The sequence below is a fragment of the Erigeron canadensis genome, chromosome 1, assembly GCF_010389155.1.
Source record: "Erigeron canadensis isolate Cc75 chromosome 1, C_canadensis_v1, whole genome shotgun sequence".
In the NCBI taxonomy this organism is placed as follows: domain Eukaryota; kingdom Viridiplantae; phylum Streptophyta; class Magnoliopsida; order Asterales; family Asteraceae; genus Erigeron; species Erigeron canadensis.
In genome coordinates, this window is record NC_057761.1 from 26725406 (window position 1) to 26796595 (window position 71190).

General features: G+C 33.3%; 9 protein-coding genes and 1 pseudogene across 12 annotated transcripts in view; 5 read left to right on the forward strand and 5 right to left on the reverse strand.

The window, feature by feature from the left end:
* Window positions 1-2064: 2064 nt before the first annotated feature.
* Window positions 2065-5656, reverse strand: LOC122604365 (protein LPA2). Of its 3 annotated transcripts, XR_006324530.1 has the most exons (5): window positions 5230-5656; window positions 3511-3728; window positions 2536-3382; window positions 2311-2393; window positions 2065-2213 (listed from the first exon to the last, which is right to left on the reverse strand). XR_006324530.1 is itself a non-coding variant. In XM_043777261.1 (2 exons), exons 1-2 carry the CDS (start codon window positions 5618-5620, stop codon window positions 3583-3585), a joined length of 537 nt encoding a protein of 178 aa, XP_043633196.1. In that variant the 5' UTR covers window positions 5621-5656; the 3' UTR covers window positions 3384-3582. The 3 variants fall into 3 exon arrangements, 1 of the variants encoding a protein (XP_043633196.1); XR_006324531.1 differs by lacking the exons at window positions 2311-2393; window positions 2536-3382; XM_043777261.1 differs by lacking the exons at window positions 2065-2213; window positions 2311-2393; window positions 2536-3382 and having other exon boundaries at window positions 3384-3728.
* A 9436-nt stretch (window positions 5657-15092) lies between these two features.
* On the forward strand, window positions 15093-21875 carry LOC122584748. Its single transcript, XM_043756801.1, has 14 exons — window positions 15093-15447; window positions 16893-17026; window positions 17268-17420; window positions 17489-17600; window positions 17670-17985; window positions 18117-18330; window positions 18819-18908; window positions 19013-19268; window positions 19372-19484; window positions 20151-20249; window positions 20336-20383; window positions 20586-20696; window positions 20783-20873; window positions 21412-21875. Exons 1-14 carry the CDS (start codon window positions 15156-15158, stop codon window positions 21537-21539), a joined length of 2157 nt encoding a protein of 718 aa, XP_043612736.1. The 5' UTR covers window positions 15093-15155; the 3' UTR covers window positions 21540-21875.
* A 715-nt stretch (window positions 21876-22590) lies between these two features.
* LOC122602597 (eukaryotic translation initiation factor) lies at window positions 22591-26054 on the forward strand. Its single transcript, XM_043775199.1, has 5 exons — window positions 22591-22848; window positions 23713-23887; window positions 23979-24104; window positions 25282-25347; window positions 25780-26054. The coding sequence occupies exons 1-5, from the start codon at window positions 22667-22669 to the stop codon at window positions 25822-25824; spliced, it is 594 nt and encodes a 197-aa protein (XP_043631134.1). The 5' UTR covers window positions 22591-22666; the 3' UTR covers window positions 25825-26054.
* A 553-nt stretch (window positions 26055-26607) lies between these two features.
* LOC122591088 lies at window positions 26608-28028 on the reverse strand. The gene is made up of 3 exons (XM_043763657.1): window positions 27945-28028; window positions 26997-27485; window positions 26608-26910 (listed from the first exon to the last, which is right to left on the reverse strand). The coding sequence occupies exons 1-2, from the start codon at window positions 27957-27959 to the stop codon at window positions 27003-27005; spliced, it is 498 nt and encodes a 165-aa protein (XP_043619592.1). The 5' UTR covers window positions 27960-28028; the 3' UTR covers window positions 26608-26910; window positions 26997-27002.
* On the reverse strand, window positions 27966-30188 carry LOC122588314 (annotated as a pseudogene).
* A 2345-nt stretch (window positions 30189-32533) lies between these two features.
* On the reverse strand, window positions 32534-41364 carry LOC122585903 (mitochondrial intermediate peptidase, mitochondrial). Of its 2 annotated transcripts, XM_043758020.1 has the most exons (17): window positions 41136-41364; window positions 40889-40970; window positions 40440-40492; window positions 40300-40354; window positions 39559-39697; window positions 39423-39477; window positions 39039-39243; window positions 38571-38666; window positions 37869-37988; window positions 37383-37508; window positions 37124-37279; window positions 36278-36394; window positions 34920-35045; window positions 34772-34839; window positions 34019-34154; window positions 33730-33895; window positions 32534-33081 (listed from the first exon to the last, which is right to left on the reverse strand). In XM_043758020.1, exons 1-17 carry the CDS (start codon window positions 41306-41308, stop codon window positions 32837-32839), a joined length of 2118 nt encoding a protein of 705 aa, XP_043613955.1. In that variant the 5' UTR covers window positions 41309-41364; the 3' UTR covers window positions 32534-32836. The 2 variants fall into 2 exon arrangements, with proteins under 2 accessions (XP_043613955.1, XP_043613956.1); XM_043758021.1 differs by lacking the exons at window positions 40889-40970; window positions 41136-41364 and having other exon boundaries at window positions 40295-40354; window positions 40440-40465.
* Window positions 41365-47945: 6581 nt separating this feature from the next.
* LOC122588320 (probable serine/threonine protein kinase IRE) lies at window positions 47946-56514 on the forward strand. Its single transcript, XM_043760433.1, has 17 exons — window positions 47946-48399; window positions 49076-49143; window positions 49259-49432; window positions 49535-50872; window positions 51128-51300; window positions 51896-52145; window positions 52593-52685; window positions 52761-52901; window positions 53008-53100; window positions 53831-54023; window positions 54118-54203; window positions 54432-54520; window positions 54781-54832; window positions 54921-54977; window positions 55101-55268; window positions 55488-55568; window positions 56168-56514. The coding sequence occupies exons 1-17, from the start codon at window positions 47946-47948 to the stop codon at window positions 56255-56257; spliced, it is 3600 nt and encodes a 1199-aa protein (XP_043616368.1). The 3' UTR covers window positions 56258-56514.
* Window positions 56515-59100: 2586 nt separating this feature from the next.
* LOC122588330 (21 kDa protein-like) lies at window positions 59101-59675 on the forward strand. The gene is made up of 2 exons (XM_043760442.1): window positions 59101-59127; window positions 59316-59675. The coding sequence occupies exons 1-2, from the start codon at window positions 59101-59103 to the stop codon at window positions 59673-59675; spliced, it is 387 nt and encodes a 128-aa protein (XP_043616377.1).
* Window positions 59676-64532: 4857 nt separating this feature from the next.
* On the reverse strand, window positions 64533-65066 carry LOC122588341 (pectinesterase inhibitor 10-like). The gene has a single exon (XM_043760452.1). The coding sequence runs from the start codon at window positions 65064-65066 to the stop codon at window positions 64533-64535; it is 534 nt and encodes a 177-aa protein (XP_043616387.1).
* A 6062-nt stretch (window positions 65067-71128) lies between these two features.
* Window positions 71129-71190, forward strand: part of LOC122588350 (F-box protein At5g18160-like) — a 1152-nt gene continuing 1090 nt past the window's right edge. Inside the window, exon 1 of the mRNA XM_043760461.1 lies at window positions 71129-71190. This exon is cut by the window's right edge and continues 1090 nt beyond it. Coding sequence (XP_043616396.1) covers window positions 71129-71190 — 62 coding nt within the window.

Here is a 71190-nt window from a genome sequence, read left to right on the forward strand (position 1 = left end):
TACCCAGCAAGACTGAAGGTCTTTTTCTACCTTTGGTAGAAATTGAAAGCAGTTTCGTTACCTTTGGGATGAGGACAATATTAGGACCCGAAACCCGTAAAAAACGACATTGAGTGTTACTTTTCTAATACACACCAAGAAACACTAGTGTTGGAGATTGATCCAAATTATTTTCTAAAAAAATACAAAAGCCTTTACCAAATACACTAACTCTACATTATCACATGTCACATTGGCTATAGGTGAAAAATCATACGCATGAAAAATTATCATCTATAAACAAATTTATATAACCAGTAGAGGCCAGCAAGTATAGTCTTATTTTCTCCCTCTGTATTTAAAAGTAAATGTTGCTAAAAAAGGTACGAGTACTATTTATTTAATGAAAGAAATTTCCCTCAGTTTTAGATGGCATGGTTATATCAAGGTCTCAATTAATTGTGACATACTTAATGTGATAATCTGTCACATATCGCGGAATAAAAAGTAAAATTTGACCACTTTATAAGCTTTCAGTTGCGAGTTTCTAATATCTTCCATCACTTCTTTAGTTGCGATAAGAAAATATTAAGTCGACTCATTGCTCAATATCATATGTATCGTTCTTTCATTGTTACCATATACATGAGCGAATTGGTGATATGTTCATATTCGTTCATTTAGCTCATATCGGCTGCTTCATTAAATCATAACTCATTAGTGATGGATGAACTACCAATAACCACACGGATGGATCAAACTAAACTGTAAACATTCAATCAAGGCCCTCAATAGTGTAGGTCTTTGCCAATAGATGTGCCAACATAAATGGAATTTTATCTTAGTACACAAGAGACCAGTCTATCTTGTAGGTACCAATTCAACACTCCATGTGCTTAAGTAACTCAGAGCCCCCCATTCTTGGCCCACTCTTTTCATTAAACACATAATATGATAGGATCCCAAAAGTACTATAAATGTGTGACAAAGATAGATTGTTGTAAAGTTGTTGCAAATTGACTTTCTTTGTAGGAACAATGATGACAATGTAGTGATGAGGGAGATAGGGGTTGGTACCCATCAAATATGGAGGTTAAGGCAGGGGCGCACTTTTATGTGTCGAATGGGCACCCAACAAATTCATGTGTAAAGATGTCAAAAGTTGAAATACGGGCTATAGATCAATAGATAATTACTATCGCATTACAAATTATCGAATGTTGACATACATAAATGAACGAACGGTAGCTATGTTCATGTTGGTATTTTTAACCTGATGAACAAAGTTTATTGTTCAAGTTTGTTTATTTAACCGAACTATGGAAAACACCCTATAATTTTTGAACAGTTTATGAAATACTTACTTTGTTTACAATCATGGTAAAATATTAATATGGTTGGTGAAGGAAGTGTATCTATGTATCCAAACTTAATGGCATTAATTAGTTATAATCCACCTTCTGACTTGTTTGCTTTTTTGATTTTCATCCCACATGTATTCATAACTCCAGTGTAAATACCCTTCAATCAAAGCGACAAGCCTACAACTACTTAGCTTTATGGGATGGCCAAAAAGGGGAACCAAGATCAGAGTTTGGAGGAAGAAAATGGCAGATCTTTAATTAGAAGATTAATGTATTTTTAGAAAGTACTTAAAGGAATTTGTACTAGTAAGAATAACTTTCATAAATCATAACATGTTACTTCCATTTTAAGATGTCATTTTCTAATAACCCAGTTCTACATTTCGCATGACCGAAGCATGCAATGCTCCAAGCTAAGCACGAAAGTTAACAAGATACAGTCGCGACAACTAATATCTCTTCGAGATTATGTTTTTGTGCCTGTTCTATATTATCAAAAAACAAAACATGTACCGTGTATAACTCAATTTGACCCAGAGCATTATCAAGTATGTCCATTTTCCCACCTTTTGGTAGGCTTCTTGTTAGATACATGGGATTGTCTGTAGATATATTAACGGGTCAAATCACACTTCATGACCCAATCAGAAATTTGAATGGGTTATGATGGTTCATGTTTCTCTAAAGTCTAACCTTAAGCACTATGGGGAGCCGACCAAAGTTTTTAGGAGAAATTATAGATAGATAACCCAACATTCATAAGATTTACAATTCACAGCAGTTAGCTACCGATAACATAGAGCTTACTACTTGTATATGAAGCGCAACGATAAGTTACTAACAAAGCATCCCATTCTTCCTGAAGTAGACCTGGACACACAAAACATTTTAATTAAGCACAGAACGTAAGCAGTAAAGTTAACAGCTACTGATATGAATGAAAATCTTCAGAGAATGAAGCAACGACCTCAAGTGTATATGATATCGGATAGAGGTGGCACATATGACCCATTTAAGCATGAATGTGGCAATTCAAGTTAAGTTTTGTCTCTAAATAGGATTAAGAAAAGAATAGTTTAAAACACAAACGGGTCAAATGGGTAAAAGTCACTCAAATTAATATAGATAGAGAATCACTCAAGACAGACTAGTGATTTTCAAACAGTTAGGATTGATTAGAACACATCCATACCATGGTATATGTAGATACTAAATTAAATCAAATGGATGTGTTTCTCAGGAACTAATACTTTGCAGGAGCCTTTCAGTGACTGCTTTGGCGCAAAGTCTTATTTTGGTGGCTGCTCATGAAGATGAGACATATACTGGTTATTGTCAAAACTCAAAAGGTCCTACTCCATCCTGCAACTTTTAATTGTGGCGTACATACAAGTCTGACCATAGCATAAAAATATCATACATATAAATAGATAAGACAAGAGAATTGTCATCCAACTATCACAAGCTTTTGTATTCAGGGCACGGGGCTAACACCTGCAGACCCTAGTTTACTCTGAAGGATACCATCCTTCTATGTACATGTCGCAATTTTGACAAAATGGGTTAATTTTGGGTTAGATGTCATGTTTAGTGGGTCAAGCGGGTAAACTTAAATAAGGTATTCAAAAGTGTAAAATGCTGACTTGGCTGTGAGTTTCATTTTTAACCCACTGCCAAAGTCATATGATTGACACAGTTCGGGTCAAATTCGGATAAACAAGTTTAAAGCGGGCCTGCTTGTATACATTTCGCTAAAAAAATCAGTTTAATATCTTGATAGCATAAATCTTATCACATTCAGTAAATCTTATAATTTAGAAATTTAAAGAAAAATGAAGCAGAACTGTTAATGAGCTAAATCAACCCAGCCTGGTGGTCCATCTTCACTCACAGTAAAGAATTACACGTTCCGACCAGGACCAGTTTCGACCTGTTGCGGAGCTTGCCCAACCACCCATTTTTGCTATCTCTACTGCTGGGTTTCTACTTGGATACGTGGATGCACAAACGTTGTAGACATGTTTACAGTCCAAATCAGACTTCAGACCAAACAAGGATCAGATATAAGTGCAGGTATAATTGGTATTGTGATAGGTACATTTTCTCTAATCAGAAGCACTACCGAAAATGGACAAAAGTTCAAAGAGAAAAAATAAATAATAGATACCCGAAATCTATAGGGGCTGCAAAAGTCACCTATCGACAAGATAGAGTCTTAAGACAAGATTACATGTGATGATCAACTTGAGCTACCCGGTTTCTCGTTTTCCAGGTACTTCACCACACCATAGACAACGGTTCCAGCAACGAACAAGAATACAGTTGGGGTAAATGATGGATAAAGGTACTTGACAAACAAAGCATCCCATTCTTCTGGAAGAAAACCTGTTCACACAGAATATTCTAATCAAGCACAGAAATGGAAAATTAAAAAATAATTCACTATATGATTGTTCACACAAAATATTGTTATCTAAGAACATAACAGAAATGGTTAAAGTACTAACTGGAATATATACTTCAAAATATAAGCATGATGGTTAGACTGAAAATGGAAATGGATAATGAAGCACAATTCCGTGGTTTCCTCCGTTATATGAGGTTTGTCAGGTTCAAAATGAAAGTTGTTACAAATTTAATATAAAACCAGGATGATGACAGGTCAAAGAAGTTAGTACATTTTTAGTGTTGCCAAGTCAAACGGGTAAGATAAAAATTAATTACAAAGATGTAAAAACTTCAAACATAAAGTTTTACTGGTCAAAGAAAGCCGAACCATCACAGAATAAATCTGATTTAGCCCGTTATTTAACCAACCAAATTTCAACATCTAATATTATCAACATAATTACGGCAGAGGTATCAAGCACTGGTATTTGTTAGTAACAGACTAACAGGTAACCTAATTGTATCTAGTTTGCCATTATTTCAGTGAGTTCGATGCACATGAGTACATGACGCCCTGTGTTTCTAGTTTCTAGATGTGCCTTTACTCCCACCAATTATATGTCACATAGTTGGGTAAAGCAAGGTATTAGTAATCTATAACTAAACTTGACACAAGATGTTAGTGTAAGAGTCTTTCTTTTAATCCAAAAATATAGTTATAAAGAAATAGCAACTAAAAAAAATATCCTCATTTGATTTTCTCAGCAAAATAAAATAGCCGCTCTACAATTATAAAATCTTGATCTTGAACACGGCAAAGGAGCAGCAAAACTTTACACACAGCTTAAGTCGCGGTGCATTTTAAAAATGTGTGCTTGGATCCTAATTTGTAAGCCAATAAAGTTATTAGAAGACCTTACATCAGAAAACTATGACATATTTTTGATACAGATGTAAGATGAAAGCGTTAGCTTTTCCTCCCTAAAACTAAAACAACAATATTAGGTGCCAAAATAATCATTCCGAAGTTTCTTATGTGTTGGTGGAGTTTCTTGACCACAATTAGATTCTAAACACATGCCTAATCCAGTTAACATAACCTTTCGGCTTCTTTAAAAAGACCCCATGAATTGTTAAGCCTTCAAAGTGTGAAAGTACTACCTTGGTCCGAAACTATCCATGCTTAACCATTCTAAACATAATACTTTTCTTACAGTGGATAGTTTATTTTGAACATGATAAATAGTACAAATAGTTTACTTTGGACATAATAAATAGTACAAAGTGTGAAAGTATTCCAAAGTGATTACAATGTGATGCTGATATGGTGGTGACATTCTAGTGTGATTACAGTGTGGTGACTACAAATGCTCTAACAGCAACTAATGTGTTATATTCAAGGTTTACCAACAAGCAGAATCCTAAAATAATTATATCGTATCGAATTCAAATATAGTAATCAAGACTAATTAAAATCGAAAAGTAACAAGAAAAGTACCCGAAACAGCAAGAGCAAGACCCTCAACAATAATCAAAGAACCTAAACCCAACCAAGTAAGCAAAAAAGCTCGCTCATTACTCCCTTGCTCCTCTTCCTTTACCATCTTCTCATTCTTTTCTTTCTTCGATACGAATCTCGGGTCGGTTTCGACAGGTTCTCGACGAATAATTCTAGCTCTTTCTTTTGTTTTAGCCTTCGCCTTTGGAATTGAAGATGGGCCAAACCCTTGAGGGGATTTAGTTGGTTCTTCTTCTTCTGATGAAGAGGGGTTGTTTTGTGCTTTAATGGCAGTATTTATATGTTGAATATGATGATGTTTCTTGTGAGATTTGTGGCTGGAAGTGAAGAACAAGGTTGAAGATGATGTTGGGATAATTATTGACGCCATTTTCTGTTTTGTTCGTTAATAAGCCCATCTGGTTATTTCAGAGGCTGTTGTTGGTTTCGGTTTTGTTCCTTGGAGTTTTCTTAAATATGTTTTACACCCCTTGATTTATTTATTTTGACATACTACTACTAAACAAACCATTCATTAGCTTGTTAGCATATTGTCATTATCATAACAGTGTAATCAGCATTAAGATTCGGAAAAGCTGATATGTTAGTCTTGATTTTTCTTTGTCTCGAACCTCAAAAAATACCAGGTCGGGTCTATGGATGGATTCAGATTTACGGGCCATTAGTTCAGCAACTCTAGGAGAAAATTCCATGAAAAGGTATTTTTCAATTGAGATTGTCACACATAAAATCTCAGATGTGAAACTTCTCTTCCGGTTACACTATATGTCTTATCCTAATACAGGTTTTGTTCCGCACATAAATGGATAATGGTATATTAGCTTTTCACCAATTGTCTCCACAAAGATTTTCACCCACAACAATAACATATTTATGCATCTTACAAACAACCACATAATATATTGATTTTTTAACATCGATCAAATTTCAACAACCATCCAATTTTCTTCCTTTTCTTCATCTTTTCCCATCTTTCACTACAAACACCCAAAAATGGATGTCTTCCAACTCATCACCAATAACGATATCATTCTCACAAACATCCTTCATGTCACCACAATTTTTCTAGGGACAACTTTAATATGAGTAGCCTTATTCGTCCGACATCCATAACATTTAAAATTACTCCCTTGAACATATTGTTTTGCTTTGATTTCATCAATGGTCCAAAAAATCATGGACGCTAATTTCTATTTTATAAATGTTTCATGTTGTAAGTCCCAACTCAAGAGATGGTACTACTGAATACACCTCTATATCAATGGTGAGATACTTTGCAATAACTTTACTGAACTCAACTAGAACCAGTAGCAGTGAAGATTATACCAAGAATTAGGGGTGAGATTGGGTCGGTTTTGGCCTAAAACCGAAACCCAAACCGATCCATTAGGTTTTTAGAAAACCAAAATCGTTGGATTCGGTTTTTGTTCGATTTGGTTTCTCGGTTTTTTGGTTCGGTTTGGATCGGTTTCGGTTTTAGTTTCGTTTTTTTATATATTAAAATTTTTTTAACTTTGTTTATTATATTAAAATTTTATCTTTTTAAAAATATATATATAATATGAAAACTATACGAATGCTTTTTCTTAAATAACTATATATCTTTTAGGTGTTAAAACATACATTTATATTGATTTGTATACTAAAATTGGTATAATTTTATATAAAAAGGAATGGTTTTGTTGTCCGTTTTCATTTAAACATACATTTATATTGTTTTGTATACTATAAAAACAAAAAGTTCAAGTATATTTAACATATTTACTAACTATAACTAATAAATATGCATGTAATATGATATAAATATAAAATGAAATGAAATAAATTTGATTCGGTTTGGTTTTTGGTCGGTTTTTTGGCATATGAAACTGAAACCTGAACCGATTCGTTCAGTTTATAGAAAACGAAAACCAAATCGATCGGTTCATTCGGTTTTCGGTTTTTTCGGCGCGGTTTTCTCTATTTTTTCCGGTTTTCGGTTTTTCGGTTCGGTTTTTGCTCACCCCTACCAAGAACTGGTTAGATTACTTATTAAGGTGACAAAGCAAATAAGTAAAAGACAATGCAATATTAAATACAAGTATGTAAACTAGTGAGACAAAGTTGTAATTTTCAAATGTAATTTATTTATTAATGTTAAATAAATTATAAGGTTGTTGCGGAACCAAAATAATACAATAATGTACATATCCTAACAACTTATGAAATACAAATGATTTAATACTTGAAAATTCTCTTATACAATCGAAACACTTAAAGTTGTGAAATGTTCTTTTTTAATATTGAGAGAATATTGCACAAGTTTACCAAGAATATATAAAGGTCTGAATATGCAAAGTGAATTCTTGAATGTGCAAAGACCTCTATTTATAGGCAAAGGTTGACATTGGGATGTCAACCTTGCCGTATAAATATGGTTGAGAGCATTTAAAGAATAACATTTAATTCCTTAAACATGCTTGATAAAGTTAAGCATAAAGCTACTTTATCCAACCTATTTTTATACTCCTTGTACTTTAATTACAGACAAAAGGTATTGTCCGGCTAATAGATTGTAAAGTAAAAAACTCTTCCTCGTAATCAGTGCAAAGCTATATATATATTTATAACTTTCAAGTGTAGAAACCCTCCGTAATTGCGTACACGAACAATATCTTATACAAGGATCTGCCAGACACCTTTAAGCTTACGACCGCAACCAACCAAAACCCTAACGATCACCCTATGGTCGAATTCGACCTTTCTTGGATAAAGAAAGTCTAATTCGAAAATCCTTATTAGGGTTTCTTGAATTCGAACTACCAAATACAAAAGGCAAGAAACCTTTTGTTGAAACTAATTTAAGGTTTAACTAAAACCATAAATAATTAAACCTAAAACAATGTTGGATTTTGGTTTCTTTTGGGAAGTGAATTTCGACCAACTCAAAGGAGAAAGGAGATTTTCACCTTTGAGTGTGCGTAAAGGTTATTGTGATTGAATGAATTAATAAGGGATTTCTTTGGGTATTTATAGGGAAGTCTTCTAATCAACTTAGGAAACCAAAAACCCTAAAAATCCCTCCCCAAATCCGTCCCCCTCCCTAGGATTGGCCACAAACTTGCAAGAGTTAGCTATTTGTTCTCATTCAAGCATTTGTTCCTGTAACATCCCAAACATTTTATGTTTGACTATTTGACTTTCCGTTAGTTAACGTTAGGTCCGTTATGTTTATGTGTCCTATATGGGATTATGTGAGTAAATGCATGTGTGTTTATTATGATATGATTAATACGATGATTAATGAAAGTAATTGAAGCAAAGTTAAGTAGTTAAGTGCTTGTTAAAATGTTAAGACTCCCGGTAGGAAAGTTAATCAAAGAAAGTAACGTTTAGGAAGTTGAGGGACTTAAGATGAAGTTATGGAAGTGTTGGTCAGGGGTTAAAAGTTAATTAGGCTCTCCTAATCCTTTAAAGTTCTGTACACATACGACACAAGAACCCTAAGCCACCCCTTTTCCCTCCTTCAAGCAATCCATCATCGAATCCTTCCGTTTCTAGGTGTTTCTTTCCGGATCCCTTTGATCATCTACAGGTAATATAGGTGATTTCCCTTTGATTTGTGATTTCTATAAGTCAATTGTATGGATTTAATTCAGGTAATAGAGTTTGGGTTGGATTGAATTACGTTTATAATCGATTTTAGGTCATTACGGGTTTTAAATCGATTGTATAATATTGGTATATGATTCAAGGATTAATTGGTGTTTTCAATGAGTGGTTTTGGTCTTATTTTAAGTGTATTTGATGTTCATAAGACCTGAAGTTGTGTTAAAGTCGTTGGAGATATGTTTGGTTAGGTCTTGGAGTTGTTTTTCACGTCTGGTTGTCGTAACTCCCGTTACGGTTGTGTAACTCCCGTTAGGTGGTAACTTGTGATAACACCCCCACTGTAATTCCCGTTACAAATTTTCGTAACTCCCGTTAAGGACTGATTTTGTTAACATTTTGTAAACGATCATAACTTTTGAACCGTAACTCCGTTTTTGACAAATAAGTTATCCACAGAATCGTGAGAGAGTCTAATTTCTAATGGTAATGTTTCTAAAGATTTATTATGATGTCAAGTTTCCTGAAAGGTTAAATTAGTGAGTGAATGTTGAGTTCTATCGAGTTATGTAAGCTCTAAAGTATTAAACGAACTTCCGATGCATCAAGTCTTGCCATGGGTCATGTTTACGAATATTTAGGCTTGAGTCATGACCATAAGTAGCAGGTAATTGATAGCTCATTATGTCGTTCAATGATTATAGGTAGTCGGGAGCACTTAGCAAGCACTCTAAGATACTCTTAACTGGTTGGTAAGCTGTACCGAGGTAAGATAGCATCTTTTGTCACCTGATGGTACAACAAAACACGTTTTAATAAGTTAAACTTCCCAATCGAATATGTATGCACGTTTTATGATTATGGGTGATTATGGGAGGTTGCTAAGGGATATTATACTTATCAATTTACATGTATGACATACTTATGCAGGTTGCAAAGGTGTGAGGTAAGTATACATATTATGATGTGATGATATGATTATGATAGATGATTATGAAATGATGATATGCTTATGTTATATGATCATGAAATGATGATACGTTTATGTTAAGATTTCATATGTGGCTTGATCACCTAGTCACTAGTCCTTAGATTAGGATTGCCATATTTACGTGCACGTTAAGGGCCCTAAAGTAAAAGATGATATGTGATTAGTTTAGGTGAAAGCGTAACCTAAACTAATATAAAGTTAAGTAGTCTCGAGCAAAAGTAAAGTCTTGTGTTAAGCTTAACCCGTGCTAGTTCCTCGGAGCTAGGGCGTACGTGGTCACTTGAGTTGCTCCTTGTGGCATAATTATGTTTGTTTATTCCGGGTGGAGTAACTAACCACCAATGCGTAAAGGCATAAACGGTTTATTCAGTTGGAAACGACTTTGTCTTTCCTTAACGACACCGATGGACCACCTTATGGTTTACTCATCATGTCGGGTGTGAGGACTCCATGTATGGTCTATGACCGCCTACACACAACCCCACATCCCTATGTAAGTGGCGTAAGTCACTTAGCCTATGTCTTGGCAAAGAAATAATGAAAGAAATAATGAAAGAAAGATAAAGAAAAATAAAGTGTATGTTATGTTGTTATGTATGTATGTGATATTAACTTAAAACGAAGATTTTGTTAATATATTTAATTGGCAAATGTTTTCAAATTTATGTTATCTTACTTATTAGCTAACACTTTTTCTTTGAAAATGTTGTGCCTCAGGATAATCAAGTTTGAGCTAGGTGAAGATTAGCTTGGTGAGACTTTGGTAGAAAGAATAAAGAAGCTTAGCAAAGACATTGAATGCTTAGACTTCCTTATAGCCTTATGTTTTCGGCTATTTTGATTATGTTCAAGACTTCTAATAGTGGGCATTTATGTTGGTGTCATACTTTGATTTACTTTTAATGTTTTGATGATGCTTATTAGTAACACCGATATTAAAGGTACCATCCGTTACGCATGGGACAGATTTCAAAAGTGATCCTTTCCGCTTATTTTAAACGCCGTTTGGCAAAGTTTTTAAAAATTTAAGTTTTTAAACGACGGGTGTTACAGTTCCCCAGGTTCGAGCAGAACCTCCCCTTGGGGCTTTGGTCGGATGGACTGGGCTTTCCTTATTCATTAATCTCATATTAATTAATTTGGGCTATTAACTAATTAATTATCAAACTCGTTAACTCACTTAATTAATTAAACTACTTTTAATTAATAAGTTATTTATCAATCAATTAAAGTAAACTTTAATAGATTCTACTACCACTTAACCCGCGCAATGCGGCGGTGATCGTGGCGACGACGATGTGGTGGCAGGTGCGACGGTTGGTGACAGATGAGGTGTCGATTGGTGTAGATTATTGATATAAAGGGTTAATGGAGATATTTTAAAAGATAAAGGATTGATAGTGTAACGTAATCATTAATGTTAAAGGGTGTGTAACTGAAAATATCTAAGTGCTAAGCGAAAATATTATATATTTTAAGGGTAGTAGATTTAAATATTACATGGAAGGACATTTTAGATATTTCCCCATGTAACTTTCAACATGGGGTATTTTCTTTAATAAGTAGTATAGATAAATAATATTTGTCGGTTTATCCATTTATTAAATGCGTTAATGATCAAATATCATTCCATAGCTTTATGGTTAAACATTATAAATGTTCTATTGTGTATGACCCTACGGGCTCAAAAATCCAAAAACTTTATGGATAGCCTGGTTTACGAAAGTTCACACAATTTCAACAATTTATACAAAGCAGCAACACCCAAATTGAGTTTTGTCACTTTCATAAATTGAAGAATCAATTTGTAATTTACTCCATCCGTCCCACTAGAAGTGTCGTGTTTTTAATATTCATAGTCTAGCTTTTCCAACTTTAACCTTAAATAATTTTATTTGTGTTACATAATACTTGATGAAAGTTATATGTATTGATTGTGTTTTAAAAACATTTTCATTGGAATAATTTTTATCAAGTTTTAAATAATACAAATATATATATATATATATATATATATATATTGGGTAACACTCCGGTGAGAACACTCTTAAAATAAGAACGGTGAAAACACTTAAAAACATCATTTTGATGCATTAAAAGTCCATAAAACTAACATAGTGCATAACTAATTATAATTATTTAAGTGTTTAACAACATATTGATGCATCAAAATCGAAAAAATTACGTTTTTTGTTTTGTGCATCCAAGATGGATGCATATTCATCAAAATGATGCATCCAACAAAAAACATGATTTTTTCGATTTTGACGGATTAATGTGTTGTTAAACACTTAAATAATGATAATTAGTTATGCACTATGTCAGTTTTATGTACTTTTAATGCATCAAAATGTATTTTTTAAGTGTTCTCATCGTGTTCTTATTTTAAGACTGTTTTTATTTGATTGTCCCGCTATATAGGGTAACACTCCGGTAAGAACACTCTTAAAATAATGTCAAAGTTTAAAAAAAAAGATTTTGAAAATTCAAAATAGGACACTTCTAATAGGAAGGAGGGAATATTTGCTTAAGGTCATTCTCATTCTCAACTCACCCCAGCAATACGATTTATTAAAAAACTATTATCTCTCTCTTATATTTACACAACCAAACTAAAACCAGTTTTTACACTCCCATCAACAACTCAACTAAACTATTTAATACAATAATACAGTATATTGTCTTATAATTAACTTTTTTTATTTCACGTGTTTTTTTAATAAAAGAAACACTTTTTATATAATAAAAATTTAATTTATTACTATATATATATGAAAACTAAAGGTACGAGATTCCGTGCCTTAATTTTTTCTATTATTTTTGTCACGCTGACGTCAGCTTTTTCGTCCTTTTCAATTTTATTTATTTATTATTATTTTTTTTAAGCTTGTATTTAGAGTTTTTTATTTTTACCACTAAACTTTTGAGTTTTATTAACTTTAGTCTAACTTTTTGTATACAAATATAAGTTTGTATACTTTTAAAGTTTCTTATTTTTACCACTTAACTTTTGGGTTTCTTTTAACTTTACTATAACTTTTTGTATACAAAGTTAAGAATAATTTACTTTTAAAGTTTTTAATTTTTAGCAATTAACCTTAGGTTTTTAACTTTAATCATCAAACCTTTTTTTTTTTTTTTTTACTTTCTATTTCTTATTTTAAGGCCTATAACTTTTACCATCAAATTCTTGGTTTTGGGTACCTATTTTTTTAGTTTCTACCCCTTATAGTAATATTTTAGTTTCCAAACTTTTAGGTAATGTTGTATATATATATATATGTTTGCATGACACACCCGGGGTCAAAAAACTAGTTTTATCATAAAAAAAAATATATAATTAAATTCCTAAAATATTTCACATTCATCAAATATATTAAATAAAATCGATACCTCATTTTACAATCCTAGCATGAAAATAAAATCAATGTAGTACTAGAACATAATACATAATTATCCATCAGTTGCAATTTTTTGCCATATGTGCTCGATCAAGTCTTTTTTTAGAGCGTTGTGAGCTTCTCTATTGAGAAATTGCGTCCTATTGGTCATGTAACTTGAGTGGTCTGCAATTCGTTCAGTTGAGTATTGAAGAGGTTGATCTTCATCTTCAATATAGTTTCTCTGTTGTTGGTTCATATGCTTATGAAGTTGTGGAGAAGTTATTGATTTGACAAAGGCAACCCATGAAGGATAAATGCCATCCGTAAGTTATTAAGCCTTATTATATTCTCGACCATTTACGACGTAACTCACATGTGGTGCTTTACCTGATAATACATCATCAAAAACAGGAGATCTGTGAAGGACATTAATATAATTGCACGAACCTGGTGTTTCAAAGAACGCGTGCCATATCCATAGGTCATATGATGCAACGACTTCCATAATTATAGTTGGTTTACCACTTCCTCTAGTATATTGATCAGCCCAAGCGTTTGGGCAATTTTCCATCCCCAATGCATACAATCAATGCTTTTTATCATACTAGAAACCCACGTGCTTCCCCTGCATGGGCAATCTTGCTAAATCATCTTTGTTTGGTCCCCTGAGGTACTCTTCACTACAACATGAAATGACGCCTTCCACGAACCTTCTAAAAGCATCCCTTGTAACCGTTTCACTCATTCTTAAGTATTCATCTTGTATATCTGTTGATGTTCCATATGCCACCATATGCCAACACATGCATAAAATTTGTGTGCGTCATTTTCAACATCTTTCAAGTTCATACCACTTTTTTTTGGCAATCTGCCTGCCTCACGGTATGCTGAAACCCACTTTTTGGTATTTTTGTTAAGTCGTTTCCAATGACCTCTCATTTGATCTTCATTTATGTTACCAATTTTTTTGTGTGGATTTTCTGCATGTGTTGCATCATACAATACTTTTACTCGTGCTCAAAGTGATGCTTTTCGTTGACGTTTACCATGAACGTTATCTTCACTAGCCATACACCATGCACATAAGAGCTACATCTTCAGTAGCATCTCACTTGATGCCTCGTTGTGAGCTTTGAGGACTTTTCGTCACGACAACTTGATCTAGAATTGAAAATGAAGTGTATTATCCATGATGTTGGACACTCGGATAATTTCCTGAATTTTTATGATTGAAAATGTTATTTGAAGTCATTTTTAAAATTTCTAAAAAAGTTATGTAACTTATGCTTTTTAGATTGAAATGTAAAAATATTGTGTTATGAAAAAGAAGAAGAAAGGAACACACACACACACATATATATATATTGTTGATTGTTGCACATAAGGTTATTAGCTTGCCACGTCATCCAAACATATGTTGGGTGAGCCGATCAAGTCGGTTGCCTATGGATATATTTAATAGTTTTTACTTGATATGTGTGCCAACCGAACATAAAAAATAACATCAGTGGCGATGGTCTTATAGTTAATTGTTATACCTATTAAAAAAACCTGGAATCTAGTAAACATTTGTCACTTTGTTGTGTTTTAACTTTCAAATAATACATACACAACTGGATAATCTAGGTTATCCAAACTTTTATTTGTTCAACTTATATACCACATCATACAAAATATATGGGTCTGGGACTCGGTTAATTAAAACAACCCGTTAAAACTTGAATAAAAGTACCCAAATGACCACAACTCCTGAATCGGGTCGGGTTATATGGTTACTGGAATTTTTGACACATACTGGCCACGGGGCATCCCCAAAATGGAAATATCGACAACCACAGGTTTAATATCAAGTCTTAATTCAAAAACATAATATAACAGTAACAATGTCAAAAAAAAAAAAAATTATCATTACTTATTAATCGAAGTATATTTCGATTGAATTCATGGCGATTCTTGTTTTCCCCCGCAACATTCCAACAAAAACAACAACTGTGTTTCAAAATCATCATCATCGTCGTCGTTCTTGCTCACTTGCTTTCCGATGTTGTTCTTCTGTCAAATTGTCTTCAAAGTCAATAACTGCTGCTGGTAGCTCCAAAACGACAACAGATGCAACAGCAGTTGTTTGGTACAAAAATGATATTCGTGTTGATGATCATCCTGGCTTAATTGCGGCTTCTTCAAAACATTCCACGATCGTTCCGATTTATGTTTTCGATCACCGCATTCTTCGCAGTCAGTACTACTTTACTTTTTCTGTGTTTTTAGTAAATTTTTAGTGTAACATTTATATACTGTTGTCCGTTAGGCAATATAATCCGTAAAATATCATTATAGGCAGTAAACCTTGTTCTAAGTATGTTCCGGTATCTATCGTATAGTGGCAAGATGACAATATTGTAATAATTATCCTTACTTTTTGTAGCTAAGAGTTAGTTATGTGAAAATATATGTATCAACCCTATAATGGTAAAGCTAATATACTCGTTTACTTTTATAATTGTACAACCATCACAAAGGTAGGGGGCCTAGTGGTTTAGACTTTAGACGTCCCGATGTTCTCACAAGAGGTCTCAGGTTCGAATCTCGTTAATTGAACATCTTGGGGTGGCAAAGAAAAAAGTTTCAGTCATGGGATAGACTTATTAGGCCGCGTATAACTGAGTCACATATGTCTTCTTCGGGTGATTGTAACGTGGAAAACCGTATGCGTTTACTTGTTTACTTTTGCAAGTGTATTTGGGGAGAAACCAAAATAGGAAGTTGGACACTTATTTTGGAATGGATGTAATATGGTTACTTGTAACTGACTCGACCGGTAATTTTCAATATTTGTACCATTATGGGTAGCAAATTTTTAAATTTGTGCCAATAATAAGTACTATATGTATGCCATGCTGATGCCACATATTGGTGTTATAGAGTATGTTCATATGAAGTCATTGAGTACATTAGCTATACTGGTGTTATAGAGAGTACATTGCCTACATGAGGGCAAAAGTAGGGTGGTATCTAATGGGCTTTACCATTTTTGGATTTATAAGCTAATATAAATAATATGAACTTTAAATACGCCGGTTCAATCCTTCAGGGTGCCCAGATCATGTGGGGATTAGGATGGAGGTATTTTACCAGCATCATATGGCTCATACGGGGTGGGTCGATGGGTATCCAATTGTGGTACCGGGGCTAGGGTTCCCTCCATTACCCTATAAATAATATGAACTTGTGTATCTTTTGGAAAAAGGTTAGTGTGGAGGGAACCCCTTGATCACCTGGACCATCTGCTTACCTGCCAATCCCACCCGCAAGGGACAGATGCCTGCAAATCACTCAACCACAAATCACCCACACGCTAGGGATTGTACCCGGGCGTTTGTATTTGGTAAGATTTCACATGTGGGGCCTTTGGCATAGCGACGGGGGTACCAATTGATGATTGATCTATGATCAGTTAGTTAAACTTATATGTATCTTATTATGCTTTTCTCTGTACTCCTTTTCTTATACTTTTATCTGGACTCCTTTAGTCATTAGACTTCTGAAAAACGTTAAGTTTTGATAAATTGTTGTATGAGAAACATGAAACATATGAGAAGGTGATAGGTAATTAGGTGTGCCAAAGTATTCGTGTATTAAGAATCCATGCTGTTATGTTAATGGATAGGTTCTCTTTGCAGACTTCACTGAAGAAATGCTTGAGCTGCTTCTGTTTGCCGTGAAAGATTTGAGAAGTTCATTGAAGGGTATGGGATCTGATCTGATGATCAGGTCTGGAACGGCAGAATCTGTTATTCAGCATCTTGTAAAACAGGTTGTTAACTTAAGTAGTTGCTTCCTAAGTTTTTTTTTTAATTAACGACTAAATCAGAACAATCAACAGTTGGGGGAAATATAGTATGTGATGTTGACTTTTATAGCTGTACGAATTCTATCTAGTCTGGAAAGAAATTTAGGAGGATATATCTGTTTACAATCTTTTATACTTTTTAAGTTGAAGTTGGAAGTTTCAACTACTTAACTCATACTTAATTCATCACCTAGGGTTGGAACAGGTAGGGGCTGCAAATGTTTACACACAAGATGAGGTGGAATATGACTTACGGTTGCTGATTGAGAGCGTTAAACAAAACTTGAGAGATTTATCTCTTGAAGAAGAATGTAGCCCTGAGATGTCTCTATGTAAAACTCCCTTTTATGAGTTGAAGGTATATTTTTTGGTTTGGCGGTAATTGTTTGCATTTTGGATTATGCTGATGTAACATAATATTTCTAGAACATGACGGACCTTCCATTGTCATATGATGATTTTCAACGGTTAAAATTGCATGTGACTTCACCTTTTTCAGCCCCAAAATTACCCGGCCAAAAGACAGATTTAGATTGGGGTAAGTAGCTTAAAATGGTGGAATTTAATATGGTTTAACATGAATATTGATATTTATGTCATGATCCAGGTCTTATACCGACACTTGATGATTTAAAGGAATTCATGGATAAGAGTCCATACAAATCAAAGGATAGCTGGAGTTTGATCAAGAATAGTTCTGCTGAATATGTATTACAGAAGGCTAGAATTCTTATGTCAAATGGTGTGACTGCTACTCAAAGCAATATGACCTCCCCTGCTTCTCAGATTAAGAAGAGATCAAAAAAATCAGCATTTGTTACAAAGCAAGGAATTTTTGTTGGAGGTGGAACTAGTGATGTGCTTAATGCATTGGCTGCATATTTAAGATATTTAGAGGGTACTGCACGGGATGATTGGCAGGAGTATGTAATTAACTTAGAATTTGGATTTATTTATAATTTATATTATATAGTATTATATTAGGATGCATGGCTTTACTTACTGTGATTTGTGTAGCTCAATAAAGTTTTATTTTGGTTGCTTATGATTGCAGGGTGCATGAAAGATTACGTAATGCTGAAACCCGAGAAGGAGCTTCCTTTGGTATTCTTTTTGGACCTGCCCTTCAGCTTGGAATTGTTTCTCGAAGGAGAGTGTATTATGAGACCATAAAATATGAAAAAGAGCGAAATGGTGGATTCCTCTCACCCTTTGGTTATTCAGCTGCCACTGTAGCCGCAGCAGCGAATTATGTTTCCTCCAAAGAGGTGATATTCCATTTGGCAACATACCATTTGATTGTTGGTACTAATTGTCAACTTTTGACCACCCCTGCTTCGTGTATCGTTTTCTTTTTCTACGGAGTGGCAACATGGGTGGGTTGGTCAAGAGTTAACAACAGGCTCAAAATTAAAATAGGTAAAATTTAACATATTTTATGAAGAGAGGTTTGGGACGATCACCAGGCACTTTTTTATTAGTGTGTAAAGTATAATCATGAATCTGAACTTTTTATAGTGAAGAGTTTTAGTATGTTTTGTACTTTTGTGCATTTGATTACATTTAGGATGACTTTTAACATATTTGATCCTCTTTTCCCATTTTATGTGTTTCATTTTCTATTTTTTTTTAAGCTTAATCAATTTGAATTGCCACCTCTACCTCTGAATGTTATTTTAACATGATAACTTTTTTAACATGATGGTGGCAGTCTGAATATTATTTTAACATGATAACTTTTTCTTTTTTGCAACAGTGGTATCATCTTTTGGCTTCAAGAAGTCAAGTGGACTCCACAAAAAGATATTCTACTCGGTACTGGAGGTGGAAAGGTCATCTAATACAGGTTTGTTACTAGTATTAAGCTCTAATGAGACTTAAAACTTATAAGGTAAAAAACCGAATCCATCTCTTGATTCATTCTACACAAGGAATTCTTTTGTTTTTCAGTATGCCGTTGTAGGTATTGACGGTCCACCTATCCTTCTTGTACATGGTTTCGGTGCCTTTTTGGAGCATTTCCGTGACAATATCAATGACATAGTTGAAGGTGGCAACCGTGTTTGGTCCGTCACACTTCTAGGATTTGGCAGATCAGAGAAACCAAATGTTGTATACACCGAACTTATGTGGGCCGAGTTACTAAGAAATTTCATAGTTGATGTTGTTGGCGAACCAGTTCATCTTGTTGGGAACTCATTTGGAGGTTTCTTTCAATCTTCTAATGACTACCCTACCTCTAAATATATTGTTAGTTTTGCAGATAATGTTGTGAAGTTAATTTAATTGCTATATGTCTATATCTCCAGGTTATTTTGTTTCCATTGTTGCCGGCTTGTGGCCTGCGCTAGCAAGGTCTGTGGTGCTCTTAAACAGTGCAGGACATTACATCCCAGGATATTCTTTAGTGCCTCCCTTCAAGGTCAGAGCATATAAAAGGATAACGAAATTATTTCTCCACTTAAAAAAAATTAAAAATTTACTTTGTGTTGGATGTTACAAGTTTAACTTCAATCTTCAAAACAAAGTATTAACAACTTTGTAATTCTATTAAGCTTGCCAGTCTAAGGGTGGCATTATCTGACTTTTGTGATCAGGGTTATATTAAATATGTAACAGGACAAGACGGGTAATTCTCAGACAACAATGTTACTTCAAAAGTGTCAAATGGGTCGATAAGTTCTATTTAGATACTTCCAACCCCTTATACTGGTTTATCCAAAAACAAAGTTAAATATTTTAGTATTATATCTTTCTAATCATGTCATTATATAACTATAGAGTTTAAGGACTCAAAAAACGTTAACAAGTCTACCCCTGCACAACCAGTTTTAAAGTTTATTGTCTTGACCTGAACCCATTTTGACTCATTACTCAAGGAACCAGGTTTGCGGTTTGCCACTTCTAATTACTACAAATAGAGAAAGATTGCATTAAAATTTTAAGGAAATTTGGCCTACTAACTATTGCCCTCCATCAATATCAGCCTTTTTAAAGATAAGCATTTGATTTTATTCATGTTGCTTTCTACTATTGGTCTTTTGGGGGATTTAATTGTTAGTGGGGATATATATGATCTGCATTTCAGGAAAGGAAAACTACAGGAATCGCATGGTTAGGTGCCAGGGGGCTTTCCTTCTACCTGAGGCTGAGCTTTAGGAACTTAGTGAAGCGTTGCTACCCAACTGTAACTTCTGTTAACATACCTGTCCAACCCATATGAAACTCTCTGCATTAGATTTGACTTGTGATTGACTACTTGAATCTCTGCAGAAAACAGACCGTGCTGACGAAGGGCTCCTCAATGAGATGGTCAGAGCAGTATCCTTTTAAGGCCCCATTGCATTTTGTTCTGATATAGTTTACAACTTTAAGTCGTCGATGTTGTGATTTTGTCTAACAAGTTACAGACATACAAATGTTGGCAAGTTTGTAAATAAATAACATTATTTTGATATTAGCATGAAATCCAAAGTAAACTCATGTGAGCTGTATAAAATTTGCATTCCTTAATGAAGATTAGTCATATGACCCTGGTGTCCTGGTGGTTCTAGAAAGCATCTTTACTTTTGATCCTTCAATTCCTCTAAATTATCTTCTCAAAGGATTCGAGAATAAGGTCCTTATTATCCAAGTAAGACATTTAATAGAATGTGAAGGGTTAAGAATTGTGCTTTCTATGTTTAATGCTTCCCTTTTGAATCTTCTCTATGTAATCAGGGCATGAAAGACCCAATCTCCGACTCAAAGACGAAAGTTAGTGTCCTCAAGAGACACTTTAAGGAAAGCGTAATTAAGGAGCTGGATGCAGGTAATTGAATTGCATCATTACAACTGCTTGATCTAGATTACTTAGAGGCACCATTGACCCATTTACTTATAAATGGGTCTGTCTTATATGTTCTCTGACTTTATCTCTGGTGGGTGAAATTGGTAAGATAAAAAACAGGCTTGAAAGGAAATAGGTCAAAGAGGTGCAAAGTCTCCCAAAGTGTAAATATTATTTTGTTATAATCATACTTCATACTTGACCAACTGAGTAATTCTGAATTTGGATTAGAAAGCAATAGATCGAAGATATGTTTTAGCAACCAATAGAAGAAGAAAAAAAATCTGAAATAGGATTCGGGCTCAGCTTTGCTGGAATGGAAGTGTTTTATTGCTAATTGTGTTTATTGCACTAATTATTTGTATAAAGATTAGAAGTTTTGACCAAAAAACTTTGTGTCAACCTGACCTGCTGTTTCAACCCTGATAAAATCAACCATGTTTACATGTTACTTGACCCACACATTGTCACCTTTGTCATTAGTTATTGAGCTTGTTTTGTCTTAATTTTCTCGTCTCAGGCCATTGCCCCCATGATGAGGTACCTGAGGAAGTCAACTGTATCATCCAGGAGTGGGTGATAAGTATCGAAAGCAGACACAAGATCCTAGATCAAACGAGCAAAGGAGAAAGCAGAATAGTAGTCTAAGAAGTGCTCGAGCTTTGTAGTAATGTGTGACTGATCAGAAGGTTAACTTCATTGATAAAGGTGTTCCATACCAGTCCGTCATAATATTATCTGGAGCAATAGTCTTAAATATATAGTATTTTTTAGTGAAGCTAGCTCGTCTTACCATAAAATCTGGTAGTGGTATGGAGATCCAAATGACTAACATTTTAAGATGTACATAGCCGGTTGTTTGTAGGCATATTCATTTGTCTACAAAGTTGATACGAAAACTCAATATCTTGTTAGGATCACCAACAAAGCCAAAGTTATGGATAGGAAGTTCTCACTAGTAAATTTGCTAAAGCATTGCATGAACTATGAAGTCTCTTCATTGTTATGTGACAAAATAGTTCAAATAATTATCTTAATTCATGTAGAAACATATTTTGTGGACGACACGGCCACCAACTTAAAAATGTATTATTTAAGCTTAAGGCTAGTGATTTGTACACCATTAATTTTTAATTGTATATTAAACATACTTTATATTATACAGTAAAACAACTTAAAAAATGTTTGGTGGTGTAAAGTCAAAAAATAATATCTGAAATCAATACTTTTAACAAATTGAAATTGAAAATACCAGCCATAAAGATTCTTGTTGAACTAAAAAACATATTTTTAAGCTTCAATATATTTCCAATAGGTAAAAATCTTACCTATTAGTGATATTACCGAAAACTTTGAGATGAGATATGTTAGTGTTTATTTCATTCTCAATGTTTTTCATATAGCTAAACGAAAATGTTTAATGTGTTTAATGACAAATTTAATGGTAGACATTAAAAAAGAAAAATTATGTAAATCGTATGTCAACAATAGAACCGGTTTCTCCGAAAACCGGTTTTTGGGCATCTTTCAACTTAGTATATACGAATAATTTACATTTTAGGCCCGGAAGCCTAGCGGCCATTCAAGTCGAATGGGTCATAACTTGTATACCTCTTTTTGGGCCTAAGTCCAAAAACATTAGCCTTATAATAAAACCCACAAAGAGATTACTCAGACGCATAGATTGCTATTCTTTCATTCACCCAACAAAACTTGTTTTTCTTAAAACTAAATACCCTTTTGGAAAGTAAAAGTATCGAGATACCCAATATACGATGGCAGCAACTGAGGTTGGCGGCGGCGGCGGTGCGGCGGTGGAATTGACAGAAGGGATACATAAATTAGATAAAAAGTGGACGTTTTGGGTCGACAATCAATCGAAACCTAAACAAGGCGTTGCTTGGGGAAATAATCTTCGCAATGTTTATACTTTTGACACTGTTGAAGAATTTTGGTGGTAAATTTATTTACTTTTTTTGCTATTATAATAATTTTTATATATATTTGATGTGTGTTTGTAGCTAGTAATGAAGTATGCTGTTGCTTGATCTATATCTAGATGTGAAAGTTTTTTAGTTTGGTAAATAAATAGTACTAACAAAGTGATTGTTGAGATATTAATTCTTGATTAATCTATGTCCTTTAAAATTATTATTGTTATTAAAAATCAAGACTTTTAGTACAAATAACACGCACATAGGGAATATATGTGTTAAAAAGCTGCTGTTTTTATGATCTTTTTAGTTAAGGGCTGTACAAATCTTGGCTGTTGAAACCAGAAAACCAAAACTGGACACAATCGGATTAAAAAGTTTTGTTCTTGGTTCAGTTATGTAAAAGTTCTGCTTTTTTTTGCCCCAATTTGGTCTTTTTGTCCAGTTTCCGGCGAAAGTTGAGTTTTTTTGTTCTTTCAATAGGTTTGGACTGACATTCTTTATGCAGAATAATAGATCCGAGTATCCGACCTCAGACCAGTAATATAGGGTCTTCTTTGGGTGACTTAAAATTCCGGGTTTAGATTTTTATTGGAACTTAAAATTCTAGGTTGGAGTTCGGTCATATTTAGCTGAACTCATTCTGCTTTATTAAAGCTTGCTAGGATCACATAAACGCACATGCACATAACATTTTATATTACTTATTATTATTGTATTTTCATGGTTTATGCTTTATAAGTGTTACCAGGGACAAAAAACTATGTACTTGGTTGATTATAAAACTGCGATGGTTGAACATGAAGTTACCAAGCTGAGTTTGTTTATCGTTAAAAGCATTTAAAATTTTGACCTAAGCTCTAAAAGTTTTTTTTTTCTTTTTGCAGTTTGTATGATAAGGTATTTAAGCCCAGCAAGCTGCAAATAAATGCTGATTTCCATTTGTTCAAAGCTGGGATTGAGCCTAAATGGGAAGATCCGGAGTGTGCTAATGGTGGCAAGTGGACTGTTACTAGTAGCACTACCAGAAAGCCGGACTTCGAGACTATGTGGCTTGAAACCGTAAGTGTCTTACTAAGAATTTAAAAATCTTGTTGGTGTTTTTTTTAGTCTGAAGGAGATAACTGAAAATTTATATGTATTTTTGTTGTAGCTGATGGCTTTAATTGGTGAGCAATTTGAGAATGCCGATGAAATATGTGGTGTTGTTGCTAGTGTCCGGCAAAGGCAAGATAAACTTTCTATCTGGACTAAGAATGCTGCTAATGAAGCTGTTCAGGTATTAACTATGCTCTTCAATTAGGTGCTTGTATACACTCCAATTCTTTGTTGAATGCAGTTCTTCTTAATCTTATTTTATGCCTTGGAAAAGGAAATTTTCTATTGAGTTCTGTTTCTTCATCTAATATTGCGATAAAATCATTTACTTTCCAGCCTGTTATCTGAGTACTTGTTCCAGTTGGCTGGTTCTAGTTTCAACTTTTAAATACTAGCAATATATAATGTGAAATTAAAATGATATAAAGCTAGGTAGAAGAAACGAAAGAATGATTAGGCAGATTAGGAAAACCGTAAAAACCTATAATTTATATGGGTAAATGCAGTTGGAACTCAATCTGCAGAAAACATAGGATAGATGGTTGGTAATTAGTAAATTATAAGATAAATTAAAACACTGGGACTGAAATTTTTAAGGACCTTATTACTATGTAGAGAACAAGAAAGAAAAGACCTGTACTTAATAAAAACTACATCACCAATCCTCCATTTTGGATACCATATGCTCTTATCTTGCAATCTATTTGACTTCTGAATCAAGTCATATACCAATTGGCTCTTGGATGGTATCTTTTTATGTTGGGAATCATTGACAGTAAATTAACTCTTCACTAATTAAGCTGGTTTTCTAAAAGTTCTGACAGAACACAGATAGTTTTTTTTATGATGAGCATTATATTTATATTCTAATGTCATCGGATTTTAGGGGGTCTTTGGTTTAGCTTGTATGACTTGCTTGGTAGTTATATGACCCACTGGTATAGTCTTAACCATGTTTAGTACCTCCAGGGCATTTGCCTATCTCAACTAGTGTTTTGGAATAAAAGACCCGGGGAAATAAGGCGCGGACCAGGATATTTTATCCAAGGAGGTGAAATATCTTTGAGATGTTCCGTTTTTGAGTAATAAACTCGTTGATTTATTAAACATGATATCAAAACATTCTTTGATTAATCAACTCATATATGTGAATTTGTCAAGGTCCCTTATTGGTAATGTTAAATGAATGTGATCTGCTATATATAAAAGGACCCACATATATTACTTTCTGCCGGATCACATTACCCCAGCGTTAGTTTTGGAGAGCTTTCTTTTACTTTCTAGGTGTTTAGTTCTATCATTGTGTCTATGCTTGTTTAAAGATCATGTTAACAATATTTTTGATTCATGATATGCAGATGAGCATTGGAAGAAAATGGAAGGAAATTATAGACGTGACTGAAAAAATCACTTACAACTTCCATGTAATTCTCGTGACTTTTTGTCTTTCTCTTTGTTATCTTTATTTCACCATGCTTTTTTATTTTGCTAAATAGAGAATGCTTCTTTATTTTGAAAAAAATCACTTGCTCATTAGTTTCCCAATACCCTCAGGGATTTTCCATGATAACTTTTCATATAATATTCTTTCAAAAGTTGTGTTATTAGTGAAATAGTATGGTTTTGTTATGAGGTTGGGCACACAAGTAAGTCATAGAGAAACATAAAAGCTTTGGATAAGAAGTGTTCCAGGTCAACTGACCTGCCCATACCAAAATCTCTTGTTTTGGACCTTTACTGAACTTGTTTTGACCTTCCGATTTTGTTACCTGTAGTGAGTAGGTTGATTTCTATTATACCGTTTATGCTTTTGTTTGGATACAATGTCTCTTATGTCAGTGAGTGTGGTTATGCAGGATGATTCTAAGTCAAGAACAACAAAAGGTCGATATAGTGTGTAAAATCATGCTGGTTGAAGATACGTGCACACCCAGACACTAAAAGACTGCGTGCCCTTTCTACTGCAAACTAAGCCTAGTTGTGTCTGATTACATGTTGTGATATAGTTGATGCTTGTTTGTGCCTTTCTTATTCAGAGAATTTTCTTCTGTCTCTTCTGAAAAATTGAGATTTAATTTCCCATTGATGTACAAGCGAATTTTGAATATCTTAAATTTTGGAAATTTATTAATTTCTCTTGCGTTTATCATTATTTCTACCCTGTTGTAGTTTTGAGTGGCATTCTAACCTTGTATTAATAAAACAAAGTGTATGTCTTTTAGGCAAAACCTGGTCAAACATCTGGTGAACTGGTAAGTTGCAAAAACATGTTTATGTCAGATCCGACACCACTGGTTAAATGTAGTTTAGTTTGATAAGTAGCCTGTTGTTGCAACGATTTGCATTGAAAATTTTTTTTAGGACATTAAAAATAAATAAAAATATAGCTTTAACAAACTAAAAAGATTTAGCGCTTTAACAAACTAAAACTTTCACTTATGCAATATGTCAATCACCTTGCCTACACGAATTTATAGCTAAACAAAAATCCTTGATACGAGTATTATGTTTGTTTTACAATCCATCAGTTGCTATTGTTGTTTTCGATTGGTGTTTGTGGGTCATTAGTGGTGGAGTGTGTGTGCGATTGAAGAATGAAGCAGGAACCAAGCTAAAAGAAGAATCCCAGGTATCCATACCTTGAGAGTGTTTGGCAAAAAATGCAAATGCATATGAGGGGCAATATGTAAAAAATAAAAGTTTGGTGGCAGAAACCTAAAATCCCAAAAGTTCTATGTACTTAAGGATTCCTTAATTGTTATATTGTTCAAAAATATCTTATAATGTATGTATGTCACTACGTACACTCCGATGATCATAAGATATGAGCCGCAAGATAGTAGACGACGATTAATGTCATCAGTGTGCATCATAGCAGCAAAAAAGCATACACTCTTTCGTGAGCCCAAATCTGCTATAAGTTTTTAACTTTTTCTGCAAATAGGCTGCTCGCTATTGCATTTGGGTAATAACAAAAAACCTCGGACCTGAAATCAAAACAAAAAGATAAAATGGCAGCAACAGTCAACAATCTGATTATAGTTCTCGTGAGCATAAAAAATTAAGAGCTTACAAATTGCTAAAAAGACGGTTCCATTGTGGTACTTGTAGCAAGTTTATGAAAACGGACACTTGAATGGCTTTGATTCTCATCACACTGCATCTTCATACAATCTGTTATTTTACTTATGACGGCGTCAGTTTCAGCACAAAGACTGGAAAAAGAGGGTTGAATGATAGCACGGTTTGTTGCGGGCAGATTTATGAGTATTTCTTCAATCCTTCGCAACATGGAAATGATGAGACAAGCCTTGGCTATCCTTTGCTCAATCTGCACACTCAGATCTTTCCAACAACTCTCGATCAGAGCAACATTTCCCCCACTTTGAAGCTGCATCTTCATTTCTGGTTGTGTCTTCCTTTTCTTATGCCTCTTTGCATTGTCGCTCTCCATTGGTGCTTTTCCTTTGGTCTTGGTATTAGATTTCTCTTGTTCTAGAAGCACCGGTAATTTGGCCATAAGCTTTCGTGTTGATGGGATGTTCTTCACTGCTATAATCTCCTGCATATATATATTCATCAAACCAAAAGGGTACAAGCTGTCAAAATATAAACTTTAGGTAAGTAGAAGTGTAGAATTCAAGAGCAAGTAGTTGGACAGGAAATGCTTTTTCTAGATTTACCATAGCCGACTCAAATTTGGAAAAACTAAAAAAAAAAGGAACACATACCATATTTCCCTCTTTATGCATTACTATGAAAATCACAGAATCAAAAACAATAGTGATGAATGAAAAAATATCACCAAATTGAGACTTCACAGATGACAACAGAATAGTAGCATACCCTTGGTTGAAACTTCACATGTGGGTCTAACTTATGCTTAATGCTTGCCATAATTGTCTATAAACTTATGCTTAATGCTTGCCATAATTGTCTATGTAATCTAGAGAAATAAGTAGGATACATAACACATATGAATATATATACTTCCAACTTCCAAGCGTAGTAGTTTACATACCTCACGAGAGAACATTGTTAAGGTGGCCCCTGGTGAACTATCCAGCAAATAACTTTTTACTTAAGCAGACAAATTGACTTTCCCTTTTGGAAGGCCCGTCGTCTCCCACTCATAAAGCTTTTCCGGATATATAGTTAAACTCTTTAAGTTAACAAACGGGGAAGGCTGATGAGAGATTAGTTCCACGGATGAAGAGAAAAGCTGCAGAATATTTTAGCAAGCGAAAATTTTACTCACAAAACAAAACAGCTTGCTTGTGTAACCTTCTTAATAACATGTTCAGAGGTTATCAGGCATAATCAGGAATGACTAATATAATAAAAATCAGAGGTTGGTGCAGTATAATGAAATTCATGTGGTGAGCGTGTGAAACTATGGCAGTCGCAGCATGTTAGGGATGATGGGTCTGAGATGGCATGAACATCTACCTCAACCCGAATCTAACCCGTTTAGTGGACCTTGTACAACTAACCTTTTTTAGTAAACAAGTAGTCCATATTGACCTGTTTATGCCCCATATCAAAAAATTATGTGCCAAAAAAACCAACATGTATGTTTGGTTCATAAGTATGTGAATGATAGATTGACTTTATTTCCATTGAAAGTGTCCTGTTGATAGCATCGGAATTAACAATTAAGCATCAACACCCATCAAAATAGCCATATTATACCTATTAAGGGTGGTGGGTTTCAAAATCAAATCCAATCCCATTGTAAATCCAAATTCATAGTGATTCCATGGTGAAAACTAGGGGTGTTCAGTATTTGGATTCAAGTCAAACAAATCGAGCATCAAACCAAATGAAAGTCGATTTTCAATAATCAATTTGAACTTTTTGCTTGTGATTTGAGACCAAATCGCTTTAGCACTTTTGTTTATAATTTAGTTTATGAATTGTTGATTTTTCAAGGCAAATCAAACCGAAAATCGAATTCAGTTTTAAATATATACCTCAATAATGATAATGTTAAAGTTATTAACATATACCAACAATAATAATAATGTTAAAGTTCGGAACCTGGGATACGAAGATTATATTGGTGTGATAGTTTAGGATAGATATAGGATTTAGTTGAAAAAAAAACAACAATAACAATTCAGTGAAGTGAAAATGATTTGGTGAATGATCTAGCAGACAAACCATTCAATGAGCATTGTCAATTCATAAAGTAGAGCATTTGAAGATAGAACAATTTAAGTGTAATAATTTAAAATGCACATGACAAAAATGAAGATATACCTCAACAATTTCCAAGTTAAGTGTAAGAAATCTGACATTGTAGAGCTACCATCTGATGAGCTTCGGCAATATTGAATTCCAAAACACGAATATCCGCCTCTTTCAAACAATGGAGACCATTCGTAGAATTGAGGTGCAAAGGATAGTCACCTGTATAAGCCAAGGAGGCAAGATTAGGTGTAGAAATCACATGCTTCGGCCTACTGTTGCCGCAGGATCTGATAGTAAGATTCTCGAGTTGAGGTGCAACCACATTAACAACGTTTACATCCCGGAGGCACTCTTCCTAAATTGTGAGATTCACTAGTCCAGGATGACAAATACTAAAACTACTCAATCCCTTTGTTGCCCATCTTTCTAAGGTGAGACTCTTCAAGTTCTCACACTTGGAGAAAAGGCCAGTGCAATTGTCAGTCTGGTCATTACTAGAGAAAGAAACACCTCGGAAATGCAATGTTGTTAAATTTGGGAGCTCCAAAGTTGATGTCACTTTATTAAGGCCGTAACATGCGTCATATCCCTCTTTCAAACTGAGATGTTTGAGAGAACGGCCGCCGGAACTGAATACCGAGAGGGGAAATTCAAAGTCATTCTTCTGAGTGAAACATTCGACATCAAGTCGTTGGACATTGTGAGAGAATGCATACTGCATAAGTTGTTGGACATTTGGGTTGGTAATCTTTCCAGGAAAACGAAGCTTTAGAGAAGACACATCTACTTGACTATTGCGGCGAGCGAGAAAATGTTTAACAAAAAACATACGAAAATCCTTGGTTGAGAAATTGAGGAAAGGCATTGTAGTCCAGATAAACCTATATCTAGATGACCAAGCACTAGTTCTGACAGTTTCTTTAGAGCTAATAAAAGAAAGGATTTTGTGTATCAGATCATCTGGTAACATGCTTAATCTATCCACATCAACTACTGTTTCTATATTATTATTATCACATATTCTCCTCTTTTCACCATCTTCAGAATCCATTTTCATTTCTTCCCCACTCATTCTACCTTCAAATAAAGTATATATGTATATATAGTTAGTAGAAATTTTCATTTGAAAACTAAATTTTATGTGAAAACTAGAAAACTGGTCAAAACACACTGTGATCTGAATTTAACATAATGTGTTTTAATTGTGTTTTTATTGTGTAATCCAATTTACGTTGTGTTAAGTTTTAAATCACGGTGTGTTTTTGATAGCGTTGTAAATCAGAAAATTGTTCAACCAAACTGTGATATGAACTTAATTGTTTTCAAAAAACATATTAAAAACACATTATGTTAAATTCAGATCACATTGTGTTTTGACAGTTTTCTAGTTTTCACGAAAATTTTAGTTCTCAAATGCTCATATATAACAATAATGTGCCTGTGTGTTTCTGTGGTGGTTGTACATAAAAGAGGAAAAAAACTTACCTGCCGGAAAAAATTCAAGAAAATGAACGGAAAAAGGGTTTGACTGTCTAAATGCTCTTAGGGTCAATACTTTCAACTTTTCATACGTCTACTCCCTTTTATAGTTCCAAATATATCTGCTTTTGGATGGTCAATGTTATGACCTAAAGTAAACTTGCTATTGTGTAATGTGTTATATGGGACTAGCACCGTACTCGCGTAACGCGACAGTGGTCGTCACGGTAACAGTGTGGTGGTAGGGGCGATTGTTGATGGTGAATGTGACGTCTGTAGTTAATTGATATAAAGATAATTGATTTAAAGATATAAGTATTTTTAGAAGATAAATGATTATTAGTGTAATTACATCACTAATGTTAAGAGGATAATGTATTTGAAATAATTTAAGAGTTGTTGGATGAAATATTTCATAGTATACATCAAGGCCAGTTTAACCTTTTTGGTGACCTCAAGCGAAACTAATTTTCGAGGGCTTTTTTTGAAACTTTCTAATAAAAACGCTCCTCCTTTTTAAAAAGATTACAGTACAGAAATTTTCCTCCAGCTTTGTTTGTGTTAAATGGAACTCAAATAGTAACAAAATATAGCTATAAGCCCAAAAAAGTAATATTAGACTTTGGAAATTGAAATTTTTAAGGACCTTATTTTGTGGTGGGCCTAAGGCAACTGCCTAACCCCTTTTCATTATTCAGCCGACGACACTGGTATACATATAGAGAGTAAAAGGCTAGAGAATCAATATGAGTGAGTGATCACTTATCTAATTTACAATATAAATCATCAATCCTTAAAATAACTATACTAAGTGTCTGTTTTCGTGATATTCACATTAGGTGCATGTTTTCTTAGGACAGGATCTAGGGCTATTCTTGCATGACTTTAAGACATCAAATTATAAAATAGGATTTGAGAGTGTGATTGAAATGATTGAATGCTAATTTGCTCATGCTAATTTGGACTGCATCTTATCCGCAAAAATTATCATTAAGCGTTAGATTATGCAAGTGTTGCATCTAACATTTTAGGTTTATTAGTTTTTTTTTTTTCATATTGATATAGAGTCCTGTTAAGTTTAAAGAAAAAAAAAAGTGTGTTTTACATTGTTTTTTATAGCAAAATATATATATAGATGCATTAAAATCTCAAACCGAAAATATACAAGATTGGGAAGGATTTCCTATAAAACTTCAACCTAACCTGGTTTGCCTGTTTCAACACACCTTCATCAAAACCGACTATGTGTACTTGAAACTTGACCCACCTATTTTGTCACTTGTGTCATTCGTTAAGAAAAGAGAAGTGATATTTGTACAACTATTAATACATTTACCACAAAATTGCTTTACTAGTTTGTGTATTGTGTTAAAAAAGTTGTATTATGTTGTAAGTATTTTAATAATTTTGGTACAATTACTACTTCCTTTATTAAAACTTTGTTTTGTTTAAATCATCTCATCTCAGGCCATTGCCCCCATGATGAGAAGTCAATAGTATCATCCAGGAGTGAGTGATCACTGATTAGTATTAAAAGCAGACACAAGATCTTGGATCATACAAACAAAGACGAAAGCAGAATAGTAGTATGAGAAATGCATGATCTTTGTATTGCGATTTGCGATTTGTGAGTTGTGACTGATGAGAGATTAGCTTCATTGATGAAACGAAGGTGTCCACACCAGTTAGTCACATATCCGAAGCAATAGTCTTAATTTTTTTTGAAAAAAAGTGAAAATAGGTCATCAGACCCTAAAATCAGGCAGCGGTATGGAAATCCATATGAAATCCATTTTAAGATGTACATAGCCAGTCGTTGTAAGCAGTGAGTTTGTTGTTCTGCCTAAACCAAACGACTTCATGACAGGAATTTCATGCAACTTACCATATGACCCTAAAATTAAAAATACAAGTTCAAAACCCAATCGAAGAAAAAACTGTAGGAAGCTCAAAAAAATTGCAATTATAAGAAGGCTTGTTACCGCACCTGAGTATTAATTGGTAGCAGAACACAGAACTATATAGCACAACATATATTGTTTTATTGAATAATACAATTGATATAACTTAGTACTACCTAATGAAACAAAAATTAATAAACCCTGGTTCTTGAATCACGTTAGCTTCACACCATATGGTCCAACCTATATGGTGCCTGATTTTTTTCTCAATTCTTAAATCACGTTAGTTTGAGTACTTTCTCACAATTTTTGCTGCTTTAATACTTGTGCTACTTTCCTATCATCTCCTCAGCTTCATTTCATTACAGAGGCTTGTAATATCTGGAACTATACCTCCATTTTGATGCCTTGTAATCCCATTTCCAGCAAGATCATTTAGCAACAGGTCAGCGTCTTTGGCTCCCCCTTGCTGTAGGAATTTTGTTCTGATAGCGGTACCCGTCTCTAATGATACTGGGTCGTCCTTGCATACTCTTTCCCAAATGGTTGACGCAAAGCATTTGGCATACAAGTAGCTATAATAGCCTACACACAATATTAAACACACAACGGTTAGTGATGCAGTTACCTGAGAACTTGGTGTCAAGCTATCTCAGCCCAATTATATAACTACAATAATACAGAAGTTTATTCTTGCTCAACACAACAAAGTGATTGGTTAAAATCGAGCCAAATCACGGAAGGAATTGATGGGTTTTGATAACTTAGGAGGGAAATGTAACATACATAAACAGGGTTGATTATTCAATTGGGGCGGCAATTATTTTTTGAAAGGCGACAACTATATACATCACTCCGGGCATTAAAAACGTGGGATTATAATTCGGTCCAACATGGAGGGTGGTCTAGCAGCCAAGCCCATTGATGTTATATATAATAAAGTGTAACCGGTCAAAACTTAAAGTGACAAACCAGTGAACATGTTTGTGGTAGAGAAACAGTGTTTTGCTAATCATATTGATGACAGCTACTGACTTCGTATTTCAAGTGAGAAGGTGACGGTCCATAAATCCAGCTGACCAGAAACATCATGAACATTATTGTAGTTCGTTTATGCTGTTAATGCACAGGATGCACCATTGAAGTTACTTTTATGACATCAACTAATCTAAGATAAATTCCTCATGAGTCACGAAGAGGCAAAAGCAACAAATCTATGACAAGATTATGTACCTGCACCATAATATAGTAGGTGACTAAATCGTGTTTGCCAATGTGTACCCTCGACATGTTTCCAATTGGTATGCTGTTCTCTCAAATCCGCCACAATTGAGGTAGTATCAATCGGTGATAATGTCTGCTCACCATATAGAGTTAGGTCGGCCAATGCATATAATATCTGAAAAACAAACATAATCAGGAATCATGTTACTCCATGATTTCATTGTTTGTATTGTATAGCAGTGATTTTGAGGCTTCAAAAAGAAAAGGAAATGAATAAAGTATATTTACAAAGTTTGACCTGCTGCTGCATTTCCATCGCTGAAAACATCTTTTTGGCTCCCTGCATTGACTTGACGAGTTTCTCAGGAATGATATCACCAGTTGAATAATGCTTGGCAAAATTCTTCAAAACTCGATAATCCCATGCATAGTATCTAAAAGTGATTAACAAAATTTAAAAAAAAAAAAAGAAGATGTGACGTTTTAGATATTACTAGTGATTCCCTGATCAAATCCCATGATTTAATGTTCAAACAAATAAAATAAAATCCCATGATTCATGTGACGTTTTAAAACTGATTATTGAAGTCAACTAATAAAGTTTGGAAAATCAATATCATACTAGAAGGAAATAATACATACAGATATCTAATATATCACATGCCGACTTTTCTTCAAACCTAATTTAAGAGGATTTAAGCAAATCTCACAGAAGGTTTCTTTCTTTTCAGAAGTTTGTCCTCTCAGTCAGTTAACACATTTTAGGGTATTATATTGCTATAACAAAATAAGATTTCCAGAAAATCAAACAGCCCAATTATCTTACCCACTGCAGCTTCAAAAATCAAACAGCCCAATTATCTTACCCTGCAGCTTCAAAAATCAAACCATCCACACTTCGAAACACTATCTCCTATAGCTTGTTTGATTTAAACTAATTATCTGAGTCTGATTATGCAAAATCATTAATCGCTTTCAAATCCAAAAACCCCAATAGAGTGCACCATTCCTAAAAATGTCAATTTTGTAAAGCAGTCTACTTGGTACTCACTCAAAAAGGTTTGAAGGGGTTTCAGCCATATCAAAAGCTACTCTGGTACCTGAAAAATGTTGATAATCCTGCAAATTTGCAAATGGAAGTTACACGAGGATACCCAAAAAAGTGACACTAATTGTTAGGAGCATCAAGGTGTACATACCGTTCGTGAAAGCAACGAATGAAGAGCATGTCCAAATTCATGGAAAAGGGTATCTACATCAGCGTGGTTAAGCATTGCAACTGCTGACTTATGTGGTTTTGAAAAATTGCAAATAAGGGCTATGACCTGCAGAAGAATCAAGAAAACACAGTCAGTAGTCTTTTCTCGTAAAGCGGATACCACTAATTAAAGCAACGAAGAAACTAACATTCTACTAGAAATGGTCGTTTCAACCCAGTTACACGATTTATCTCTTGCAGGTACCATGGATAGAGTTTAAAACATAGCTAAAAGAAAAGTTGACTGCGGGCAAATGGGTTAATCTGGAGTATAACTTATTTCAGATAGGTCGAAGCTTGTGAATGGGCTATTTGGGAGTATAATTTATCACTTGTGGGTATATGGGTTAATTTAGAGTATAATTTATCTCTTGCAAGTCGAAACTTGACCAAAGCTATTTAAACTTGAAATACGCTCCCAAAAGACTATTGATGATATTGAATTTCTATTATAGCAATAGTCTTTGCAATAATATCTAACACTGAGAAAATTTAAAAATATCAAGAATTACAAAAACAAGACTAAGTGTTTGTGGGTCCAACCCAGCCTGACCATTTTTATCTGTACCGAACCCACCCAACCTATCCATGTTGCCAACTCTAGAAACTGCCAATGAATTTGCTTCGACACAATTACAGGGTGTCTTTAAGCAATTAAAGGCTTGCTCATTTCTCTTTCATTTCACACACATATATATTGGCTCTCTAGTTTTGACATATTAGAGGGGTCACAATGCTTCATTCGTTATTAACCCATAACCAGTGCTTGTTGGCGGCTTAGCGCCACATCAGACAAACCGCCAATCAATAACTAATCCTTAGAACATCCCCATATACATAGGATTAGGATTCTCTAAAGTTACTCCAACTTCATAGGTGAAGTTGGAGCAACTTCAACCATTGGATTAAATCCAATGGTTAAGATTAAAAGTTGATGTTTAATCTTGACCATTGGATTTAATCCAATGGTTGAAGTTGCTCCAACTTCACCTATGAAGTTGGAGTAACTTTAGAGAATCTCAATCCATATACATAACTATTACTAATTCGTCACTAGTCTGAGACACACCAACATCCCCAATATTAAAAAAAAATTTTTTGCCTTCACTCATTATCAGAATAATGAATGCCTCATAACGAGCCAATAACAAGTCAGCCCTAGTAGTGTTGCTTGTTACCATAGCAATAACGAGCAGACGTGAGTTGATAACAGGTACATTGTGAGTGCTCTTAGAATCAGTGTCTTATGTCGCATGCGTATATGTATGACTATAAATAATGAAGAAATATAAAACATACTGGCAGCTGGTATTCTGTTTTGGAAAGTCTGCGCCCTCCCCTGATGGTAAAATGAGCACAACCAGGATACTTACCCGATCTATAATTGAGATCGAGGTATATATACCCCAAATCACCCTGAAAAGCAATACACCCATTTGATAAGAAAAAAGAAGACTAAGACTACCATATACTTTTAAGTATGTTCTTCAGTATGAAACCAATAAATAACCCGATTTGAAACTAGCACCTCCCTAAATTGAACTGTATGTCAAATACAAAATCAAGAAAGTCTCTAAGAAGTCAGGTTTGTTTTGAGACAGAAAAGTAGTCAATGAGTCTTATGATTGGGTGGAGAGGTACGTCTCACGGAAGCCATTGCCTTGTTTGCTCTTATGACATGGGGTTCTATAGCTTGAAAGATTAAAAATATGATACATTCCATTTCAAGTTTGGAATATAATATTTGTTTCAATTAGAAAAAAAAACCGTTATGCTCCACTTTTGCCCTGAGAATTAAGTTTTGAAACTTCACTGGTTCTTTAAATTTTAAAAACTCTAAACCAAGTTGGATATAGCCAGTATCAGTTCAGTCAGGGTCTTAGGTTCTTCAGTCCGGATCAATGATATCTCAACCAAAATACTTGCAGTTGGATAAACAAGATTATTCAAGTTACAAAATACAACGATATGTTCGATTATGAGACTACAAGAAGGATATGTACAGGAACCACAACTCGTAAGCAAAATACCACGATATCATAGAGAATATGATATGTGAATTGTGATATCATACAGAATATTATATGCTAACATTCATGTCAATTAAGTGCCCCAGTCACAAATCGTAGTAAAGATAGAGCGCACCTCATTAGGATGATGAAGGGCCATCTTCAGCACATCCGGGTGCCATGATTCACCAGGTGCAAGAGGAGCATCAACAAACTTCATGCCAAACAAGGATTCAACCAGAAATTTAAGACCCTCAATACATTGTGATAAAGAAAAAAATGATGTGATAACCTGAAGAAGAATGTCATGCAAACCAATATTTGAATTCTGGGTGAGGCACATAAACAAATAGGATTCAACTAATCAAATGATAAAAATGTAAATGATAACATACCGAGAAGTCCAAGTTGTAAGCAGATGATTTCATACATCTTGTGAAGTATGCTTCATCCCATGGTTCTAATTCTAGATCTTGCTGGCCATATTTTCTCCTTTTGAAGTCCCGCATAGATTCAAACTCCTAACATATAAAAAGAAAAGAATGAAAATGCAACTGGAACTAGAGGTAGCAAAAAAGGGTGATGTGACAGGCAGCAAGGGTTACAGATCAAAACGGGTTCAGGTCAGAACAGGTATACTTTCAGTATGGTTGAACAAGTCTGATATGCTGACCGACAACTACCTTTTTGTCTTGCTTATATCGAATTATATATAAGTAAAACAATTCACACATTTTCATTTTATCTTAGTTTTCTAGATTTCCCAATGATCTATAGGAAGAGAAATAAGTATAACCCGTAATCAAGCTCATTGGGTAATGGGTCAAAGTGATCATATGTATAACAGAAACTTGTTACAATAAAACTTTTAGGGAACGTACCTCAACTGCCTTTGCCTGTACAGTTTTACTCAGTTCAAGTAAAAAGGATGATACAACACCTGGTGATGAAGCCATATTTGTATTCAAGGCATAGTCAGCAAATGAGTTATACCCCATTATCTGCATGCATTAATAAGAGGGAAATGGTTGGTCAAAAAGTGTTCTCACATGAGATTCATACCGGCTAGTGAAAGGAGCATGTAAACATATGAAAGTTGGGAGTAACCAACAAAAATCAAATGTATATGATGCACTGATGCACAGCATAGAAAGGCAATGATGGGCTAATATTGTTTGTGACAACCACTTTTGTTCCATAAAGATAGAAGATGCATAACATCAAAGAGCACAATAAAAAAAGGGGTAATTGGATGGAAACCCCCTGATCCCATGTACCATTTGGTACCCACTAATCCCCCAGCCAGGCTAGTGTCCAGGTGAATCTCAACCACTTAATAATCCCCTGATTATCTCAAGTTTGCCTTTGGCACAAGACTCGAACCCAAAACCTCTCCTGGAAAGGGCACAATAGCCTTCATCTGTTTTAGGTTCTTTGGACACTAGTACGAATCTTCATTTCCTCAATATATAAAAATATAAATCATTTATGGACCACATAATATACCATGACATGGTGCATGTGTACTAAAAACAATGTGTAGAAGATATCTCCAAAATACAAAAGTAATAACAAGGACAAACCTGAGAAAGTTCATGGCGTGAAGCAATTAGCTTATCAAGAACAGCAAGATTTGCACGTGGTACAGAATGGTTTTGAATATACACCAATTTTCTAACCTGAGTTATTTTAAAATATACAAAGTAAAATTAACTGAAAAAAAGCCTAGGTTTACCATGAACTATGAATATGCAAATATGCAGTATTCATGAAGTACTTAGCTTTTTCAACAATTATACATGGCATATTGCAGTGACAAATTATCGTTCATGCAAAAATTTAACACTGACACTACACTTTGTAACAAGAAATTTTGAATAGATGGTGGATAACATTTTGTAATATAAGATATGCTTAAACCTTATGGTGCAACTCATTCTTCTAAAGTATGATGTTTTGTTCCAGAGCTTTATTGTTTACATTGCAAAACATGAGTGTGCTCAAAGATCAATAAGGTGAGAAAAACTCTATATGAAATACTTGTATTGAACCTCATCATCAGATGTCCATTGTAAAACAGTGGGTACAGTGCTTGGTTCTGTTACAATTCGGAACCCTTTTTCTCTGAAGTTAGCTCTTGAACCATGTGAAGTGGGACGATTAACAGGCTTAACAAGATGATGTAAGTTCCTCGGTATACGCGATGCTGGATAAACATCCACATGACCTGGCTCTTTGGCTATATTTTCATTAAACCTGGTTAAAAAGATAAGTCACCCAAGTTAAATGCGCTTGACTTAATGATAACTCTTTTGCTAAAGACATACACAGCCCACAATCATCAAGTATCTTCCAATATACAACACTCAAAACGGTGCTATGCAACATTGTACGCACTCCCAATATAAGAAGTAATATAGATTACATTAACTTACTGTGCACAGCATTTAGCGATTTCAACATTTAGCTGACTCACCCGATCTTTCTTTTCTGTAAAGTAATATAACTGTCTATATTTAGTAAATGCACTTGCTAAACATAGAACTTAAACAACACACTTATCCAGAAAACCTGCACATAAATGAATTCCACCCTTCTCAAAATCAATGCGCAGATCATGAGCAATTCTTTTAGCTTCCTCTCCCGTCAAAGATTCATCTTTGTCAGCTTTCACCATCGCATTGTATAGGGCAAGATTTGTGTTCAGATACTGCACGCCAAAGCAAATGAACACCACAACAAACATTATAAATGGTAATTATTGAAAGCTTGATATCAAACAAATACTCCTTATTTTCAGATTTAGCCAACTAAAATGCTTAATTACTATTTAACTTTGCCAAATCATTTTTTGATGACATCATCAAATTTTCAAAAATATTTAATATATTTATCTTAGAAAACCAAAATAATTAATACATACTTGAACTTGAGTTAATATAGAGATCCTATATATTCCAAAAATAAATTTGAAGAATCATAACACGAATACAAATACTATTCTGTTGAAATCTCTCCATAAGAAAAATATAAGAATTGATATATACTTATTCTGAGTTAAACAAAAATTCATCCATCTTTCAAACAATAAACTGACGAATAATAATTGGAATACGATTACTGCTTGATTGGATACATAATTGCAAAAAATTTCATCCATAATCTTTAAAAGAAATTGAAGGTTTTACTAAGAATAGAGCGTATAACTTTGCTATGATCTAGTCCACATAGCATAATGTCTATCATTCTTACTAATAATACTAAGCTCAAACAATACAAAACAAAACAAAGTATGTAACTTTGTCACCTCACATGTAGATATTCATTTATCCTCATCGACGCTTTCAATGCCTCTTCAACATATTCCCTGTTTCCCAACACAATACATTCATAAATAACGAACACAAAAACAAACAACGAATATAGTCACATTAACTGGAAGAAATAAAAACCTGTCTGGATGCGTATTTCTACAAAGTTCTGCAGAATCCACAACTTGACATAACTACAACATACAAACATTACATACATCACCAGGGGATATACATACAAACATCTAGTCCGTTCTACCATAAGCAATTTTATCATCGGCAAATTTAAGTACTAATATTATACTAATATTCTATGCATCAAATGTATCCGTGTTGTCATGTTTTACTGTGTATCCATCTTTAAAACTTGCTAACTGCCGAATTAATCAAGTGACAATTTTAAAGGATTACAAATTCATTGCCGAATTCTCAATATAAACACCTCTTTAACGGTTTACAAGTTATAACAGTCTTAAACAAATTAAACGCGATAAATCAATAGAAAATTTTCAGCTTGGATACACACGATAGCAAAACGTGACAAGTTGAATACTTTATAACGCTTTTAACACAACATTCGATATACTTACGGTATTCGAAATTTCATCCATAGCATTAACACATTCGATAGACGACGGCATTCCAGAAATAAATCCAACTAGTTCATTAGACCTAAATCAATCATAATAATTAAAAAAAAAACAACAACAACAAATTTATTATTCAATTTATTCTTATTATTTTTTTAACTAACTAACTATGTTCAAACACAATAAAGATGATATTTTTGAGTTATATATATATATAAATAATAATTATAATTAGAGGTATATATACCTTTCAATGGCATCATCAACGATACGTTGGAAGCCTTTAGGGGTTTTCAAATGATTACATCCATATAAACCGGTTTCTTCTAACCGATAATTTGCAAATGAGAAGATGAGACGACGGCGGTTGTTGGAGATTGAACGGAGGTTTGAGGCGGCTCGCCGGATTAGCGCGGCCATGGTGGCTGTAAAAGTTTTCGAGTTAACTGGATGAATTAACAGTAAATTACAGAAAGTGCCCCTTGGCTGTTAAAAATTCAAGGGGTAATAATCTGCACTGCAGATTTTCAACATATAATTATAATCCCAGCCCCTGAATTTTACAAGATACACCCAATAAGTCCTCCTATGTGAGAAGGGCTGTCAATCTCGACCCAACTTAAAACCCAACCCAATAAAAGTCAGGTTAGGGTTGAAGATTTTCGACCCACCAACCCGTCAACCTGAATTTTTTCAGGTTGGGTCTGGGTTTGGTTGTTGGGTTGTCAGGTCGACCCGCTAACCCGATATCTTAATAATATTTGATTTATATATAATATCTTATACTCCACAATCTACTTATCCATACACCTCATTTTAATTTTCTATATATTTAATCCAAAGTAACTTCATATCTAAAATAAGAGGAGGATTTAAATATTTGTGAGATGCTAACCGATGTTGGGTGACATGGTAAGTTTATTAAATTTGTGACAAGTTCTAATAATACCCTCGTATTTCTTTTTTTATAGTAATTTTTGTTTTCAATGTACACATCAATAACAGAGCTTTATATTGGTTGATTTATTCTTTTTTTTATAATACGCCAACCCGAACCCATTGACAACCCTAAGAGACAGTACCCATGATGGGTAGATACTAGGCCCAAAATTAAATGGGGATTTCTTACCTTTGTGCTATTAGAATTTAGAACACAAATAAAGTTGATTTTTCAGAGCTAGCAGGGTACTCGCCTAATGTGGTGGTGGTCGTGGTAGTAACAGTGTGGTGGTGAGAGCGACTGTTGGTGGTGGAGATAGCGTCATGTAGATAATTGATGTAAAATTATTTGATTTAAAAGATTAATGAATATATTTTAAAAGATAAAAGAGTGGTAGTTTAATTTAATCATTAATTATTTTAGATAATTTTCTGATGTAACATTTAAGAGAGTGTTTTTTTTTATTGGATCATATAAAAGTATAGATTAAGTGTATAGGAGAATTATGATTACAAAATATGAGTATTTTGGTTATAAAAAAAGTACTGAATTTCCTAAAATAAGAGAATTGAATATATCTTAGTTTTTAGACATGTTAAAATATTAATGGTAATTTAGACATTTAAAAATCTGAATTTTAAGACATAACATATATATATATATATAAGATCCAAACCTAGTATAGAGTGAGTGTTTTGTGACCATATATATAAATATAAATAAAAAACTAAAGAAATAATTTAAAGTTTTACGCTCATCGTGCGGATCTAAGTATTAGTGTGTGTGTGTATATATATATATAAAAGTGAGTGTTTTGTGTCCATATTGGCATGTGAAACCAACACCACATAAGCATAAATGAGAAGGAACAACGGAATACCATTGCAAGGATTATAACTTGTAAAACCCGGCCGAAAAATGACATTTTTTTTAAAACGAGCCTTAACGGCCATTAACAGCAGAAATCAGTTAACAGACATCGGGATCATTGCTATAACAGATTTCAGCCATCACTACACAGTTAATAGACATCAGGATTATTGCTGTAACCGATTTCAGAAACAGTTTTTAATAAACCAGGACCTGTTTTGCAACATATAAAAAACAATTTCTAATGGACATGACTTTTTTCGCAACCGTATTCAGAACCAGTTTTGTAACAGCTTTTGCACAAAATTTCAAAAAATAAAAATTGCCATATAAAGACACTAACACACTAACAAGGTAACCATTTGACCATATTGGTTTCAAAAGGAAAGACAAGAATTGAAAGCATAATAAGTTATTCAAACACTCGTGGCAAGTTAACAAATTCATGGGGGGAATCTCTATATCTAGGTAGAGGCAAGATTGAGATTGTCTACAGTCACCTCCCTCATACCCCGATCAGAGATTGTGTTCACGGAGAAGAACGGTATTTGAGTAACACATGCATCACGGAGATTCCAACTTGACCATTTCATTCTCCCCAACCTTCAAATCTAAAACAAGAGTTAAATGTATACCACATTTTGCACCAGCTTTACTTCTCATTGTGACGTTGTTCCAAATCTTGTTCAACATTAACATTATCTCTTGCTTTTTTCTGATTGTTCTTCTTGAGGTAACCCGAATATAGGCCTTGATATAATGTCAACAATAGAAGATTCATCTACGTCTACTATGAAGCTGTTGCCATCAACATTGACAGTGGCAACAAGTTCACCAAGCTCCTCCCTCGCATAATGGTATGTACAATATAATATACTATAGTCCACATGATCATATTTCTTGTCCAACAAATAGAAGCTGACAATATTTAAAGCAATACCCTTCTCTTTGAGCATCTGTCCACGTGGCTTCACTAGTCTTCGATGCATCTTCATAGGACTAGCAGCAAAGAAATACAATTATTTGAATAGCGCACACACACACAATCAGATACATCCACTATAAAAATACAAACAAAATAAAAACAAATCATGGTCATCAAAATTCTTATAAACGGCTATCAAAAATTGGATGGATTTTTAATTTTAAAAAAAATACAAGGGCAAAATAGGAAGTGAAAAATTATATTATAGTCCCACTAAATTCAATAAAAAGAAAACTCTGTTCTTTTATAACCACTCAACTGTTCCCACCCCACCATGTATGCATACTCATCTTCTTCCTTCTCATTAATATCTACTTCACTTAGTGCATTCAGGCTTTTATCAATGATGAATTTAAATGCACATTCACTTTTGATGCATGTATTTGATCCATTTTAAGTTCAATTTCTTCTCATTTATAATTATGTGAATCTAGTTGTCTAGTTCATATAGACAAGTAACATATGAACAATGAAGAAACAGAAATAACTGATATTCAAGTATTTTCTATGAATTGAAGAGACAAGCAACTTTTAACTAAGTCTGTATCTATATTTAAATGTTTTCTTCCTATTCATTATTATTAGTTAACTTTTTGAATTGGAGATTCAAATACTGATATTTGAGATTTGATTTCTTGCTTGAATTCCTTTTATGACTCAAGTTCACAGAGCAACCGCGATGATTCGCCGCCACCATAAAATTCCACTGATTGATTGGATTCCAGTGAATGAATATGGAGGTACAAGTCAAAATGATAACCCCCACTTAGAAATTTTGATTTTTTTTTTTTTTGTTAATAATTGCAACTTTTTGCGTCGGAGAAAGTGGAATAACATGTGGTTTTTTTAACACATTATGCACACAAGGTTTGTTCAATACCTAGTTTTTAGATATCTTAATTTTATACTTGATCTTATGTCAATTAGTTATGTGCCTGGTTCTTGAAGTGGTATAAATTCAAGTGCAAAACAAGGTTTAGATGTTACTATGGTAATCTTTTCAAGTTTTATACTTTTAAAGTAGTATGCTATCATAACGTTACAGAGGAAGTTTTAGTTGACATACAGGAACATAGACATTCTTGGTAACCGGAATAAGTTTTTGCTATTATTAAGAGTTATATTGAGATTGAAATCCGACAAATGGGAGTTCGTTAATAAACAAATATGGTCTTAATTTATCCTGTTCTTAAACAATATATGCTACTATTTCTTTGAAAAATAACCATTAAATCGACACATAGGCTATCATCCCAAACCCATACACACATTAAAAAAGACCCCTTTTTTGTAATCAATCTGTTTGAGACTACAAGTTTGAAAAAAGTTTCATGCTTTACCATTTCACTTTTTCCTGCTCTTTTTTCCTGTGAAGATAACAATGCTTCAAGTTTTGGTAGCAGATCTTTTTATTGTCACTACAATAGGACTATTTTCACTAGATCAAATAAACAAGGAATTTGCAATTCTATGCTTTAATTAGGTCTTTGTGTATGTTGCATTTCCATGTGCAGTTCTCCTTCAATGAAGAGACAGAAATTTAAAGCTAAACATAGACAAGAATGTACTGTCATATTTGAAAATATATTTGGTGATATCCGCAATCATTTTGTTGTTATGGTTTTCTTGGTGTATTATGTTTCGTTATCTATTATTAGCCATATTTGAGGTTTTATTCCAAAGAAAGCTTCCCACAAGATTCAAACCAGTTTCCTTACAATATATGGTCATCTATGTTATTTTTTTAAAACTAATGAAAACAACATTAAATCATTTTTTCATTATAACTAATGAAACCAAATCTTATTTGATATTTTTAGAACTAGCACCGTCCAACGGACGGGTCCTAAAACTCGTTACTTATACTTCTCTCCCAACTCTTGTTTTCGTTATTCTATTCTATTATAATAATAATAATAGAAGATTGATTTCCATCATAAATTCCGCTTCAAAAAGAGGACATTAGTTTTTTCTTAAATGCAAATCAACTTTTCAATTAAAAAGAATCTTATATCAAAAAATAGCTAATTACATTAGTGTATTTTTCTTAAATAGAAAGAATGCGTTGTTAGTGATTATCAGATATTGTCTCTTACTCCGTATTTGATTACATTAGCATATTTTTTAACTACATTATTCGCACAGATATACATATATAGCTAATCTGTATGATATATGCATTTAAGACTAGTGTTTATAGGTATACATATAAACTAAACAAGTAAGCATATAATTACATACCTTGCAACAAACATAAGTAATCTTACATACAATACACACAACTTTAATTTTTTCCTACTATAGACATTCAGTCAAAGATAGTTGCATTACAGGAAACTAATCCCTTATTACATATGTGTGTGTATAGAAGAGTATATAGCTAATTAATTAACTAGAAGGAAACCAACGTCTAAGCTAGGCATCTCAGGATTTCTTGAAGATCATTAGTAGGGAAAAGCGTTATACCATATAGGGTGAGCAAAAACCGAACCGGAAAACCAAAAACCGAAAAAACCCGACAAAATCGAACCGAAAAACCGAAAACCGAACGAAATCCATTGGTTTGGTTTTTGTTTTCCAAAAACCGAACGGATCGGTTCGGTTTTCGGTTTCATATGCCAAAAAACCGATCAAAAACCGAACCGAACCGATACCATTATATTTTAATTTATTTTATATTTATATCATATTACATTTATATTTATTGCTTATAATTTGTAAATATGTTAATATATTTAAACTTTTTGTCTTTTTAATGTACAAATCTATATAAATTATATGTTTTAGATGAAAACGTACAATTAAATCAATTTATTTTATAAAAGTTACTAGTTAATGAAACCCGGGTTCAACCCGGGTTTTTAAAGTTAAATTAGTTCTAACCCGAACATTTTCCGTAAATATCGGGAAAAAAATTCGGATCAATATTAGAAAAAAAAACTTGAAAAATTCAAAATTTTAATAAAAAAAGGGTTAATGTTAATGTTGATGACTATTCACTTATTATTATTATTATTATTATTATTACTATTATTCTTACTATTATTATTATTATATTATATATATATATATATATATATATTAAAAATTATTTATATGGCCGGGGATAAAAAAAAGGATGAAAGTTTAAAATATTTAAAGAAAGTAAACATTGAGTTTAGGGTAAAAAAAAAGAAATAAGAAAATAAAAATACAAAAAGTTATGATGTCATATTTTTTTAAAAATTGTGCTAGCAAAGGATGAGAACTTGCCATTTCATTCTTTTTCTAAAAATAGCTTTTGAAAACAATTTTGTTTTATTAATATAAGAGATATCAATTTTAACATCTAAAAAGTATAATTAGTTACTAAAAAGCATATCTTTATTTTAGTTTCTATATCATAGTTCTTTTTTTTAATAATTGAAAATTAAATATATAACATCATAAACAAAAAAGTAAAGTTTTTTTAAAAAAAAAACCGAATAAAAACCGAAACCGATACAAACCGAACCGAAAAACCAAAAAAACCGAACCGAACAAAAACTGAATCCAACGGTTTTGATTTTCTAAAAACCGAATTGATCGGTTCGGAGATCGGTTTTAGCCAAAAATCGATTCAAACCGACCCATACTCACCCCTAATACCATATGTCAATGAACTCATTACGAATATTCCCACAAGGTTATCTGGATTACACTGCAATTGAATAGAATTTTATATCATGTTATATGATCCAAAACTACCTTTACTACCAGCCATGAATTTTATATCATGTTATGATCCAAAAAATTATTGGAATAATGAAAATACCTTAATTTTAGTTTTGCAATAGAATTTAATAGCGTCTTTTTGAGCCTCAAAAATAGGGTCACCTGCCAGCCATGAAGAGTTGTCGATACAGATAACTGTAACCTGAGTGAGCGACATATATATATATATATATATATAGTCAGTTTTGTAAATATAAAATGTATTTATACTTTTAGCCCTCAAATATTTGTAGATATATATATATATATCCAGTTGGATATATCACTTATAAAATAAAATGTTATTAGCTCCGTTTCCCGCGAATATCGTTGTTCCCTTACCTTGTATTTCCTCAACATTCCCTCAATCTGAACAAACTTTTTGATCCAAAATTAATTGGAAAAAAACCTAGAAAAATCATCATTATCATCTTCTTCTTCAAACCTTAATTTGTGTGTACTAGAGAATCACACTCGTAATTATAATGCCATATTAACATTATTAATCAATCAATTAATCATATCAACTAATGTCAATTCCTTCAACGTTAGAATCCGAATACGAATCAATCGATCATGTATATAGAAACCTCCATCAAAACTGCCAAACCTCCCATTCCATCGTTAAAATGCGTAAAATTCCTCCCATTCCCATCCGTCAAAGCCACAGTATGGCTGAAATGGCCGACTGCGATGGAAATGGCGATCAAGATAACAAAAACGAAGAAGATAATGATAACGCTGACGCCGACGACGATGATTTAATTGACGATCGTTGTCTGCTTGAAGAAGATTATATACTTGGTGCTTCGGCCCTTGGTCTTAATCATATTAGAACTTGTTCTGTTCCTTCTCCCCTAAGGGCCGTTTCTAGTGTCATTCCGCCTTCGAATTTAGGTGTTGATTGTAATATTAATGATAAGAGTATTACTCCACCTGCCAGAGATATTCATACAAGACATATTTCTAGGTGTATTGATCCAGGTTAGAAATTTATAACCACCCGAGTCAATTAATTATTATATGCCAAATGCAAGAATGTTCATATATTTTTCATATACATTGATAGATTAATGTTAGTTTTTAGCTAGAGTAATAGTCTAACCTTAGTCTAATGTACAATCTCGTTTCTCCACGAAATATTAAGAGTCTCTATATCCTGAGATGAGAGAATGACGTGCAAGTTTTTGATTGGTCAGCTAGGGTTAGCTACATGTTTTGAACATATTTACTAAGTTCGTGCATACAATAGAGGTTCTGGTTAGTTCGTGAACACAATAACAATTTGTGCTTAGTTATTATGGCGCACTTAACCCTAACAATAATAATGAACTTGTTGTTATTGGTAGAAAGATTAAAGTATATTTCAACGATTGTTTACCAAATGCAACTACATTACTATTACCAATTGTTTTGTGGCAGAGTATCTTGCTATTCTAAGCAAGTAACAAAAAAAACTAAATATTTAGTAGTAGTATATACGAGTGTTTGCAGCAACCAATGTAAGTTTGTATTTACGTTGAAAGTTACTGTTTTAGATAGTTAGTATCATTGTTGGGCCTTTCATATCTGCTGTTTGCCACATTGAGATTGAGGGGGCTATTAAGGTGTAATCTGTTCTTTTTGACATTTATCAATGGTTTTGCTGTGTCTTTTATAGGCAAGAAAGTGTCATGGAGTCAATCTAAATCGTTACGGGTTCTTCCACCTCCAATATGTGGAATGGAGGTAATTTGCTTATTATTGGAGAAAGGTTTGCTGAAAATAATAAGCTTTATATGCCTTTTTCTGCTTCATTGAAACTATAGGTGATTCATATTGGCTTTGTTGTGACTTGTTTCAGAGTAATGCAGCTATTTCCAAAGAAATGCAATCCCCAAGGTTCCAGGCCATACTTCGTGCTACTAGTGGTCGTAAGAAAAGAGTCCCGGATCTCAAGAGCTTATCCCAAGAACTCAATTCCAAAAGCGCAAGGCCTCTGCCATTCTGGAAATCTCGTGGATTTGGTCGTGTGGAGGTATCTTATTGTTCTAATAGTTTGTCTTCTTCCAAAGTTCGTAGCTTTAATATTATTTTTAACCTGTTCACTCTATGCCATTGCAATGTGTATCAAGTTCAGGAGATTTTGGTGATGCTAAGGGGTAAATTCGATAAGCTAAAGGAAGAAGTTAATACCGATTTGGCTATATTTGCTGGAGATTTGTTGGGCATACTTGAAGATACATCAGTATCTCACCCAGAATGGCAAGAAAATTTAGAGGATCTGTTGCTCATAGCTAGAAAGTGTGCAAAGATGGCATCAAATGAATTTTGGTTGAAGTGTGAAAACATTGTTCAGATTTTAGATGATCGTCGTCAAGATTTACCAACGGGTATCCTTAAACAAGTTCATACGCGTCTCCTATTTATACTTACTCGATGCACTCGGCTCGTACAGTTCCACAAGGAGTGTGATTATGAACAAGGCCACAACATTTTAAGTCTTCACCAACTTAGTGACCTTAGTGTCTATCAAAACGTTATAGAATCTACCTACCAAAATATTAATAGCCCGTCAGCAGAATCTAAAGTCGATGGAACTCAAATGGACCAGTTCCATGGAGGGAATCAGGAGAAAGAACAAATGAAAAAGAGTTTAGATGGGGAAACTGACAATGTGGAGGCTAGTACTGCAAAAAGTATTGCGTCACCAAGTAGTAGCTTAAAGATGTCATCTTGGAAGAAATTTCCATTTTCATCAGAGAATAATATAAAAGACCAAGATAATGTTGACACCCCAACAAAGGATGTCCCTGACCAATACAAGCCTAAGGATGACCGTGCCTTACATATTGACATACCAGACTTCCCTGCTGAGGACACGGAGACACCATCAAATTTAGTAAGAGATGGATCGGGAGATTCAGGTGCTCAACTTCATGTAGCTTATGACAGTTCTTTGATCTGTCGTATATGTGAAGTTGAAATACCTACCGTATTTGTGGAAGAACACTCTAGGATATGTACCATAGCTGACAGATGTGATTTAAAAGGTTTAACTGTCAATGAAAGACTGTATAGAGTTGCAGAGACCCTCGAAAAGATCATTGATGCTTGTACACCAAAGGGTGCCGACGCAGTTGTTGGAAATCCAGATATTGGGAGGATATCATCTACCAGTACACCAGATGATTCTGATGAATCGTCACCAACAAAACAACGTTTATCTTGTCAACGCTCCGAAGATATACTAGAATGTGTGCATGAAGCTGACACTAGTTATATGATGCACAACATTCATAGTTTGCCTGATATGTCTAGTGAAACACGTGGAACAGTAACACCTATTACATGTCACAAAGCCTCATCGGGTGGTAGCTTGACTCCGAGATCACCTTTACTAACACCTAGAACGAACCAGATTGAGGTTTTCCTGAGCGAAAGAAAGACCACAACTGAGCATGAAAACTGGCAGCAGGTAGTGATCAATCTGAATCTATATTATTAATTCATATATCAGCGGTCTTCTTATAAATGACAAGCATCTGATTCCTTTTTATTGGTGCTCACTGTTATTAATTTGCATTCATTAACTTTCATCTTTCAAATTACTTAATCGAATCCGTTTAGGTTTTCTGACTTGAGCATATCAATTTACTCTTGCCTATAATTCTAGTGCTTTAATGAATCATTTTATTGGTCTAAAGATTCTGACAACACCATAAAATGGCAGATACACAAATTACTGGAAATTGCTCGAGCTGTGGCTAATATCAACACTAATGAGTACAGTGCATTGGAGATCATGCTTGATCACTTAACAGACCTCAAATATGCTATCCAAGACAGAAAGGTGGATGCTCTTGTTGTCGAAACATTTGGTAGACGAATAGAGAAGCTATTACAGTGAGTAAATTCAATCATTAAACTTATAAAATTGATGCAAAGAACTTGTTAATTCCATATTAGAGATGCACTTGAATTTGCAGAGGTTGAATGTCGAAAATCTACTGATAAGCGTTGAATCAAAATTTGGAACTTATTGCTACATTTTTAGATAGTTTTGGTAGTATTTTGTGCAGATTACCTAGGTATTTATCAAATCTAGACTGATTTGTAATAGAAAACTGAATTTAGTTTCAGTTTTTCATTAGATAAAATTTCTTTCAAAGTGTTACGTCATCTTGGTGGAGACCTTATCTTCTAAAAATATCTGTTTATAGTAATCTCCCGGTTACATTGTCAAATTAATGTGCCAGTGGCTTTGAATGTTAGTTTTGTTTCTGAGATGGCAATGGGAAACCTTTTGACTCATATTTTAACTTTAAATGAAATTTGCAAAAGTTTCGGGTTTTTTGCTGACACCAATAACAGAACAAAGTTTATTAAACTTTGAGGCAATTCGGTCTACTATATATACTGAGAGCAAAGTCATTCTTATAACTTTGAATTTTACTTCAGTTATCTATAAATATATTGAAAAGTTTCCGTTACAAAACAGGGAGAAATATGTACTTCTTTGTGGGCAGATAGAGGACGATAAGATAGACTCATCAAGTAACATGGCCAATGAAGATAGTTCTGTAGAAGATGATGCAGTTCGTAGTCTACGTGCCAGCCCTGTTAATACATTCTCAAAAGATAGGACATCCATTGAAGATTTTGAAATAATAAAACCAATCAGTAGAGGTGCATTTGGACGAGTTTTTCTGGCCAAAAAACGGGCAACAGGTGATGTATTTGCCATAAAGGTAATGGCTTCTTTCACTCTGATGCATTTGTTTTGGCTAAAAGCCTATTTGTTAAAATGAAATATAATTGTGCTTATCAGCATGGCTAATTTCCTTCAAATTCATTCTTTGAGAGTCTTCTTTTTATACTGGCTTTTGTATGAGCGATTAATTATTCGACGCATAACTTACAGTGGTAACTATCCTGGACCTAATATAACAATTCAACTCAGTAACTAGTCAATTGATTTACTGCAAGACCTGAAACTTGACAATCCAATTAGTTTGGCATCTTGGATTGTGAATGGTATAAAGTTCCATCAAACTAGCATTTAGAAAGGCAATAATGTTCTTAAAAATTAGCCTGAAATGGTTTGAGGCATTTCAGTCATCTTCTTACTTCTGAAACAGATCATTTGTTTCCTTACGTAAGAGCTGAAAAAACTTCATGTGAAAACATATCTTCAGGTTTTGAAGAAGGCTGATATGATTCGCAAAAATGCAGTTGAAAGCATTTTGGCTGAGCGTGATATTCTGATATCAGTCCGCAATCCTTTTGTGGTGAGAAGCATAAAAAAATTGCCAGACTTGCGTGTAGTGTAACTTCATATGTTGTTTGACTTCTGACATGAACAGGTTCGATTCTTCTACTCATTCACATGCAAAGAAAATCTGTATCTGGTTATGGAGTTTTTAAATGGAGGGGATCTTTTCTCTTTGCTGAGAACTCTAGGTTGCTTAGCAGAGGACATGGCACGTGTGTATATTGCCGAACTGGTAAGTTTTTAAGCTTTTTTTCTCCCCTCTTAGTTCACGCTGGCATACGGCTACTTTCATAGGCAATGCTTGAATGCTGATATGTATCTTGAATAATCATTTACAGGTCCTTGCGTTGGAGTATTTACATTCTTTGAATATCATTCACAGAGACCTGAAGCCAGACAACTTGTTAATTGGTCCAGATGGCCATATCAAGGTCATGATTTCTGTTCTCATTTATGATATTACTTGCATCATGTGATTACTGATTACTCCTTTGATAAGATTGCAAAACGAGCATCTCGGATGGAATCATTAAGGGCCAAAATGAGTGGTGGTTAATAGTATGTATTAAATGGGCTGTCTTGGGTTTGGTTTGCTTTGGTTTAGCTTGGCTGGTGCAAAGTAAAATGATCACTTTGTAAGTTTTTCCACAAAAGATTATTGGAGTCAGTATGATTACTTTAATAATGAAAGACTTTCAACACATTAACCCGCTTCTCTTTAGCTAATACTTGTTATGTTTGACTCATCTATTCGTGTTGAGATAAATAAACAACCCAAATTGACCAATTCATAGGTAGTTAGGTAATTAATCGTATAAGTCAGGCACATTATAAATTGTCAGAGTGTGTCAAGTATGACTACAAAAGTTATATTATGTGACTTATGTCAGTAACAATATTATTTTGCTAAACTAGATGATTTAGAAGGTTTTATGAATTAGTACAGTTCATATGATTCGTCTAGTCTCCCTGTTAGCTAACTGTGTTAGTTTTACGCTTTTAACCTGTAAGTGATAAAATATAACCTGGATTGACCCATTCATAACTTTTTAGTTTGAACAACCTGGATTAGTCCATTTACGGCTAAGTAAGTTCAAACTTCAACAGTTCAACCTCTAGTTAAAATGCTTACTGATCTCAAAATTTTAATAAACATTACAGCTATCAGATTTTGGGCTATCTAAGGTGGGTCTCATCAACAGCACCGAGGACTTGTCAGGATCATCAGACTGCAGGACCCCTATTTGCAGAGAGAATGAAGTTACATTAGATCAAAGAGAACAACGTCAAAAACATTCAGTTGTTGGTACCCCTGACTATTTGGCTCCTGAGATACTTCTCGGAGTAGGACATGGTTGGAACTTTAAATCTGTGTTTAATTGTGCACCTTTTACAACAATAATGCATTTCTGCTGCGTACTGATCTTGCAACATTCCTGTTCTTGTAGGTGCAACTGCTGATTGGTGGTCTGTTGGTGTTATTCTTTTTGAGCTGCTTGTAGGAATTCCACCTTTCAATGCAGAATCTCCTCAGGTATCAAGTGAAAATTTCATCAGTCGTGTGATGTCAAAGTTACAATTGTACTAACCGAAACTTAATACAACGAAAAATATTTGTGAAACTTGTAACGATTCTTCTTCACCACTTGCCATTATTTTTTCATGTGTATGATACAATGATCAGTTACCAAATACCAATAACATCTTTCCATCATGTAGATGGTATACATTTTTACACATAGTATCTGTTATTTTTGTACAGCAAGTTTTTGCCAACATTATGAACAGAGATATACCATGGCCCAAGATTCCCGAGGAGATGAGCTATGAAGCGTATGATCTGATTAACAAGTAAGTTTAAGGATTTAAATCTGCACGGTTTTTATGTTTTTGTTGTTCATCAAGTTTAAGGATTTAAATCTGCACGGTTTTTATGTTTTCGTTGTTCATCAAACATAGTTATGCAAGTATTACAGCTCTGGTGCATCATTTAAAGCAAACAAGAACTAGCATGATATCTGTTTTCTATGTTGATATTATTCTATGGAACTCGCTCAAAACTTGCATAAAATCGTCCTCTACTCAAAACATAAACTTTTGCCATATCTCAGGTTGCTGACTGAAAATCCAAGTCAACGTCTTGGTGCAAAGGAGGCTGGAGAAGTAAGAACAATTTCTCCTGTCGTGATACATTTGTAACAAAAAATTTGTAAGAACTCATAAAATCATCTGTATTTTTTTTTATAAACAGGTAAAGACGCACCAATTCTTTGAGAATATCCACTGGGACACACTTGCAAGACAGAAGGTGATTTGATTGTTGATATTGATAGCATAACTCACTTGATTTATCATTCAGTTCCTATACTTTCTCCTTACAATATAGCTTGGTTGTACATTACAAGTACTATGATAAGTGGCTATTCTGCAGGCCACATTCATACCTTCTGCTGAAGCACTTGATACCAGTTATTTTATGAGTCGGTATATCTGGAATCCTGAAGATGAGCAAGTCGATGGAGGTAGTGACTTTGATGACATGTCTGGTACAGGCAGCACAGTTGATGATAGCTCATACTCGAACATGGTCGATGAAGAGGTACATTTATCCCTTCTTCATGATGTCATCACTCTCTGATCTTATACTGTTATACCAAACAACAGATGTTAAAAGCCCTTTACCCCGAAAAACAGCAGAGATGACAATTTCGAACCAATTGTATAAAATTGGGTCAATCTACATTTTCTTTTTAATAACGGATTAGCTGAGTTGAATGCCTAACTGTTTTTGTTTCTAATCCGTTGGTTCTTTAAGCAGGCGGATGAATGCTGTAACCTGGCAGAATTTGGCCCGTCTTCTCTCAATGTTAATTACTCATTCAGTAATTTCTCATTTAAGGTAACACTTTTTATATCATGAAATACACCCACCCTTTTCTCCTTTACGAGACACAAACTTTATACTTTTTGGGTAGTGCTCTTATAACCAGGGTACTCAATGCTGCTAAGCCAAGGAACTTTCACTTTTTAATGCCACACTTATACTTCAACATTTTAACCATAACTTATAGACGTGGCAATTTCAACCCATTAACTAATGAATGGGTCGATTCAAGTCATATCGCATCTATGCGGGGTCAAAAGTGTATGGTCAAATGCTAACTACTAACCACTAACTACTAACTCACTGTTAAAAAAAAAGGGTATCGTCGAAAGTTAAGCATGGCATGAAACATAAATGGTTTGTCGTCCAATGTGTAGTTATAATAATCCATAACAATCGTTTTTTCAGAAAAGTTATAATATTATTTTGGGTCTTTGTAATCTATTTCACACATCTACAAGTTTGGACAAATAGTGTTTTGGATCACTTCAACCCATACCTGAAAGTACCCTTAACCAACTCCTTGGATCCACCCATTTTGCCACCTATAATTCTTTAGGATTTAAAGACAACTTCAAAGAAAGAGAGCTAAATCCTTTTCTTTTGATGATCAGAACTTATCGCAACTAGCCTCTATCAATTACGACGTTCTAGTAAAGAATGCTCAAGACTCGGTAGAAGGTTCAAAATCAGCAGTGCCATAACAAGAAAATGTTGTCCATTACTTTGTCTTAGCTGGCCTGTATACTTCTGCTCCTAGTCATCCTGTTTTACATTCATGGTGCATAGATCCGTCGATCTCTCAAAGGCCAATAAATGAACTCGTTATCCTGCAAAGGATCCATAGTCGAGACTCATGAGATTGATAGGCATTAATCTTCTACGTCCTAGGAATTACTCCCTTTGTATAACGTAGAAAAGGTGCAAGTTTTCATTAAAATCAGGCTCTCGATCTTGTATATATTCTTTCTTTTCTTTTCATTATTCAGTATGAAATAAAAAATGTGCATTTGAGTTCATCCGGAGTTTAGACTTGACCTTAAAGGCAAAAAGAAATTAATCAAAGTAGTATTTCTCTCAAAGGTCTGGAATTTTATATTGTCAGATCAAATTATATGCTCGTAAAATGCTGAACGACGTATTTCTTGATTGTCACGAGTTTATTTAGATTTCACAGTCGTAAAATGGCATCTCTATGATTATCAGAAAATTTTAATATATTAAACCATTAAAAAAATATGTTGTCTAGCTAATTAGTTATTCCGTTCAAATCTAACATCTTATACTCGTTTTCATCAAATTCAAGACATAATATTTGTGTAGGGGATAACTTGGATGATGTTAACATTATTTTAGTTGGATGATGTTAAGTGCTCTCACAAACCATTAAAATCATGGGGGCTTTTTGACATGTGTAGAAAATGATTTAAGTGAGTTTGTGAAAGCAACATTATTTAACAAAGATGATGTTAACATCATAAATCATTTCCCATTTGTGTAATTCTCTGCTTTCTTAAAAGGGTAAATGCCAAAAGGGAATATATGCTTTCCTGTTAGTCCTATACATAAATAAATTCATACACACATACTTTGTCTCTCTAGTTTTCACACCTCCAATCAAACATAGCAACCTTACAACATTACACATTTCTCATTCTCTCCATTTTCTTGCTCGTCGGATCCACCGCCACTGAGAAATCGTCGCTCGACTTCATCACTTCTTCATGCACAACAACCACATACCCTACATTATGTGTTGAGTCTCTTTCTCCATACAAAACAATCATCAAACACAACCCGGGTCAGCTGGCCCGGGTTGTGTTGAATAATCTTCACACTAATGGGTCTTTATGTTTCAGTTTTAATTAGATCAAGTATGTCTAGTTCTAGTCTTTAAGTTGGAAAGTGTCTAAGTGTTATGTTGGTCCTGTTAGTCAAGTCGTGTCATTAGAAATTAAATCGAGTCTAGTATCTTTATATCAATGTGATATAAAGAGTCAGTATGTTTAATATTCAGTTCCTGTACGTTTCTTTATTCTAGGAAGTTAGCACTTTACTTTGACAAAGTCACAATATGGCAGTTAAGTGGAGAAGTGGTCCTCCACGTTTTGGCAGTATAGGATGACAGTTAGTAGAGTTTTTATTGAAAACAAATCTCTCCTTTCTTACTTTCTATAACAAATCGTTTCTCTCATATATAAAGTACAAAACCAGAAAACAAAAGGGTCTTAATCCCCTTCACGTGGTATCAGAGCCTTATGGCTCGATCTTAGCATGTTAAAACGGCATGTTAGCAAGTAGAAACAGCAAGATAGCAAGTTTATAAACCGGTTAGCAAGAGCAGCAAGTTACAGCAGCAGGCAGAAAGAAAAACGCGCGTAGCAGAGAAGAAAGATAGCAAGAACAACAAGAAATGTCGACAAGTAATAAGAGTTTGATTGTACGTGACCATGAACAAGCAAGTGTCCCACTTCAGTGCCCAAGGCCTTTGGAAGACGATGACGGGAGAAGATGAAGATGAGAAGAGAAACTACACCACAAAAGCCATAATCTATAACACTCTTCCTGATAATGTTCTTTTGCAAGTTGCTAAACACAAGATGCACAAGAGGTTTGGAAATCAATCAAGACTTAGTGTTTGGGAACCGAAAGAGTGCAAAAGGCAAGACTACAAACATTGAAGGGCGACATGGAGAAACTAAAAATGAAGGAAGGTGAGACAATCAATGATTTTGAAAGCAAGATGGGTAGTATAATTGAGAGGTTCAAGTGTCTTGGCATGTGCATTGATGAAGAAGAAGCCGTTAGAAAGTTTCTCAATTTGGTTACAAAGAAATACTTACCGATTGTTTCTTCTATTGAACAATATGGCGATATTGAAAATATGCCACTTATTGAAGCCGTTGGGAGACTAAAAGCATATGAAGATAGGCTTGACGGTTTTGAAGACAAAGAAGAAAACCATAACCAACTTATGTTAACACATGGAGAAAATGGTGGTAAGCACTATGGACAAGGTAGAGGTCGTGGAAGTGGACATGGTAGAGGTGAAAAAGGACGTGGAAGAGGTCAGTTTGATAAGAGTAAATTTAGGTGCTATGAGTGTGGAGAGTTCGGCCATTTTGCAAATGAATGCACTAAATGGAAGGGTAAGGAAAAAGAAGCTAATTTGATCAACATGGATGATGATGAACCGGCTTTGCTTTGATGAAATAATGGGTTGATGTCAAGATTATAAGGGTGATTGTTGGATAATCTTGACACTAATGGGTCTTTATGTTTCTGTTTTAATTAGATCAAGTATGTCGAGTTCTAGTTTTTAAGTTGGAAAGTGTCTAAGTTTTATGTTGGTCCTGTTAGTCAAGTCGTGTCATTAGAAATTAAATCGAGTCTAGTATCTTTATATCAATGTGATATAAAGAGTCAGTATGTTTAATATTCAGTTCCTACACGTTTCTTTATTCTAGGAAGTTAGCACTTTACTTTGACAAAGTCACAATATGGCAGTTAAGTGGAGAAGTGGTCCTCCACGTTTTGGCAGTATAGGATGACAGTTAGTAGGACCATATTCCATGTATGTATGGCTATATATAGCCGTGTATGTATTTGTTTAAGGAAGTGCAGTTTTTATTGAAAACAAATCTCTCCTTTCTTACTTTCTGTAACAAATCGTTTCTCTCATATATAAAGCACAAAACCAGAAAACAAAAGGGTCTTAATCCCCTTCAGGTTGCATTGTCAGTAAGTTTGAACCAATCCTAGTCGGCTCAAACTTACTTACAAAAGCTTACAAGATCCAATGGGTTGAACCCTGGTGAGCATTCCGCGGTTGGAGACTATTTAGAGGACGTTAATGATAGTGTGGACCGGGTCAAAAACTCAATCAGTGAACTAAAGAATGCGGATCGGGTTAAGGGTCAGGAGTTTGTAATGCTTATGAGTAATGTGAAGACATGGGTCAGTTCAGCTTTGACTAACGAGGATACTTGTATGGATGGGTCTTCGGGTCAAGCTAGGGATGGCCCGGTCAAGAAGTTGGTTAGGGCCCTGATCACTGATGTTGGACATGTTACTAGTAATGCTCTGGCAATAATAAACCATTTTGTTGAAAAGCATAGTTAATTAAGTGGGGTCTAGTGGGTATAATTTATTTATGATTTGGATATGTTTCAAGTTTAAATGTTTTTTTTTTGTCGTGTAAGGATTCTCTATTTTTTTTTTTGTCGTGTAATGGTATAAGTTTTTTTTTTCACTTAATATTTTATATGATAAATGTTCATTTGAAAACTAAATTTTATGTAAAAACTAGAAAACTGGTTAAGACACAGTGTGATCTGAATTTAACACAATGTGTTTTAATTTTGTTTCTGTAAAACACGATGTATTTTTATTGTGTAATCTAAAATACGTTGTGTTAAGTTTTAAACTACAATGTGTTTTTGATAGAGTTGTTAATCAGAAAATTGTTCAAACACACTGTGATATGAACTTAACACAATATGTTTTCGAAAAACAAATTAAAAACACATTGTGTTAAATTCAGATCACAGTGTGTTTGGCCAATTTTCTAGTTTTCACGAAAATTTTAGTTTTCAAATGATCATAATTTTATATATCTAATAACTTTTATTTATCTATATAATAGATATGTCAATTGAAAATATAAAATAAAACATAACACTTAAATGTACACTTATACTTGTACTAGCTAATTAACTCGGAATTTTTAATAAAAGCTTTATAAATAATGTTTATTTAAAAATAACTAAAGTTTTTTTTTTTTTATGTTTAATGGAATTTAGTATGAATAATAATGAATGCAATAATAATCAAACACTATAAATTAAATACTAAATTTATGGTAATCTTATGTGACTTATTGATATATTTTGTTGTATATAGTTATATTTTTTCCCTTTAAACTTAAAAAACAATATAATATATTCACTTATCTATTTAATGATATATATCTTTCTTAAATTAATTATAATATATAATGTTTAAGGTTAAATAATAAAATTATAGAAAGTAAAAAAAGAAAAAACAAATATGATATCATAATTTTTTAAAAACACTTGTAGGAAGGGACATGAGCTTGCCACATTGGAAAAAATATTCTAGAAACAATTCTCTTTTATTAATATCTATACTATATTATAAAGCAGATTTTTCCTAGATTTTCAACATTAAACTTGAAATTTTCAATATTGATTTTAAGCACTTCCCCAAAATGCCCTCCTATCTATTCTATATTTATCTAAAATAACTATGATACCCTTTCTCTCTCATCAAATCTCAACCAATCATCTTTTTTCTTCCTCCTCCATAAATCATTTATTTCTCCAATTCATTCAAAATCTTTTATCTCAAAAACCGTACATCAATAAATTATAAAAATTGTATGGGTGTTCTTAAAATTTTAGCTCTTTCATTAGAGATGTCATTCGATATACTTTCGACAAATTTTTAAATCAGAGGGCGGAACCCGTATGGCTAAGGCATTTGACTATCATACTCTATGACATATCAACTCCTATAACCTATCATACTCTATGACCTAGGTATCACCCCACCATCTCACCGCCGCAACGCGCGGGTACTTGCTCTTGTACTAGTTAATAACTCTGGGTTCAACCCGGTCATTTTAATTAAAACTTTAAAACAAACAATATATATATAAAAAATGTATGTAATTTTTGTTATTTAAATATTATAAATTGATATGAACATAATGAATCAACAAATACAATGATATATAAAATAATAATACCTATTTCGTTAATAAGAAATAAAAGGCATTTCATAACATTATATAGAAAATTTTAAATTTTGTTTTCCAAATAAAAGATTAAGAATTTTAAATAATCATTAAATGGGGTTCTTTTAAATATGACATCATAAATAAAAAAAAAAGACCTTTAAAAAAATATAATCTTTCTTAAAATAATTTTAAAAAACAATCCTTCTTTATTATATATAAAGATATATATATATAAGAGATTATGGAAAATGATTAATCCTTTTAAAAGAATGATCTAAAAATTCTCTTAACTTTAAATGCAAACATGTGGCAAAATCAAAAGGCATGATTAAAAAAGAGAATTAGTGGATAACACATGTCTCCTTTTTATCTATATCTGTAATCTATGCTATCTATACTCCTTATTAAAGATTATGCACCCCCTCAAAATGAAAAGTGTTACCAAAATGTCACATGCGAAATTACCAAAATGTCCTTAATAAACACCCCACCATGGAAGGGTTTTTATAAATTACCAAATTTGCCCTTAATGAATTAATTTAAATCCTAAACCCTTATCTTGCTAATTTACATTCTAAGTCCTTATCTTATAAAATAGTTCTATTATCTTAACATCAACTTACACCACTCGACACCAATTGTCGATGTCATCACCACGCGTCACCAACCCCACTATACCGTCGTCGCCGTTACCGCCGCCGCATTGCGCGGTACCATGTTCGTATTATAAAGCAAAAAGTCATTATCTAAATTTAAGTTTCAACATTTACTTTCCCAAAATGCCCCCTATATATTATATATTTACCTAAAATAACTATATTACCTTTTCTCTCTCTTCAAATTTCAACTAATCATTTTTTTTCTTTCTCCTCCATAAATCATTTATTTCCTTAATTCATTCAAAATCTTTTTTCTCAAAAACCGTACATCGATAAATCATAAAAATTATATGGGTGTTCTTAAAATATCATGCTCTTTCATTAGAGGTGTCATTCGATATACTTTCGACGAATTTTTAAATCTAAGGGTGGAGCCCGTACGGCTATGGCATTTGGCTATCACACTTTATGACTTATCACATTCTATGACCTATCGCACTCTATGACCTATCACCCCACCATCTCACCACCGCAATGCGCGGGTACTTGCTCTCGTATATTATAAAGCAAATTCTCTCTGTCTAAATTTTAAGTTTCGACATTTACTTTTTCAAAATGTCGCCTATATATTCTATATTTATCTAAAATAACTATAATACCATTTCTCTCCCCTTAAATCTCAACCAATATTTTTTTTTTCTCTCTCCTACATAAATTATTTATTCTTCCAACTCATTCAAAATCTTTTATCTCAAAAAACCGTACATAGATAAATTATAAAAGTTCTATAGGTGTTCTTAAAATTACATGCTCTTTCATTAGAGATATCATTCGATATACTTTCGACAAGTTTTTAAATCCGATGGTGGAACCCATACAGTCTAGGCATTTGACTATCACTAACTATGACCTATCACACTTTATGACTTATCACACTTTATGACCTATCACCCCCACCATCTTACCACTGCAACGCGCAGATACTTACCCTCATATTTTAAAAAGATTTTTAGGCTGATATTTGAAAAGATTTCATTTTCCTTATTTTATATATATGATTATAATTATAATCGTGTTTGAATAATATATCTTAAACACTCATGGGTAACACTTCCTACTAGTCAAAAGTCAAAACACATCATTTTAAAAGTAAATTTGTATTGTAATCGAGGTGTCATAGAAGAACAGGGCCAAGTCGACTTCCACTGGGCCACTAGTGCTGGACCAAACATGACTTCTGGGCTCAAGGTTATTGTTACAAAAAGCAATAAAAGTGAGATTCTGTGGCCCGCTAAGCTATACCATAAGGAAATGATTATTAGTCGAAACTCGAAAGTCGAAACCCGTTACCCAAAACAGATTTTTTTTTTTTTTTTACAGAGAAGAGTTCTAATCCTATCCTAATAAATTCGTAAATCGTAAATGCACTAATAACATGAATTGAACCTTTGATTTCTCCCAAGTGACCGCTAATATGGAATGGCTAATAGAGATATACTCGTAATTATTACTAATAAAAATCTTAAATACTTGATCCACCTATCAATAACAAAATTCATAAGTTGTCTTTCTAAATTTTTCAAAAATGCTACATTGAGCCTACTGTTAGAGTTTAAGAAGGTGTCTTCTGTGTTTCCAAGAACAAAACTGTTAATCTCTACTCCTTTATAAAGCAAAAGGGCTTTTTTATTTTTAGTAATTTATGTCTTTGAATTATCAGAATTGCCCTAACATTTATTTTAATAATTAACGCTTTAAGCCCTTATCTTTTTAAATATTTACTATTACTTTTACATCAACCTACATCATTTGAGGCTTGACACCACCACCACCAGAAATAATACCGTCACCGACAATAGTAGACCGTCGTGCTCACTATCGCCGCCGCATACGCGGGTACTATGCTCGTATATTGTGATTTAGGCCTCATGACTTTTAAGACACCATATTAATTTTTGTATGCCGAAAAAAAAAAATCAAGTATGTATGTGTTATTGTTTATCGCTTGAACTAGCCTTGAAGAACTTGATACATTCGAATATCAATAATTTGGAGTTTTTTATGTTAATCCACGATGGGACTTGATCCATGACCAAAACATTATGGAAAAGGTACTAATTAAACACGAGCCCTCGCCATATTCCCCTACACGGCAAGATTCCAATACGTTACTGACCTTATTGTTTGACCAACTACGTACATGTTTCATGTTTGCCGTAAGGTAATTTTTCTTTTGTTTTTTGACTTTTTTATTTCGTATATGACTTTTGACTTTTTTTGACCGCATCTAAACTAGTACATCCTGTTTTTCAGATCTATAATGAATTGCCTTGGATTAATTATTTGCATTTGTGAACCCAAATGGTCAGCAATAATAATACTAACACACGAAACAGTATAAATTTAGAAAAAAGTCAACTTATCATTAAAAATAAAGTTTAGAACAACTATATAAACCAATTCATAGCTCCTCATGACACTTTTATTGTGTGTAACTTTCGATGTACAAATCAAGTAAAAAAAGTACCAAAAGTCATTTAGTCAAAAATACTAATAAAACAAAAACATGATATATAGTTACAATAACAAACCATTAAAATTAAGGTTGCAATATATCTTTCAAACTTGTAGGTGATTAATGAGATATAAAGCATTGCTACTCAGCCTTGCAACACTCATTATGCTACTTTTAATCTTCTTCATAACCGCGGGACTTACTTCTTCATCGTCAATGCCATCAGTACACGAGTACTCATCAGTGATGGCGGCGCTCGTCCACGTTTGTGCATTAGCAAGCACAAACTTCTTGTCTGCAGACGATTTAAGGCTCGAGAGGGCTTTCAACGAGTCCTTAATATCTGAAATGGAATCTTGAATATCTTGAATGCAGTCTTTAAGGACTGCAGCATCACCTTTGGTTATGTTCTTGGCCTTGGCTAGTTTTGAGATGGTTGAACGGGTTGTGGACGCTGACTTCAGGGTCGCGGAAAGGGCTTGTTTTACGAGCCTAAAAGGGTCTGATTTGATGGCGGTGGCGTAAGGAAGAAGGGAGTTTAAACAGACAGATGGGTATGTGGTTACATTGCATGATGTTTTTACAAAATTTGTGTAGGTTGTTTGAGTGGATGAGACTGGAGCCTTGGCTAATGCCATAGTGATGCATAATGTAAGAAAGAATAGTGAGAAGATGTTGGTTTGGTCCATTGCTGTCTGTTAGTTAGTTTGTTAATTTTGTTTGGATGATATGATGATGATGATGAAATTGAGGAATTTGTTATCTCCAATTTATAGGGAAGTTCAAGTAATATATGTTGAATGAATTATTATATACTACTGTACTATAATAATTTATTGATTGATTGAGGTATAAACTAGTTAATATGGTTTCTTTGTAAACACGAGACTAATATTGAATAATGAATATTCATTTAGTTAGTTCTTTCAAAATAATTAGAATGTTATTGTGTTTTTCTTAATCTAATTTCCCTTTTTTTATATATAGTTTTTGTCATGGAATAATTTAATCAGTACTAAAACTCGGATTTAGTGAAGTTTTTTAGAGTAAAATCGTTACCAAATATAAAAAGTGTTACTAAAACTAAATATAAAAACATATAAATTACCTACACTTCAAAAGTGTTACTAAAACTAAGATTTCATGAAACTTTTAGTGTATCAACATTTTTATAAATTCAAAGTTGCAAACTTATTTGTTCTATACTTAGAGAGATTATATAGTGGGAAATAGATATGTGCATGATCCGGATTGGACGGTTTTAACTAAGAATTTCATCCAAACCAATAATAACTGTTAAATGTTTTTTCAAACCAAATCGTCATCCATATTAGTGTTTTAAACCAAACCAACTAAAACCAATTAAACCGGTTTGGTTTGGCCGGTTTATCTTTTATAAATATATAAATAAAATCATGTGCTTATAGCTAACATACTAAGATATAGTGAAATTATATTTTTTTCATATGTCACAGCTATTAAGTATTTGATATGTATACTTGTAAGCTATAGAACAATATCATGATATAATTAATACGATGACATAATTATTTGAGTAGAAATATAAACTTATGTTTATAACTACATATTTTAATCTAATGGTCCGGTTTGGTTTAAATGGTTAATTCAATCTTTAAAACCATAAACCAAACCATAAGAATGGTTTATTGGAAGAAAAAACCACCGGTTTAAATTTTTGATGTCAAACCGACCAAACCGTACAATTGGTTTGGTTTAGTTGGTTTTATTGGTTTCGACCAAACCATGCACATCCCTAGTGGGAAATTCAGAAAAGCAAACAGTAAACCAGCCAACCAGATAATAATAATCTTCGAGATACATGTAATCATTTTCATATTGAATCAACTTGACGGTCCACCCATAATTCCAATCCGATACAATTCCAAAAATAGAGAATTTTGTGTGTGTGTGTGTTTTTTTTTTTTGAGATTGCATGGACCAGAATGCAGATTAAAATATCTATTAGAATAATAATCATGAGTTTATAGTAATTTTGTCCCCCGTACATTCATAAAGTCATAACAAATGTACATTCCCTATTTCCAACTCTATATGATGTCTTATTATGAAAACAATGATCAAACAAATTGATTCAATTATACCGAGTATTATTGACTTCATCTTTAGCCTAATATTAATCGTCTTTAATTCGTGGATAAAACAACTCAAAAGTGAACTAAGTTAATTCCTTTTCTAGTAATTGTAGTTATACCTTCGACGAATCACTAACTAATTAACATTTTTTTAGTGATATATTTTTTATTTATATTTATCTATTAGCTAGTTCTTACTAATACTTATACACTATACAGACGTACGAATACTTATTTTTAATTGTATCCATGTTAGGCTTATTGATTAACAAGCAACTAAGAATTGTATGTCAGCTAGCTTGCAATAATGATTAAGGAGAATGTCAATAATCTATATGTAACTCTTCCCATGTGCATTTTTTATGAATTAACTATAACCTTATTGAATTCTCCTTTTTTTGTTATTAAGATATAAAGGTAATACAATAACTTTTGTATCTAAATTTTTTTTTTTTTTAAATTTATTGCTACGGATCATTGAATATATTTTCAAAAAATATTGCTATACCAAAAGTCAAATGGAAATGCACATCCAATATTAGCCGTCAGAAATTATGAAATCGCATGTGGGGGCTAGGGTGGAAATATTTGTTAATGTCAGAACAAAATCAACACAATCTCCCGTTGATTAATCCATAACCCCCGCACCTTTGAAAGTGCATAGTTTAACTAATTAAAAGAATTTTCATTTGACTGCTATTAATCAATTTATTATCAACATATGCAAGCCAATTTTAAATCGTTTAATAACATTATTAAATCTTAATAATGTTAGTACGTGCTTGAAAAAGATTATTATTGTTGTGTTAGCTATTAAAAAAATTCGGAATTTCGATACAATATATTCTGTGATCAGTGCTGGATTGATAGGCTAGGCAAGGCACATGGTTCAAATACTAATTGATGGAGTTTTAAACGGAAGATTAATTAATTAGGACCATTGACCTTTGACAGTCTTGTTCAAATCTTATATTTTTTATGATGATCAAAACAAGTAAACAATTCGGATAAGTTTTAGCCAGAGAGAGAGACCATCGGATGATCCATATGATCTATGGATCATTAAATTGGGCCGATAGCTGTGGGCTCTGTCCTATTGTTACCACTCGGTTGATCTATGTTGTCACTCAAGCCACCTTATGGGTCATTTGATGTTAAGCTTATTTTTTCTTATTTTCATATTTCGGTTCACCTTAAAATTTTGTTGGCTTAGCCATATATAGAATTAAATGAGATCTATATAACCTTAGTATGTATTTATTGCTTTTTGACTAGTTATTTGACATTTAAAAATATCATGAAACAATATTCTAGCCCCATCAGCGTTTAGGTTGTTGGTAGTTAAGTTTCAGTAAAAATAGCATGTTTAGGGTCATCTGATAAATTTTGGGAATCTAATGTGATACGTCATGAGATACTTAGATATTCATTGTTATCTCTATTATCTCGTATAAAGCATTAATGACATTTTTATAATCTCTTACATTTTTAAAAGGCAAAATTTCTAAATTCTCTAACATTCCTTGTTATAAAAAAGGTCAATTAGCAGTTTAGTCTCCGAAAATGTAAAAAGTTTTATGGCCTTAGTTGAAAATAAACAATGAGCCTATAAAATAGCAAATCAATTATATAAAATAATTATAACAGCATCATATTAGAACAATAAACTTTTACGTCATTTAAAACAATAATATAATATAGTTCATATTTTTATATACTAGTTTAGTAACCCGTATATTACGCGAGCAGATAAAAAAAAAATTTTACTTTAATTTACCTAAAATTGTTTGTATATGTCATGTAGGGCAATAATAAAAAAAACAAAAAACTTAAATGAAAGCATATAACCCATTTGCATGTAGATAAATAAAATATTTAAAAGTGAAGACATTTAATGGAGAAATAGAAAATCAAAACATAATTAGATATGATGTCATAAATTAATTAAATAAAAATAAATAATTAGTAAGAAAATATCTAAAAATGACAAGTAGATTTTGTTCTAATAAAAATGACATTATCACAATGTTCTTTTATTTATCATTGTCTAGTCTAGTGTCTTCTTCTTTAATTTATTGGGCTTTATTAATGACCGTCATAAAAGTAGTCTATATAAACACTTTGGGTGCATTATAACAATAGTTAATCACCCGGGTTTAACCCGGGCATGTTAATTAAAATTTTAAAATTATAAAATATATTAAAAATTTATGTAATATTTGTTCTTAAAACATTATAACTTGATATAAATCTAATGATTCAACTAACACAATAATTATATAGTTAATAAATCAACTAAATAAAAAAAATATTTTATTTTTGTAATATTATATAAGAGAGAACTTTTATTCTTTAAATAAATGATTAATATTTTATTAAACATGTAAAGGGTTATTTCTATTTTATCTATATATGACATAATAATTAAATAAAAAGTTTTTTAAGGTGAAATATAAATTTACCACATCAAAAACTTTTTAAAACTACTTATAAAAAACAATCTTCTTTTATTATATATAGAGAAAAGACGAGAAGAGAAGAGATTACATATTTATAAATTAACTCTTAACAACTCCGGACAAGCTAAAAGAAATATATTTCCAAGTAGTAAATATCCCGAGGTTTAACAAGAAAAATGGACAAAGTTAAATGGATACATGTAATACGAGTAAAAAATATCGAATGTATATCGAATAACCTCTTTAATGAAAAAGTATAAAATTTGAAGAACACCCATACAATTTTTATATTTGCCGATATACGGTTTTTGATATAAAAGATTTTGAATGAATTAAAGGAATAAAAATGATTTATGGAGGAGAGATAAGAAAATGAGTAGTTTAGATTTGAGGAGAGAGAAAAAAATGAGTGGTTGAGATTTAAGGGTATTATAGATACATTTAGTAGAGATGTTTAAATTAGTGAATAAAGAAGATGAGTAAGTTATGTAGTTTAAATCATCTTTTGGGAGTTTAAAAAAAGACAAAATGCTTATAGTATAGATAGATAGATAAATATATCTAGCTATACTCCTTTATAAAAATTATTCACCCCTACAAGCTATATAAGTAGAAAGTATTACTTAAATGTTACATACAAAAGTAATAAATTGCTTTTAATAAGCATCCACTATGGAAAAAGTTTTTCTAAATTGTTAAATTTACCCCTAATGAATAAACTTACACCCAAAACCTTTATTTTAATAATTAACACTTTAAGTCCTTATCTTTTTAAATATTTCACTTTCACTTTTACATCAATCTACGCCACTTGACACTGCCACCATCACCAAAATACCGTCATCGACACCACTAGACCGCCGTTTTCGCCACCATCGCCGCATTGAGAGGGTACCATGCTGGTACTCCTGTATAAAAATTATCACACTCCTCTTTTTTAAAAATAGTTACACAATAGTTACATACAAAATTACTAAATTACCCCCAATAAACACTCATTATTGAAGGAGTTTTTTTTATAAAATACCAAATTTGCCCTTAATGAATTAATTTACACTCTAAACCTTTATTTTAATAATTAACACTTTAAATCCTTATATTCTAAAAATTTCCACTATCATAATTACATCAACCTATACCGGCCACTTGACACCACCACCACCACCAATAGTACCATCACCGACACCACTAGACCGTCTTCTCCATCACCACCAATAGTACCATCACCGACAAGTTATTTACTTGTTTTTTATAACCTCTCTTCTTAGTTTGAACTAATTTGAAGTAAAACTAGAGTTTCTTGTGGCACTTTTACTTAAACTACAAAATCTAAACATATCCAAAACTTAAACACAAGCTATGAAAGGTTCATATTTCATTAACTATTTATCAGATAATATTTTCTTGATAATACTTCTCATCACTTCGACCATCACTTTCGTTTCCGCCAAGGAAAAAACAAGCACCGAATTCATAATTAGAAGGTCGTGCAAAATGACGACATACCCTACACTCTAATTCAACTCATTGTCAACTCGAGCAGCGCGCTGCAATCCAAACAAGCCCAAAGTTACTAGCTCAAACAGCATTACCAGTGTCCCTTGACGTACACTACTCTCTACATGGTATGACTCCGATAGAGGTTTCTGCCATGAAAGACTGCATTGAGTTGTTGAGTGATTCGGTGTATGAATTGAAAAGATCAATTGAGGAGATGAACCGGCTTGGTTCCAAAGATCACACGCTTGTAATGAGAGATATACAAAAAGGTGGGTTAGTTCAGCTATGACGGATGAAGACACGTACGTGCTCTGAAGGGTTTGTGAATGACCCGAAAATGAAAAATGTGGGTTAGTTCCATATAACCAATTTGGTTCCCTTTCTTATACCCCTCAGACTTGACACACATATCTCACAATTTGATTCAGCGCGTCCATAGGCCCAGTCACGACCCAGTTTTAAAAGTTAAAAATTACTCATATTTGAAAAGGGCCAAGCCCATTGGCCTCAACACTAATAATAATCTCATTATAATAATTATTACTCGTATAAAAACACGTACATACAAAATAACCCTAAAACTATCACATTAATTAATAATCTAGCTAATTAATTAAGAAAGAAAGAATGGCGGGCAGCAGCATGCCAATCGAAATCCAAGAGGAAATCATAAAAAGGATTCCTGATGT

Bases quoted from the DNA above. Each gene is read 5' to 3' on its own strand.
- LOC122588341 (XM_043760452.1), bottom strand. From the start codon at position 65,066: ATGGCATTAGCCAAGGCTCCAGTCTCATCCACTCAAACAACCTACACA.
- LOC122584748 (XM_043756801.1), top strand. From the start codon at position 15,156: ATGGCGATTCTTGTTTTCCCCCGCAACATTCCAACAAAAACAACAACT. The intron at 15,448-16,892 runs GTCAGTACTACT...TTCTCTTTGCAG, and splicing joins CGATCACCGCATTCTTCGCA to ACTTCACTGAAGAAATGCTT. The intron at 17,986-18,116 runs GTATGTAATTAA...TTATGATTGCAG, and splicing joins GCACGGGATGATTGGCAGGA to GGTGCATGAAAGATTACGTA.
- LOC122604365 (XM_043777261.1), bottom strand. From the start codon at position 5,620: ATGGCGTCAATAATTATCCCAACATCATCTTCAACCTTGTTCTTCACT. The intron at 3,729-5,229 runs GTACTTTTCTTG...CTGTGTGAACAG, and splicing joins TCTTGCTCTTGCTGTTTCGG to GTTTTCTTCCAGAAGAATGG.
- LOC122588330 (XM_043760442.1), top strand. From the start codon at position 59,101: ATGACAGTTAGTAGGACCATATTCCAT. The intron at 59,128-59,315 runs GTATGTATGGCT...AACCAATCCTAG, and splicing joins TTAGTAGGACCATATTCCAT to TCGGCTCAAACTTACTTACA.
- LOC122585903 (XM_043758020.1), bottom strand. From the start codon at position 41,308: ATGGCCGCGCTAATCCGGCGAGCCGCCTCAAACCTCCGTTCAATCTCC. The intron at 37,509-37,868 runs GTACGTTCCCTA...TTTATATGTTAG, and splicing joins TACAGGCAAAGGCAGTTGAG to GAGTTTGAATCTATGCGGGA. The intron at 33,896-34,018 runs GTCAAACTTTGT...TTTGTTTTTCAG, and splicing joins CGATGGAAATGCAGCAGCAG to ATATTATATGCATTGGCCGA.
- LOC122588320 (XM_043760433.1), top strand. From the start codon at position 47,946: ATGTCAATTCCTTCAACGTTAGAATCCGAATACGAATCAATCGATCAT. The intron at 52,146-52,592 runs GTAATGGCTTCT...ACATATCTTCAG, and splicing joins GTGATGTATTTGCCATAAAG to GTTTTGAAGAAGGCTGATAT. The intron at 54,204-54,431 runs GTATCAAGTGAA...ATTTTTGTACAG, and splicing joins TCAATGCAGAATCTCCTCAG to CAAGTTTTTGCCAACATTAT.
- LOC122602597 (XM_043775199.1), top strand. From the start codon at position 22,667: ATGGCAGCAACTGAGGTTGGCGGCGGCGGCGGTGCGGCGGTGGAATTG. The intron at 23,888-23,978 runs GTAAGTGTCTTA...TTTTTGTTGTAG, and splicing joins AGACTATGTGGCTTGAAACC to CTGATGGCTTTAATTGGTGA. The intron at 24,105-25,281 runs GTATTAACTATG...CATGATATGCAG, and splicing joins CTGCTAATGAAGCTGTTCAG to ATGAGCATTGGAAGAAAATG.